The sequence below is a fragment of the Molothrus aeneus genome, chromosome 11 (assembly GCF_037042795.1).
Source record: "Molothrus aeneus isolate 106 chromosome 11, BPBGC_Maene_1.0, whole genome shotgun sequence".
Taxonomy (NCBI): Eukaryota; Metazoa; Chordata; class Aves; order Passeriformes; family Icteridae; genus Molothrus; species Molothrus aeneus.
The window spans coordinates 8,356,752-8,428,840 of NC_089656.1; the positions used below are offsets into that span (position 1 = coordinate 8,356,752).

General features: G+C 43.2%; 1 protein-coding gene and 1 long non-coding RNA gene across 4 annotated transcripts; both read right to left on the reverse strand.

Annotated features, from left to right (window-relative positions):
- Window positions 1–12,164: 12,164 nt before the first annotated feature.
- On the reverse strand, window positions 12,165–41,274 carry LOC136561194 (uncharacterized). 3 transcript variants are annotated; one of them, XR_010784304.1, is made up of 4 exons: window positions 41,085–41,274; window positions 36,354–36,468; window positions 20,948–21,088; window positions 12,165–13,778 (listed from the first exon to the last, which is right to left on the reverse strand). It is a non-coding gene; the product is annotated as an uncharacterized lncRNA (long non-coding RNA). The 3 variants fall into 3 exon arrangements; XR_010784303.1 differs by having other exon boundaries at window positions 36,354–36,473; window positions 41,085–41,273; XR_010784305.1 differs by lacking the exon at window positions 36,354–36,468 and having other exon boundaries at window positions 41,085–41,269.
- Window positions 41,275–44,500: 3,226 nt separating this feature from the next.
- Window positions 44,501–47,289, reverse strand: CBLN1 (cerebellin 1 precursor). The gene is made up of 3 exons (XM_066557466.1): window positions 46,959–47,289; window positions 46,623–46,742; window positions 44,501–45,443 (listed from the first exon to the last, which is right to left on the reverse strand). The coding sequence occupies exons 1-3, from the start codon at window positions 47,223–47,225 to the stop codon at window positions 45,246–45,248; spliced, it is 585 nt and encodes a 194-aa protein (XP_066413563.1). The 5' UTR covers window positions 47,226–47,289; the 3' UTR covers window positions 44,501–45,245.
- Between the last annotated feature and the right edge of the window lie 24,800 nt (window positions 47,290–72,089).

Here is a 72,089-nt window from a genome sequence, read left to right on the forward strand (position 1 = left end):
ACAGATGCTATTATTCAGTTTAAAATGATTGCCATTTAAGAAAAATAAAAGGACTGATGGAATTGATATACTGAGAGAGTTTTGTAAATCTCTGCAAAGGCACAGGAATACTTTGCATAGGGCATTGTGAGATATGTCTGCAGCTAGTTATTCTTTAAAAATCCTTACACAGGTTCAAAAATTCATCCCATTTTATGTCTTTATAATGTGTACTTTGTTCTTCATTTTCTATAGTGGTAGAAATGAAAGGCTAAAATCATCTCCATGGCTTGTCATTTCACAGGTTATTGCACTGTCTCATCCTTCAGCTTTTTGCCACAAAGACCCTTTGAAGCTTGCCCAGTTCTCTCTAACTGACTTTTGTATCTGACCTCCACCAGCACTTAAATGAGGGATATTTGCTAACTTAAGTAGTCAGTATTGTATTTTCTGTCAAATTTCTCTAAACCTCTTTTCCCATGTCTACACAGGGCCCAGATCCTCACCCATAGCACAGCAAGGTGCAGAATGCAGCTGCTCTTCCCTGACTCAACTTCCTCTGCTTCTCTCCTGTATCCACAGAGCTGATCAAGGTGAGACAGTTTATTGCCACTTCATTGACTTGTGCTACATTCCCACTGGGATTTCAGTGCCACCTGGGGCTTCTCAGTGCTAGAATGACATGAATGTTTCATAAAGTAAATTTAGAGAAGGAAGGGAGGCAGGTAGGAGTCAGGTTGCTCAGAAATGTTGAACAATGGGACTGGAAGGAATGCTGCAGGTCCCTGTGAGCCAAAATTCCACTTTGATGTCTCTATTCTGTCATTACTCAAGGCACTCCACGGTTGTTAGATCTGGTGGGTGTTGCACAGTAAAGATACATTAGAGTAATTATATGGTAATGACAGAAGATCATGAGTTAAAGATGCTGTGAATTCCTGTATACACATCTGAAATTGTTTGGAGCTGATGCAGGAGGTGTATCCACATGGAATTTGATAGCACTGATATTGTAATTAAAGCTGAGGAGAGAGATGAGGTTTGCACTTATTTCTTACTGCTACCTGTGAATATTAATTAGCTCATGAAGCCACCTGACCTTAGCAATAATCAGCTCTGTTACATAGAGCAGAAGAGAAAATGTGAACTGCCCTCTAAGTATTTATTGAGAAAGCCAAGATGAAAAGAGCCTGGTTGTTGTAGAGAAGAGAGGTTCCTGGAAGCCAAGTTGCCTTCTCTGTGGTGGAAGGAGATCAGAATTTTTCCAGTTTCCTCTGCTTTGTGGAGGACAAGGACAATTCTATCACCACAAAGGTGACAGAAACACGCCTGGTTTGGCACACAAATGAGTAAGAGAATGTCAGGTCTGCAGAGATTTCTCTGAGACTTTCTGTATTCCTGCTTGCCTTCCTACCTGCATGGGCTGTATGGAGAAGTGACTCCAGAAGGCAAAAAATGTAAGCCTGAGCCCAAGAGTGTCCCCAAGTCTGGACACCACATATGTCAGTCTTTTTGAGGGTTTCACATCACCCTCAGAGAGAAGGGAAATTATTTCATCATCTATGAGATGGGATGAAAAGGCACATTGGGAAACCCTGCATTTTTGTATTGGAGAAAGCCCTGAGAATTAAACTAAATAAAACTAAAATTCTAGTCCCACATCTTAGACTGCCTAGCAAAGTAATCCTTTTCTTCATTCCCACTAGGTAGTGTAGCCTGGGCTTTGGAGATACCCAGAAAATTGGGATCAGGGTGAAATTTGAGTGTCTGTTTTTTACAGATGCCAAGTACAAGCCGTGGAGAAAAGGAAGATTATACCTGCAGCATAACGAAGTAGCTCTGTTTCTTTCCTTGTTAGGACCTGGTCTTGTTTGCTGCAGTCAGGAGCAGCCTTCCTAATGGTTTCCTGGTAAGGCTCATTATTGAGTTCATATTTTTGTTCTTCTCACATCTCCCTCATCTCCTCTCAAAGTCCCCTCCCCAGTCATGAGGATTGGATCACCTGTGATACACAGACTTTGGAGTCTGTGTGGAGGGCCAGGCTGTGTTAAAAACGAGGTGTGTTCTTCATCTCCTCAGGCTGCCTGGAAAGTAATTCTCTGAAGAGGTGGAAGAGCACGATGCTGCTGTGCATTGCTGTCTGGCTGCTGCCCTGCTGGAGATCCATGAGCAACAACAGCACGGCAAGTCCTCTTTCTTCTTTCCTGACAGCACCACAGTACCTGGATCTTAATCAGTCAGTGTCAGACAGTGTCACAGCTCTGAGCGCCGCTCCAAGCAAAGCACAGCACAGATGCCTCCCTGCTGCTGTAGCTTAGGTTACCATTACCAGCCTGAGCTGCCTGATGTAACACTCCTGTGCTCCAGACAGGCTGAAACCCTCTCAAGTGTTGGCACCAACACGTGTTCAGATCAAGGCACCTCTAGCCCTGGGCGTGGTGGTTTCTGTGCTCCCGTGGCTCTGCCAGAGGCACCACGGCTGCACTGCTGGTGACAGCACAGGTGGGAAGCAGAGCTGCTGGACCAGGGGGTGATGAAAGGAGGAATGGTTGCTGTGGTCACTGGTATCATCTTAGTCATACATGTTATAGGGAAGGATGAATTTGTGCATATTTCATATGAAAACATTACATGCCTCTTTGGCTATCTGGTTTGTAACTTTTGACTGGCATGGTTTAAATCAGAAAGGATGGAGGGGATGCCTATCTAACATGAAATGGTGACATAATATTTTTAGCAGAAACAATCAAATAGCTGACTAGAGGGAATAATTGTAGCTCCATCAAAGTTAGAGTGGTTTACTGTTTCCAGCAGTGAGTCTGGCATCAAAGGGAATCCTAAACCTGAAATCCTTGGAAAGAAGTGGGTTATCAGCAAATACAAATTGATTCATGTAGAGAACAAAGACAACATTTTGTGAGTGGGACAGCCTGGCTTTTCACAGCTCTGTGACAGCTTTCCCTTCCTGGAGCATGGAGTGGTTAAGCTTGGCCTTTCACCATGTTAACACATTTTCCTCAAGGCCCTGTACCTTCAAGGTAGGAATAAATAAAGCTTCATTTAAAAAAGTATTATATAAATCACATCTGTTCAAAGGGTCCTGCTGGGGTTGTTTTTAAGTTCTGTAAGCGAGTTAAAGCTGTGGTGTTAATACACACATGGGTGAACTGGGCTCACCCATGAGCACTGAATGAATATTCACAGCAGCTTTAGTAAAAGTGTGGTGCTTAAACATTTTACAGAATAAGAGGCACCAATGATAAACTTCAGCAACTGGTATTTCTGTTTGTTGGTTCCCATTTCATGGGCCCTGCTGAAGCTGCATAGGCCTTTTGTTGTGTGTGGAAAAGAAACAATTATTTGGAGCTACCCTGCTAGTAACAGCACAGAAGGGAGGCAGAGCTGCTGCCACAGAGCTGATGAAAGGAAAAGATCGTTGTTGTGGCTGATATAATTCTAGTTGCACATGTTACAGAGAACAAAGAAAGTAAATTCAGTAAGTGTGGAAATACAGGGTGATGACAGCTTTACACTGGGTGTTCCAGCTTGGCTGGGTCAGTCTTCAAACAGAGGATCTTGTGTGAAGAGCAGGGTATTTGGGGAGTCAGATTTATTGTTGAGGGTGTTCCTTCTGTCCCGTTTTAAAACAAAAGCGTTTCCCCCCCACTCCCCTGGTTCGGATGTGCCTCAGTGTGGAGGCGTGTCCTGCACAGCACAGGCCAGCACCCAGGCACATGTACCTGTGCCTTCCTGCTGGATGACACAGTAACAATTCCAGGATGTCTCCTGCAAAACACAAACACAAATGCATGCAGAAATCAGTGGCACATTTTTTTACAAGGACAAGGCCATTCACCCATCTGAGCTCTGGCAGGATTAAGACCTTGTTTAGAAACAAGATGTCCAGTAAAAACAGTACTTTCGATTTTCATTTTTTAAGTCCTTTAGAGGTTGTAAATATTTTGGAAGTTAGAAAGAACACAGAAATGCTCAAGTACTGCATATTCAGAGGTCTCAGATTTAGTACAATGTTTTATGAGGCTACCTCATAATTCATTTCAGCTGCCCCAGTGGTAAGCACAGTGGTGTTTCAGGGCCCGACTGCAGAGGTCACAACCTTGTGCACACAATATATTGAACAATTCCATCATTCCTGCCTTCAAAGTGAATTTAGACTGACATAGCAGAATAGAAAAAAATGCTTAATAAACTAAGGGTTTTATTGCACACACACAGTCTCATAGGTATGCATTCAGCAAAGAGTGGGCATGACTCTATAATAGGTGCACTAAAAAAAGCCATCTGTTTGTATAATATCCCCTTTCACCACACTGAGTAAAAAAGACCTTTTCAGTTATTTTGCTCCCTATCCTCACCACCTTTACATTTGTTTGACTATCATATTACCTTAGTAGAGAAACCTTGTTATGGAAAGTGATAAATATGAAATTTAAGAGAATGAATCTTTTATGGGCAGGAGCAGAGGCAGTGCACTGAGCCAAGCTAGGGAGTCAGGAGACTGTGCCCTGGCAAGGGTGGCCTGTGCATGTCCTCTGGTGAGGAGAGGAACTTTCCACTTTGCTGCCCCTCCTGCCTCCTCCAGAGCAACCAAAGCAGGAGCTTCCAGGGGCCAGCTCATCAGCCCAGGTGCTGAATCAGCCCAAGAATATTTCAGTACAGCAGAAAAATGGACCACACCAGAGGATTTTCTCCTTGAAGAGAAGTCCACGCTGTTCTGATTAGAGATGGAAATTTCTGAGGCATTCTGGACTTCTTTAAGAGGTCTCAGCAGTTTAGTGGAATTAAAAATGGAAGTTGTGGTCACCTTAGGCATAAACATCAGTTAACCCTTGGATGTGGTAAGATTTGTAAAATCTTATCAGACCTTCACCACTTTGAAAAGATCCGTAGCAAAACTATTTGATAAAACACTCCCAGTCTTTAGCACCCTCCCATTCACAGTACCTATTATGAGAAAAAGCTTTAGCATCCCTAATTTCGAGATGAGCAGCTGAACTTCAGGACCCTTAGACCAATTCCTCCAGGATATCAGAGTGCCTCAAAACATTTGAGAGCCCAGCCCTGACTGACCCTCTAGAGGCCAGAATGAAAGATGGGAAGCAAAACCTTAAATCCAAGGCCGTCATGCCTTAAATGTTAATCATAAACACAGCACCATCCTTGTGCTATAAGGAAGTTACTCACCATAAATAATTCCACATTAGCAAGACTTGTAGCTAATTGCTTTTGCTTTGCAGTCTCACTGTTCTGTTGTTATGTTTGTACAGCCACTGTGACCCTGCTTTTCAGCCATATGTTGTCAGTCATATTTTTGCCTCTTGTTGCATTGCTGTCAGACTCTAAGCTGTTTAGAGTCCCCGAAATGTGAAATTTTGGTCTTATTTAGTTTTCAGCTAACCCTGTTGCTTAGATGCAAGAATATCACATTTACTATACAGAGAGATTTATTTAAAACCCAATTGTGAGTTACACTGAGGAATCTTCAGCAAACCATGACAATAAATAATGAGAGGATGTTTGCCTAGAGGACCTCCCTAATGAGGTTTGGTCTTAGGCAGGCATTCTGTTTAGAAGTCAAATACTTTGTTCCTTGAGATTTTCATGTTCTTCCCTATCTAGCAGGGATTTCTGTGAGGTTTTGTTAATAATTGACCATGGGGTCACTCATGATTACACATAATGCAAAAAGACACCAGGAACCTATCTAGGGAAAAAGTAATTCTATATAGAATTCCAATGTCTAATATTTATTTCTTTATAAACAAAAAAAATTATCAAGATAGCAGTTTCTTTTGGAAGTAGGCATAGACTAATACACTTTAAAAGAGACTATAGATAGCTTTGAATTAGAAAATGTTATTGTGGCCCACATTTGTTCAGAGGAGGGTTTCTGCTCTGAGGTGCACCTCATTGTACTGTTGGTCTTCTGTAGGTTCTCTTCTCAAATGGATGAAATGAACTAAATGAACTCTCTCACTTCTGTAACTGTGGCATTTGCCTTAGTTCACCTTCCAAAAGCCACTTTCCCTTTCCAGTGCCAGCCTCTGTCTGCTCCCTCAGTGACACAGAGCATCTATGGTGACATGGGCTTGTGGCAGCCACGTGGGAGAATACCTCACCAGCTCAAACCTTCATCTCTCTGTAAGGGACACAGATGCACAGTTTTCCACCATGGTGTTTTGGACACTGTTATAAGGAGTGACAGGCAGCAGCAGTGGAGGTATTTGCAAATACACAAGTGATGTGTATATGATGCATGTAAAGGAAGAAAATCTGTAGGAAATGTTGTAACAGCTTGTGATGTTTGAGGGAGGTGGGTGCAGTTCTACTGATGGTCAATGAGACCCCTGGTATTCTCCATCACAAGCCTGTAGATGAATTCACACCTGTTAAATGTGTTATAATATTCCCTTGTAGGTTTACTTAAGGCCTGTTGAAAAGAGAGGGAAACACTTTTTTACCTGAACACTAAGAGACACAAATGTACTTACCCAAAAACCCAGGTCCTGAGTAAGTTCATTGTGCATGGAAAGTCATTTACTGGATGTCTCTTGGATCCTTCAGAGTCAATGGACATCTAAGTAGTGGGATGGGTAAGTCACCAGACTTAAGGATTCCCCTGTGGACAAATCCCCACCAATCCTTAAAGGTTGTCAGAATGCATGTGTAGCACACCACAGTTATCAGGCAGTAATATGTATGGCAAATGGTTCTGGCTGGATCTTTCAAGATGAAATTCTAAATAAATATCCAGGATGAAGTCTTCCTCCCTGGATATATTACTGTCTTTGCTCATTAATAGTTCATTCTCATACTGGAAAGAACTCTCTTTAAAGTAGAGCAAAAGGGAAAAATACTATTGTCAGACTCCTAAATGAATAAAGCAGCCCAAGCATTTACTTAGAGCAATAAGCAGCACGTTCTCAGGTTGAGGAGATGCACAATGGGAAAATCTGTTTGCCTCAGCTGCACATCTGGTAGCCCTTAGGCAGAAGACAGGTTTGAAAGGCATCTAACCACGGGCTGCACACAGTGCCTGGTTCTTCAGGTAGTGCAAAGTTCAGCAGCCAAGAAAAAAAAAATGGAGGGCTCTGTTCCTCCTTGCCTCCAGCAACATCTGCTCGTGTGACAAAGAGAAAGCTCAGTAGTTCTGCACTTCAAATACCAGTTTGATGTCTGATTTATAATCAAAGTGCTCACAAACTCCATGCTTTGCTCTTACCCAACTGTTTTAATCTTTCACAGTGCAAGGAACTTGATAATGTAATAAACAAAAGACTGACAGAGTATGTAGCAACCTTAACATATCCCTCCAATTCCTCTGCTGAGGAGTGATGGATATTTCAAGTGAAGAATTCCCCTGGTGGCTTCATTGTTATCGAGGCATCTTTCTAGATGAACTTTTCCAATGGTAAAATCATTACAAAGTAGAAATTCAATCTCTCCAAGGGCTAACTTGGAAGCCCAGTCTAATATACAGTGCTATAATGCAGTAATGAATCCTATAGGCAAACTAGGACTTTTTGTGAATGGTTTTGTAAGGTGAAGAAATGGGAGGAAGTGTTGGATTGAGTTAGGTCAGAGTGCTATGTTTGGCCACCTTATAATTTGGGATGTTACAAACCGAGGTCTCTCCAAAAGGTAGAGCCTAAACTCTGAAACGAGAAACCCTTAAACTCTCAAAATGTGAGCTCTGTGTTACATTTTTCAAAATGAAAAGTCAGTGCTGAGAACACTAGTGTTCAGGTATCTCTGATATTCAAATCTTTAACTGAATTCAAATTTTACCTCTCAGTGGCAGCTGCAGCATTTTCTGCTTCCATTCCTTTTGAGATTGTTGCAGGGTGCATAATTCCCCAGTTACATGGTGAAAGAGGCTGGGGGTATTTTATGGCTACATCAGAAGAAAGGCTCTTCCAGTCACACTGCAGCTACATCAGACCCTCTGATGAACAACAAAATAATGCTTTGACATACCTTGACCAGAGGAAAGTAGTGGGAACTCAGGCTGATATCATCCTCTCCAAGATGGCTTATTGGGAATTTTTATATGCAAAACTAGAAAAAAATCTGGCCCATCAGAAAATAAAACTCAGTCCTTGCTGCCAGAACAGGGGATAAGTGAGAAAAATAAATCATGGTCAAAAGGTATATTTCATTTCCAGCATGACAGGGAGGAAATAGTTGTTAAGTTACAGATTTACAGTGAGAGTCCAGCCAACAGAAGTCTATATAAAGATTAGAGACAAAAAATTAGAGACACTTGCCAGAAATATAATTTGCTTTCATCTTAGGAAAGGAAACAATTGCAATCAATTATGTTGTAATTATCATATTGGCTTCAAACTTTTTGGAAGATTACGTTGTGTTAATAAAGCAGCTTATGCTAACAGAAGATAAAAACTCAGTTTGCCTAGTTTGGAAAATAAGAAGTGTTCAGGCCTTGTTCAGGTCAGAGTGAACCCATTAGTCACATGTGTAACTAACCATAGTGGCAGTTCAGAACAATGAAATTATCATATAATGATTTTTTTGTCTTTGTGATCAAATTAATAGGAAAAAAACCCAGTTTTCAATTTACTTTAATTGACTCCTTGTAAGTTCTAAAATTTTTGTCTGTCAGCAATCAGAGCATTTCTACTGTCCTCAAAAAGAGAGATTATAACAGGATTCAGTGCCCTGCAATAAACCCTAAAGCAAACCCACCACAATTGTATTTGGCAACTGTACAACAAACTACTGCCCAGCAAAGCTCCAAGAAAAGCTATTTACTAAAATCATATTGATTGAGCATCAGGGCTCAAGTCCTTGAATGAAACTTGTATAGTGTGAAAGCGATTTTCTTTTCAGAAGATTTGATAAAATTGACATTGTGTTTTCCTTAAAAATAGTTAAATCTGGGGTCATGGAAAGAGAAAGAAAAATCTCTGAATGATTGATAGAAGTGGAGAAGGTAGAAAGCAGAAATTACTCTAAGTTTGTAACTACAACATAACCACTCCCAAAAAGCCTTTTGGGTGAGTGTCTGGGATGCTTGACCAATGTCAAAGTGGGCAATGAGACAAGGAAGAATTAAAGGTTTAGTGAGCCATGGTGTCACCTACAGGGACACAGGGGTCTGCCCACCTTCCCTCAGCACCCTGTGATGCAGTAAAGAAAGGATGTTCTGTTCCCCTGGCCCCCAGCTGCCTGAATGGGCCTCAGAGCTGGTTCTAGTCTTGTTCCATTTCCTATGATTTCCTTCCTTTTTATGCAATAAATGTTACACTGCTAGGAACAGTATGTGTCCTCTTCTGGTACTGCAGCAGTGATTATTGGGAAACAGCATATTTTCAAGTTATACATATACATACAATATATAGAAAATTATATATTATTACTTATAAATTTATTATACTTTTATTGCTTATATTTATATATTTTATTTCTATAAACTATGTATTTATATGCATATTTTATAGATATACCTTTATATATAGTCTATATCTATTTTATAGATATACCTATATATAGTCTATATATACAGGTATATCTATTTTATAAATACACCTTTATATATATTTATATATACCTTTCTATATATTCTTACATTAATATGTTATCTACTGGATGTGTTCTATGTTTATAGTATAATAATTGCTTTATAGAGTAGGACAATATTATGTGTGTATCAAATTATATTATGCATTTTCTCATTTTATATGGTTAGTATATATCCAAAATGATAACATGAAGGCTTTATAGGCCCTTTCCACCTATTTAAGTGGGTGGGCAGAGTAGGTATTCGGAATACTTTTCTAAAATTTTTTTATTGAGTCAGTAATAGCAGCTGCTGCTGTGTCCCAGGCTCAGGCTGGCATCCCAGGAATGAGTGTTGGGGATCTAGGGGGAAGTGTTTGAGGCTACAAGTGTCGTCATCTTATCACAGGGCTTCCATACTGTTGTCTCCTTATCCCATAAGTTTCACAACTTCTTTGTGCTTCTTGTGGGCAGCTCCTCAGAGCACTGACTCTTTCTTCTTCACAAAGCAGCCAACTGACTCCAGTTCCTTCTCAACCAGCCACCCCACTCTTTTATAGCACTCTTCTCATTGGGTACAGCTGTGGCCTGTTAAAGTCAGGCCTGTTCCTAATCTTTGCTAATTGGCCCAGCTGCAACTCCTTAGGGGTAAGATTACTTGCTACACTATCTTTATTTTCTTATATTCTATCCCCTTACATGCAAGGGATGCAGCAGCAGCAGCCGCCGCCTCTGAGCATCAAACTTGTGGGTCCCCAGTGGGAGGGTGATGGGGGCTGCCCAGAGGCTTTTAGCACAGCTCAGCCTTGCCCCGGTGGGTGCAGGTAGCACCCGAGTCCTGGGGGATGCCGGTACCCAGCCCAGTCCCGGGGGGTGCAGGTACCACCCCAGCCCCGGTGGGTACAGGTATCCCCAGCCCCAGTGGGTGCAGTTATCCCCAGCCCAGGCCCGGGGGTGCAGGTATCCCCAGCCCTGGTGGATGCAGTTATCCCCAGCCCAGTCCCGGGGGTGCAGGTACCCAGCCCAGCCCCGGTGGGTGCAGGTACCACCCCAGCCCCGGTGGGTACAGGTATCCCCAGCCCTGGTGGATGCAGTTATCCCCACCCCAGCCCCGGTGGGTGCAGGTACCACCCCAGCCCTGGTGGGTGCAGGTACCCAGCCCAGTCCCGGGGGTGCAGGTACCCAGCCCAGCCCCGGTGGGTGCAGGTACCACCCCAGCCCCGGTGGGTACAGGTATCCCCAGCCCTGGTGGATGCAGTTATCCCCACCCCAGCCCCGGTGGGTGCAGGTACCACCCCAGCCCTGGTGGGTGCAGGTACCCAGCCCAGTCCCGGGGTGCAGGTACCCAGCCCAGGCCCAGGGGTGCAGGTACCACCCCAGCCCCGGTGGGTGCAGGTACCACCCCAGCCCTGGTGGGTGCAGGTACCCAGCCCAGCCCCAGGTGGGGTCCCGCGGGAGCAGCCCCTGCCCCAGGTGCCCGCTCTGTCCCAGGTCAGGGCTGTGCAGGACAGACCACGGCCTGCAGCTCTGCTTGCCCAGCGCAGGGCATGGCAATAAGGAGCAGGCTTTTGATATTGCAAAATTCTCCATCTGTTCCCGGGATTTCTAATTACAGGCATTAATCTGTGCCCCTCCAATGAGCCATAATTGGTAGGCGTTTGCCTCATTAATCATTCAGGTGCTGAGCCTGAGCCTCTCCATGCACAGCCGCAGCAGCTATGGCCGAACAAATGTTTCTGTACGGGCTTTGTATGCGGTACCATTGCAATTTTTGGAATTGTGGTGGATTCCAAGGACATTTGCAGTTACTGTAGCTCAGGGGCGTTTCAATATCCTGAAATGCCACAAGATGGCACTGACTGATTCCGAGGCCCCTGGTCCCGGCCGCCCGGGCAGGGCTCTGCCATGGCCGCAGGTGCGCTCTGGGCTGCTCAGGGCCTGTTTTACAAACCAGCTGCACTCGGCTCCTCCTTGTTTGTTTTGATGTGGTTCGTTTTAAGCTGTGGCTATGAAATGCTACAACTCCGTGACAGTGATATAAAGCTTTTGGATTTAGGCAGATTTGATTTTCCAATGTTATATGCAATGGCTGTTGGTCTGTTAAAGGCCTGAGCCAAACTTTACAAACAGAATATGAAGCCCAGGCTGCCTAAGTCCACCAAGAGCTGACATTTGTTATTCTTACTGAAAGGCAGAACGCCATGGCCGTGGGACACTCACAGAGCCTGGCTGGAGGGGTCACTGAGTAGCTCTGTAATTCACAGTGTGCCACCATGGCCACTTCTTTACGGGCCTCTTCCTGTCACCATGTGCCAATGTGGCTGCTTCTTTATGTGCCTCTTCCTGCCACCATCTCTTTTTCTTTACAGGCCTCTTCCTGTACTGGAGCACTGGACACTCTTGTCTGCACTCTCCAGGTATCCCCAGTTGGCTCGTAAAGTCTCTTCTTGTTTTCCTATCATAGTAAAGTATCATTGCCTGCTTTTGCCCAAATGGTGCCTTTTAGACTGGCTGTAGCCTCCTGAAGGGTGCTGCAGTGGCTCTCAGTTGATTGATGAGTTGCAATAACTACTTTTGAGTCCCCTTGTTGTGATACTGATTTTGAGTTTCACCCATGTATAATGAATAGCCCAACAAACATAGTGTATTATTTCATTCCTTTATTAAGTCATTTATTATACAGCAAGTTCTTTAACTGAATCAGAAGTTTCTGGATAGAACCAATTTACTGTCATCATGGTGTAACATATGGCTCTTACAAGGACTTATTTTCAGCAAATCCATACATTGCAGAACCTGCTCAACACTAAAACAATATTTTTTTCATTTAACAAACTTGTAGTCAAATCTAATCTTTGTTTTGCCTGGGAACTGATTTCTTTTCTGATTACCGAAAAGGGAAAAATTCTCTTTTAAATGTCCTTCTTGTCCTTGAGAAGATACCCATTGGCCACATGCTGAAATACTACCAAAACTCTACTTCTTTAAAAATAAGATGAATCCCACACTTTTTCTAGGTTTAAATCAAACTTTTAGTCAAAAGAAAATAAAAAATAAAGAATAAGTAATACAGACAGTACAGACATAGAACAGATGCTTACATTTAAACATATGCCATTCAGTAGTTAAAAAAATTATTCAGACACCATCATATCAAAGGCATATTAGTGACATATGGTGTCTGACATGCTTCCACAAATGAATACATACACTGGCTTTGATGACAACCATGAAAATTGTATCTTTCCACATGAACAGTTTATCAGGAACAGTCAGATTTGTGCCTGCACAGCAACATGTATTTTGGATTTCTTGTGGAGGACACACCATGTTGTAAGCACACAGTATGTCAAATCAGGGGTATGTGTGTCAAATCATTTTCCTCCTTGTTTCCACTGAGACCCAGGCTAAGACTTTAAAGCATGTGAGCCCCAGCAAGCAGCTCTGCTTGGCAATAAGGGCCAGCTGGCAGCTGTGCTGCTGCACGGGACTGCATTAGAGCTCCAGGAGGAACTCCTCCTTCTGGGACAGCAACCTTGTCCCCAAAAGAAGGGTCAGGGCAGGGAACCCTCTAAACTAGCCAGACAACACAGAGGCAAATTTCAGCCAGACACAACAGGTTGGTTATTTGCCCTCTGCACTGTAGATTTGCCCTGACTCTTCCAGTCCCTCAGCATCTCTGAGAATACAAAACCCAAGCACCGTCTCCCATCAGTTGTCACAACGCAGTCCTCATTTGGTGCATTTGCTAAAACCATTCCAAACCATTCACATTGCTCATGATAAAACAGGAGCCCAGGAAGAGCAGAGCCCAAGCACTGCTGCTGCTGAGCTGTCCTCCCAGAGACAGGCAAGCAGAGTGAGTTGGACACAGGGCACTTTCTCACCGAGGGCTGATCTCCTTGGCAGATGGTTGGCAGTTCTGGCACATGGGAGGTGTTTATTTCACCATAGGAGAAATTTGTGCTAAAGTTTATTAATATTAGGGGGAATGGTCAGGCTAACATGGGGCTACATGTCAAGGGACTTGAGTCCTGTCTAGACTTCAGCCTGTTTCAGTGGAAAAAGCATAATTTCAGGTGCTGGAAGAGTTATGCTGGCCAAAATTTGAGGTGCCAACTCAGAGACTCTCAAAGGCACCTGGGAGCAGATGTAGGGTTAAGGGAACTTTTAAGATTTTAGCTTTAGAACCCCATGGCTCAATTTTGCCTATGCTCCTTTCTAGAGAGTCGTCAAGGGGTAGTTGTTCAGTTCAGAGCCTGTAAAAGCAAGAACAGAATAAGCAAAGGTCATACTGAAGTTTACACAAATAGCAGGTGAGGAAGGTCGGGTTGTTGAGAGAGACTTTACTGTGCCCACATATCTAAATAAACAGGGACAAAAAAAAAAAAAAAAACAACAAAAGCCCCTCACTTAAAAAATCTAAATTAGCTCTATAGTTCTCCACAAAACAGCTCCCGCTCTAACACTGATTTCAGTGGGCAGTAGCTTAAATAAATATTTTTCTCCATTAAACAGCTATTGCATTTCTTCATCAGAATATCCTTGAGACTGTCAGTTAATTCATCATTTTAAACAATTGCCATACAATCATGGAGGGTCTCCTAAGAATGCAGTAAATAAGGAGAAATGCCAAAGTGTTTATTTCTTCTCTGGCTACATTTAGAGCCTAACACAGTACATGTGCTGGTCCCACTGATGCCTGGACAAGGCTTTCAGCTCATGGCTGGCTCACATCCTGTCACTTTAGAGAACAGAGAGCAAGCTGTCCTCCCTCCCTGGGGACAAGAGTACATCTGTTCCTCAGGCCAAGGTGCTGAAGACAGGCAGCAGCTCACCAGTGTTCAGCACAAAAATACCAAGCAACTTGGGCTAGCCTAAAGATGCAGGTTTGATTGCAAGAGCTCTGCCTTGATGTTTTCTGTTTTGGCTCCCAAGCTTACTGCCCTTAAATAAAAATAGTGTTTATAGAATTTCCAGTTTATTTTATCAGCCTCTCCTGTGTATTCTCTCTGGTATAATATATTGCACTTTTCCCAAAAGGGGGGGAAGTGCAATATATTGTCTTCTAGTCACCAGTTGGTCCTCCTTTAAGGACCTTGTAAGACATTTTTTGTGTATTGTTTCCCTGCATATGTGAGCAGCTTTACTACTTCATCCCCCTTAGGACCACTTAACAACATCAGCAAAGCAATTAAGTGTAGTTTTCAGGAAAATGCCAGAGGCATTACACTGTCTGGATGGGAGTCTCAACCCAATTATTTTCAGCTAGTTGTGAACTGTGGAAAGTGGACTTTACTTCATTATAACTTCAGTTCCCACTGATTAAAAGTCTAGTATGTCACAGACGGTAAGGAAAAATGAAACAATTAAACTTTCCATCAATAAAATTGCTGCATATTCTTCAACATAGGGGTTTACTTCTCTCCAGAGAAGTGATTAAAATGAACTGATTGAACTATAATTTGATTGACTGAAGAGCTGCAATCCATTGCACTAAAGCTGAAATTCCATCTTATTGCTCTATTTAACTCTGAATATAAAAAATTACTGGTGGTCTTGCAAAGCCCTTCTGCAGTCATGCAGCTGAAATTTCTTGTTGCTCACAGGGTGCAGCAGGTTCTGTTCTTTCACTGATGTGTCTGCATGATTCACAATGGATTGATGTTGAGAAATACACAATGACATGTAAGAAATTATATCAATACAGCTTTAGAAGAAATAGAAAGGGCCTGTTATATTATCAGGTATCTTCTACCTATTATATAATCATTTAGGAATTCTAAACACAACCACAGATAAAGTGAACCCAAGAGACTGGAGAGAATAATTGCCAGGTAATATACAGTTGTTGCAGCAAAAATTAGCATATTCTCCTGATGAAAAATGCAGCTGTGATGCTCCTTCCTGCTGCAGAGCTGTCTTCAGGAAGGTGTGAGGCTGCCAGATGCAGGGATTTGTAGGTGTGCACACATATGGATCACTCCTTCCTCCCAGGGGATACCAGAGTGCCCCACTGGGTCTGTTCTCAAATAAGCTGTGCTGGCTGTGAATTAGGGTGCCTGAGTTCCAGTGCAAACACTGTTTCTTGGGACTCAGCACAAGTTTTAATGGTTTGCTTATAATGTGAGGGCTTTGTTTCCACAGATGTAGAATTCTGCTGCCAGAGCCAGGAGCTCCTATGGCACAGTGAAGGCTAATGAACATCAGCTAAGGAACAATGAGGTGCTTGCTTCTGTCAGCAGGCTACCAGGGTGTTCTGGTCTGTGAAATACTCAGAATCTCATTCCCGCTCTGAAGCTTTAGTTGAAATGCCATTTCCTGTTATGAGGTTGCCCCTCTGTTGTATGACACCTGCTTCTCTATTCCCACCATGTATTTTGAAATAAAACACAGTATTTGACCCACAGTAACATAGGGCAAGAATATAATATGGTACTGTATCACAGCAAGAACACCTTATATTGGTAATTAAATGTATCAGGCTGGGTAAGATGTGTGGATAAAGAGGAGCAACAGCTGGCTTAAATACTTAATGCACTTCCTCTGCTAGGCAGCTCAAACTCTGAATTCAATACATGTTTTCCTACTAAGATCACCAAGAACTAGGGCATGTACCCCTTGCTAATATTTACTACTGAGCTCAGTTTGCTGTGGAGCTTTGAACTTCTGCATGTGCTGATCTACGAGGCTGGCTCATAGCTAATCAGGCCATGGATGTGATTTATGCCAGCTTCAGCCCTTGCATAGTGCCAATCCCAGTTTTACAGCACACCTGACCACAGTCAAGATCTATTGGCAAGATCTACAAAATACATGACCACAGTCAAGGTCTATTAATCCACTAAGTTCTTTGGTCTTAATGTTTACACCTAGGATATATCAATTCTTCTTATTTGTTAGCCAAAAGCTACCAGAACTGTGCTGGTACTGAGGCAGTATTGATCTGAAAAAATGCTGCTTTCATCCAATTTGGAAGGAACTCCTTTGACAAATTATATTTGTCACTTCATAATTGTCTTGCATTATTGGCCTTTTCCTTTGTTTCCTCTTTCCTTTTGATTACCAATTACTATAAATATTATACTCTACTCTGCCTCACCAGAGGTAACTTTGAATAAAGATGTGCAGCAACAGGAGCCGTTTAAAGGGAGACGAGGGCAAATACAGAACTAGAAATTTGTAGGTATCTCTGGAGGCTGCAGAATGTTTGTTACATTCCCTGAGCTGAGCTTTATGTACACACAGCAGGGGCACATAGGACTCCAAACAGCTTAAATGCCTGTTTAATGCCTATTTAATCTTTCAGTTCTTACACATATAAATTCTCTCAATTATAAGACCTTTGTATCAAAGTTGAAAGAAGAAGGTGCTGGGCTTGAAGTAACTTGTATCTTATTTTCTTGTAGGACAAAAAAATGGCAAAAAAGAGGTGCCCAAAGTGTGAAACTGGCCTTGAGACTTTTCTAATTCCTGCATGAGAAAGTGGCAGGGATCTTGCAAAGCATTTATTCATCTCTAACAGCACTCCTACATCCAAGGCAGCAAGCAGAGCCTGGGAAGGGCTTTTTGTCACACTGACACAAGTCACAAGAAATCCGGACAGTGTGCAAACAACATCAAGAGCAGGGCAGGACCTTCGCCCAAGCCCAGCCTTCGCTGCCACATGAAGGAGGAGGCACAGACATCTGGTGACCCAAGCAATTGCTTAATGTGGTTCCCCAGAGAAGTGTCAGCAAGTGTATGGACAGGAACTGGCAAACAGTTCCACCAGACCATGCTGGCCTGGCACGTCATGGAAAAAGTGAAGAATGATTCAAGCTGGATGTGTTTTCTGTACCCATGGGCCTCCTGGCAGATGCACAGGAATATCCACATCTACCAAAAAGAACAAAATTCTGCTATGGATGCTGCAAATCACACATGTGACTCCTCTCTCCTTACCCCATCATGGAGAGGCAACAATTTTCTGTGTTTCAACAACAAGTTGATTTCAAAATCTCCAATTACAAAAAATATACAAAAATGTATTTGCCAGCAGATTTTTTGTTGGAAAAACACAGCACTTTAATTACATAGTGCTGTAATAACTCCCTATTTTTACAAAAATGTGATTACTGCAATTTCTTCATTAGGGAATAGTTTCACTATTTAAGAAAATGTTATTTAAGAGGCGTGGTGTTATCTGTTTATCCCACACTGTTAACACCCCAGCAAAACATAAGCAAACACTTGAATGCTTTCCTCCTAGCAACCAAGGTCTCTCACATCAGAAAAGCAGCATACTTGTCTTTTTCTCTGCCTTGTATTGAGCCAAATTTCTAGTATACAGCCCTTTGGCCATTCAATAACTATTAGATTCTTGGAATAAATTTTAGGTGAAAGTCTAAACCAGTGACTATGGTCACAGGGCCAGATTTTCAGGCTTTTGTCTATCCCTTACTTTCGCTGATAGAAATATTGTAAAATTTATCTTAGGAACCAAGCTTCTTTACATTTACTAACCTGCTGCATGACTTAACTCTTCAAATTACCAGCAGCTTTTACAAAGTGCTGAGTTTCTGCAAATCCTACTATGCTGACACTGAGTCAGCACTTGGGATCTCACTCTGTCTTTCAAGGCTGGGATAATGGTGCTGTTTTTAGTGAAGAAATGGGGGCTTCAGATCTCTTGAAATCTTTGCAGAATATTGGGGACCCAAAAACCCCCCAAAAACCAGCAAATACCACGATCAGAATCCTCTCCTTTTCTACTTCCTTCTTTCCTTACATACGGGTAAGTTCTTTCTTTCTTTTCTTATCTAAGGGAGGCATGGTCTCCTTGCTAACTCTTCAAGAAAAACAGAGGAGCACCTGGGAAATCTGCCTTCCAAGGAAAAGATGAAAGATGTAGCTAAATGAGAGGATGTGTCCTTCTCAGCACTGACAGTGTGGTCAAAGAGACAGCTCCCCCTGACTTTTCCCTGAAGAGTTCACAGACAACTGTCCAGAAGAGGCCCGGGCTGCCGGCAGCTCTGTGAGCAGCAGGAATCACTGCAGCACTCTGGGCTGCTGCTGCCGTGTCATTCCAGTGCCTCTGGGGTCACCTGAGTGCCTTAAATTAACACTGTTCCCAGGCAAAGCAAAATGTCTGGCAACAGTATGGTGCAGCATAATAATGGGATAGGAGGGGTAGCTACACACCTAAATATGGAATGATTGGAAGGAGAGGGAGTGCTGATTCTGAGCAACGTGACTTAGCGCCAAATGCACGTTCTCACACAGATCTCCCAACAGATTATGTGTCTCTTCACCAGCACTTAACATTTTTATAGCTTATTTCAGTATTTTTGCATTTGTTTCACCCATCATAATTTATTTATGAGTTTAAGATTATTAAAAATTTGAAGCTTCATTACAAACTATCCTGGGGGAATCTCACCTGCCTCATCCCATTACATTATTTTTACCAAGTGTCTAATTTATATTTAATCAGACATCAATTGAACATCAATAAAATAATAATGAATTAATAAGCTATATCTTCCTAGAAATACTTGTAGATTAAGTATGTAAGCAAAGGCAGTGCACTGTCTGTGGGTCAGCTATCAAATCTCTTTGAGACTATTTGACAGAACAACTTAGTATTTAGAGTATGATAATAAGCCATAAAAATAGTTAATTGCTATGGTCTTCAGCTAATTCTTGTGATAATTATGACCCATACCAACCTGTGAACCTGAGCTGAGAAGTGACCCAGAGTTCCATGTAAGACAGTAATTTCCAAACACTGTAAATGCCTAAGGGACTCTGTGTTCCCAAAACATGAAAATTACAAAAGAATTTTTGCTTGGGTAAATGCTTAATTTTTCACTTTAGCATGACCTCTTAAACTGAAATTATTTATTTTTCTACACAGAAAAATCAAAAGAAATCTTTTTAAAAAATTAATACATCTACCTATGAACATTAAAATAGCATAGTTCAACACTGCTGGTCGGGTGTTCTGTTTTAACAAAATATCTACCCAATAAACAAGCTTTGGAAAATACTTCTTTACAGACAGAAGTAGCCTTATTTCAGCCTGGGGAATTTCAGTAAAGACCCTACTCCCGTTTCCCCCTATGACTCCACAGTGATTGTCATCCCTAAATAGTGATGAATATCACTAATTGGGGACTACTTCCATGTGCACTTCCTAGGCTTATATGTTTTCCCTTCCTCTGCTAAGCCTCAAGAGTCAGAATTTTCATTCTGGATCTTTCTATTTCTTCTTCAATTTCCTACTATGTACTCTCTTTTATGGTTCAAATTTTATCAGAGATTGAAAAAGAGCCCTACATGCAAAAGATAACCATGTTGTCAGTATTCTTCTCTGTCCCAGTCCACTAAGAATCACTTAACCCTGTTCTTCAAAACGATCCCACTGAAGTCAGGGGAACAGCCTCAGCCCCTCACTTCATCACATTTACATGAGGGCTTTAAATACCATCTGTGGAACTTGAGGCAAAAGACAATATTATCCTTCTATGACAGTCTGCTTTTTATATTTTTTTTTATTTTTTAATATTCACTGACTCTCCTTTCCTTTTCATCCATAACACATTTGTCTCTTTTAGCTGCTTGGGTCCACTCTGGCTGTCTGTATTACCCAAGCAAGGGTTATAAGGCCAAGTGTCCTCAGGCATGCAGCATGGGCTCGTGCGAAATTACAATCCCATGGAAGCCTCAATGCCCCTTGGGATATTGAGAAGTCCACCAAGAGGTGCCATTCAAATCTAACATAAAGAGATTCCAGTTTAACATTTAAAATTTTATTAAGATCTAAAGTGGCCATCAGGCATTCTGGTCTAATTTCATATGAGATTTTCACTCAGTTATTTCTGCATCGATCCCCACAACTCCTGTCTGAGTAAAACACATCCTATTGAAATGCTTCCAGTGTTAATCTGTAAATGGAAAATCCATTGTCTCGGTGGCTTACACCAGCATTTTTTACTCCACACATTTATTACCCCACTTCTCAACTGAACTTGTCAGGCTGTCACTCCCACTCTCTGACCTGTCCTTCCCTCCATGCAGGGTTTTGGCAGCCCCTGTTCTGGTCCCAGGGATGCTGGTACACCACAGCCTGAATGAGCTGGACTCATCAAAGCTATGGGCAGTCCATCACTCAGAAATGTGAAAGCATTTCATGCTTATGTTCCATCCTCTTTACCATGAAGGATTCCTCAAAGTTCAGAATCAAGGACATCTCTCTTCTTCCTGAACAGACCCAAATACACCCCTTTTTGGGACACACTTATGGGGAAATGATGACTAGTTTAACACAGAGAGCACCTTCCCACACCTCTGAGGGATGGTTCTAATTTCTGGGCAACTCACTTACTGGATTTCACATTTTCTGCCATGTAACCACAGTCAAATTTTGAAAAAAAATGCCACTCACCTCTCTTTTTAAAAATCTTCCACCATGGAAAGCAGTTTCACTGCTCTCATTCAATCAAACCACTCAGTGACTTGACAGATCTTTCTCATGAGTAAGAAAGAATAAAGGTGTTCCTTTTCTGGATGTGCTTTGCAATGGATCCTGTGAAAATCAAGATAAATAATGTACACTAATTCATCTTTAGTGAGCACAAAAATAGTCCCCCAGAATGAGAGCTATCAGGTTGTAGCCAGTGAGTGCTGTAAAACCCCTTCTGTAAACACAACAATGAGCAAAGATCAGTCTCTTACTCCTTTCTTACTCTCTAGTGGGACAGACCCTTAATTATGGCTATTACCTTAATAATGACTGCAGAGAAACCCACATGGCTGAGGCTGCATTCTCCTCTGGACATCAAAGACAATATTAAAACCCTGCCTGGGAAAACTCCTCAGTAACTTCTGCTGATGTTCATCCCAATCTAGACAGAAAGCACATACCTCCAGCTCACTTCTACTCCTGGGTGATAAGGCAGTCTGCAAATATTGATACACCATTGAAAAGGGAAAGATTTATGCCTGAAAACACTGAGAGAAAAGAAAACTCCACCTCTCATTAAGCTCTGAAAAACTGCTAGAGACTTTGGGTGTCTCACCCAGGCCTCTAGATCCTGCAGAGTTTGCCCATCTTTAGTAAGTCCCTGACTGACAGTGTTTGTGACACAACAATGCAAAAATAGTATCACAAATTGTGATTGTGGAACAGAAAATTTAACAAGAAATCCCCACTGGGGCCCTGTATCACACTCATCTCTCACTGCACCACAACAGGAACCTTTTAATTCTGTATGAGTAGCATTTATGGACACCCTTCAGGTACAAACATGCTTCTACAGTCAGCTGGGGAGGATGTCTACACAAGACCCCAATGAGTGGACAACAGGGAAGAATTGAGATTCAGGTTTGCACCAAACAATGAATAATTCATAAACCCTTTACATGTACGTAGCTTGTAATTCTTACATAACAATTACTAGAAAATTAATGTAACTGCCTCTCAAGAGAATTACTAGAAAACACCATTATCCTCTGCAGGAATGCACATGCAAGCTAGAGATAAGTTGATACAACAGGTGATGACACATCTTGTGATAAAATACTTGGTTTAAAATTGTTTTGGAATATGTAGCTTATTGATAGTCCACATCTTACAATATTAGCTATGTGGAAAGCAATGCCTGGCAAATTATCAATTCTTAATAGAGCTCTGTGCTTCTAAGAATTAGTGTTGATGCTGCTCTTGATTTAGATTCAGCTCATTTTTGTCTAGACTCAGCACTGTGGCTCATCCATGTTTCTCCATTTCCCTGAGGATTTGGAAATACAAATTTTGACTTGATGAGCCTATTAAAAAATTAAGAAATGCATATGCAGCACTACCCTTGTCTGTCCATGAAAGTAAAACTGATTCAGGATGATATAAAGGCACATATGTGTACTAAAAGCCCTGCCCCTAAGATGGGCACTGTGTTATCTACAAGCAAATTATACTGTCCTAAAACAACACTGTCAAGGTGCACTGCCACACTTAAGTAAGCCTGGATGTGCCATGCAGGAAAAGATTTTTTAGACAAACCACATCTGTAAAGGTAAGTTTCCTCAGAATTTCACAGCTATATGGTGATGCTGCAAAAATAAGCAGAATCAAACAGCTCTCTGCCAAAACTTAAGTCTGTTCCATACCTGTATAATCATCACATAGCACACTTCATTGTCAAGAGCTGCTGTAAGCAACACAAATCTCAGTTATAGCCTTAGCAGTAACATTTCTTTGTGAATGTTTGCCCTTCCAAATATCTTTTAACCAACATCATATCCAGTACTCTGTAAGCCGTGATCCTCAGCTGTGGGAGCTTAGCAGGTTGCCACTTATTTAGTCAGCTCTGGACATTGCTAAAGATCAGGTCTCATGTAATTCTGAGTTTACAAAAATCTTCTGAAAAAGGAAATTTAAACTGTTTATAATCCTTTTTGCAGTTTCAATCCTGTATAATATTTTTGATGGAGCTTTTTTACTTCAAAAACCCACAGTTTAAACCAAGGTCTAAAAAACCCCTCTGATTTGCCACAGAAATCAATCTTCTGCTGTCCAATTCCATTCTTAATGAAAGAGACAATTCAGAAACCTACAGGAACATGCTTTATTGATTCATTCACAAGTCACTAAAGCCTGTGCCTATGTTCCCTCCAATAAACCTAACCACATAGTGCTTCTCATGCACTGAATTGCAGGGAAAGACAATGACCCCAGATCTGTTCTGCTGCAAGTCCAGTGAGACTTAACACACCCAATAAATGTAGACACAGCACACCACTAAGTTAATGACAAATGTGTGTAGGAGAAAAGAGATTTATGTTTCCTTCCTTTCTATTTCCTTTATTATTCCTTCAGCTGAGCCTCAGCCTTTATTTATAATTTATTTACCCAGGGCAGTTGTGCCCAGATGCATACCTGTTTCTTCATGGAGGTCCTTGTTGTTATCAATTTTGTAGATGGATTAAACAAAGCAGGAGGAGGCCAACCTACATGTGTGAGGGCACAGGGTGACCTGTAATCTGCACTGCAGCAGATGCCCGAATCCATTCAGGTTCAACACCTGATTTGGCATAATCCTGGAGTGTAGCTGCACTGCACTGGAGAGTTCATAAATATGTCTTTCAATAATCTCCCTCACTTCTTATGAAAGCAATAAGAAGCCCTAAGAACAGCAGAGCCCATATTGGGTGAGCTTTCCTATTAAATTCCTCTAATGGATCTCAGCTGTGACCTGCAGTAATTTGGGTAATCTGATAAGGCTGGATGCCCTGTAAGACTCTGGGGTGACACACTGCCTACCAGCAAGACAGAAGTGCAAGAGAGCAGAGAAAAACCAGGTATCCCCCAGCAGTCAGAACAAGAGTGAACTTAAAAAATAGGTGTTAGAAAATACAGGAAAACACATTATCAAGCAAATATGCTTTGATCAGTCCTACTGGTACTTTCAAGTACCACCAATACAATTCAAAGCATTGCATCTACTTGTCCTGCTTAAGAATATGCTACACTCAGATTTAGCATCAGGTTTTATGGTAACTACAGTTAATCCAATTGTTCCAGTAGAAATACCTTGAAGTACAGCATTTTTTCAGGTTCAACCAGGTTTTGCCAAAAATCCAAACAGTCTTTTGCCTTCTACCTTATGACACAACAGATTCTAGAGAGCCCATTTCTCTTCTATCATTCCAATATTCTTCCCCCTTTACATATGCTTTTGATAAGTGTGCACAGACCCAGTCAAGAATACCACTCTTTACTGCAAAACTTACCTGTCACCTGCATTAAAATTTAGTGGGTTTAGTAATTCTAGTGAAGAATAGTTTCAGAATGCAACCTCTGCTGTTAACTGGATAAATAAGGTAACAAGTGTATAGTGGTGTATAGAGGAATTAAAGTTTTTTATGCTCTTTAATATTTCCCCTAATTCTAAAATCAGCCAAAACTGCAGCATAAAAATGACTTTTCCTTTAGAATTGCCTGTCAGCAGGGTAGTGGGCACAAGTTATCGCTTTGTACCATACTGTATGTTCAAAGCCATCAGCATCCAATGTGCTAAGAAGTGACACTGAATCCCACAATCAGAAATAAAAATTAAAGTTTCAAAAAGATTTCAGAATTTAGATGCATATAAATAGCTGCTTTGAAGATGGAAAGCATTTTACAGATTTACATTTTGGTCTGTTTTGTACGGATAAACAGATGAAAATATGCTTTTAAAAGGAGCAATATGATTTTCAGTTTAACACTTTCCATAATAAGATTGGAAGAAATACTTGAAGCCACAGAAAGAATTATTTATATTCACTGTACAGAAAGCTTATGTTTTGCTTCTGCTTATTACTTGAGCTTCAGAAAAGGATCTCATTTTATAACCTTAACAACTATTAATGTAAGCCACAAGCTTTTTGCAAATGTACATTCCAACTATCACCTTTCCCAACTATGAGGATTCAAAGAAATCAGGGCACTATCATTGTTTATTCAAGAGACTCAGAACGTTTATCAAAGGTTTTTTTTTCTTTTGAAAGACACAACTAATGTTGCCAAAGAATTCATACAAACTTAGAATTAAAAATGTTACAAAAAGTGCTCTGAAAAGAAAATTAATTGGAAGGATTCATACTCTAACACTGCTTGCTGTCACTTTGCTCTTAATGACTGAAGTGTTTTTACAGTTTTCTGTGTTCTTCCTTAGTGCTTTATAATTTGATTTCCAAATCCCCTGAGAGCTCTGTGACAAACCTGCAGGGTGTTTCCAGGATGTAAAGGTCAGAGCTGAGGACAATGGGCATGGAGTGTGCAGAAGACAAATCTCAGAATTTCTTACTTCAAATCTGTCACTGACACACAAGCTAGGGTCAGTAAAGCACAAAGAGAAGTCTCTTAAAGGAAAATCAACCATGGTGGCAACTTCCTAAGGAAAAATCAACTTTGGTGGGAACCTCTTAAAGATGTTATTGTAATTGCCAGCAGAGTCCAAGTGATATTCCTTTAAAAAAATAAAAAGACAGCTTTCCCAGAGGTCTGCTGCATGGAAATCAAACAGGCTTCCAAATTTCTTGAACAAAACTCATGCAGTGGGAAGCCCAAACTGCACACTTGCACACCTGTCTCATGTGTAACACTTGGAATGTAGGGAAATCCTCCTGTGCTATATTCCTGGCCTCCTTCCCACCCCAGCCTCCAAAGAAGTCTTTCCTCAGCCAGCTCCTTCCCTGCCCTCACACCAGCCTCTAGTTTTCTGACAAGATATTGCTCTTTTAGGGTAGACCCAAATATGACCTTCCCTGTGCTGGCTGGCCCCAGAACTGTTAAATTAGTGCCAGACAATCTCTATCTTAGGGTTCCTAGCAACTCTAGTATCTTTTTTATTGTTTAATTAACATAATCACTTCTTAAGAACAACTGTAATACTAGTTAGTGGAACAGGTGCTGTAAACTAGTAAAAAGTCTATAAAGAGAAAAATCAATATCCCATCAGATGTGTGCAGAGGATGTACTTTTCAACATCACAAATTTCCTTCTGGGGACCTGAAATAGTCTCTACTGCTTCAGCATGATGTGCCTCAGTTTTAATTCCCTTGTTATTCTTTGCTTAATCAAGTTCATCTGTAGTATAAATGTAAGCACCATTATGCTAATTTCTGCACTAGACATGCAAATATATAAACATTTGTGTGCCAAATTATTAAGGTTCTGTCTATAATGTTATGCCCCTATTTACTATCCATATTTTATGTCTTATGGATTTCTAAACATTTAAATTTATATCAGTGCTGTCACATATCTGCAAGCAGAGACAGTTTTATGAGCACTAAAAAAGCTGCAACACACAGCCACTAAATACTAATGACATAAATGGTATCCACTAATGGTCTCTATTTTTATTACAATGCAAAACTTCAATACATTGCAATTACCATTGCTCTAAGGCTGAGCCATACACACTGTATAATGCCAACTTCTATCTCTAGAGCAGAAAATGACATTATTTGTTGTTCAGCCCTGTACTGCAGATGTTGACTGAATGCTCAAGTCAGCAGTTAGAGCTAAAATTCACTCTATTTACAAAGTCTTACTGTTAACTAATACCCTAAATTGTCAGATATGCCAATGCATTAGACATTTTTCAAAGCCTGCTGCACTAATAGCATGTAAGGGTAGCACATGTCTTGTTGTACCTGTCAACAGCCCACGAACTTTGCAAAGGTAAAGCATGTCAAAAAAGAGAATTATCTTCATATGCTTCTGGGCTAAAAAAATCTTTAGTGAGTAGTTTTGCTAAAATATTGCAATACAAAAGTGCATTCAGCAGAGCTTACTTTCCTGTAACTGGGGATTTTTTTCACCTTTTTAATGTTAAATTTTAAATTCTTCATTCATAATTTCAAGTGTCTCCTTTTACTTCAGCTACCAAAGAGACTAAAGCTTCCTCTTAGAACTTTGAGACAGTGGAAATCTCAACGTTCATAAAACTGGATGAAAACAAGTGCATTGCAAAATCTCTCCTAGAATGAGTGGAGACATTAATTTCATTCCATCAATGCATTTTGCTTGCCAGAAACTTTCACCAAAATAAAGGAGAGCTAAGTTCATCTCTCAGACTTTCCAAGCTGGTTCATCTCACAAAAAACAAGTGCAATTAGATTCCCTCCCATTGATTTCAAGAATAACCTCCAGAATGCTGAAAGTTCTGTTTGAAACAGGAGACATTTTTCCTATTTCCATACAGCTGGGAAGTGATTTACACAAGGAAAACACAGGAGACAAAGTAGGTGTCAGACAGGGTAGCATTTTATATGCATTTTCTGACACAAGGCAGACAACAGAAACGTGCACACAAAATATTTCCTTTCAAGGGCTGGCTAGTGCAAACAGCAAAATCAAGGAGACCTTAGTGTGATTATTACAGAGTTACCAAATACTCCTTGTCCCTAGAAATAAAATCCAATTATCACTCAGCTTTTAAGCATGGAAAACCATTCCACCTGAAAGCAGGACTTTCTTTAAATTTTCTCACCCAGCTTGCAAAATCTAAAGTCACACAACTGACTAGAGAAGAGCACATGATGTAAAATGAATAGAATAATTATATATAAATCTTAAAACTAGGAACATTGACATAGAATAGCTTATTTTTTTCTTCCTTTCTCTGCCAAGAATCCTGAACATAGCAAGTGCTCTCTAATGCAATCTGAACCCACTTCAGTGTCCTAATATTTTGACTAAATAGGTTTTATAAAGGATCCCAGTTGCAATTGTGCCTCTGTTGTACAATTGCAACAATAAAATATTCCAATTGAAAATCAAATGGCAGTGTTAATTTCAGAATCCAGGATTTCGCAAAAGAACAAATTCATTACTTTAAAGAGCTGTAAGAAAACACAGCTTTTCTAAATAAGTAAAATATACTATGCATTTTCTCAACCAGGTTTTAAAATAAGAATTCTAACATAATAGCTCATTTTTGAAATTCAAAATGTTCAGGGGCAAGTAATTTTTAATCCTCTCTACACATCTTGAAACAAACCAGACTGAGTCCACTAAAACAAAAATGAAATATTTGAGTATGTGAAAAACATTTTTCTTTAATTATTCTCCATTTTTCTTGAGGAAACTGTTGGGTAACTGCAACCAATTTGAGGAATATTTTGGACCTTTTGAAATTCCATCGTTGACAATCTGCATTGTTCACAGCAATTCTTTCTCCTTGCTTAAAAACCACATTGTAACAAAGGAGGAAGTGAGCTCTTTATAATAAGACCTCTTACGAAAACCGAGGGTATCAACTTGAAAGAAAATGTTAACTGTGTTTCAGTTTGTAAGTGTAATGAAAAGTGGCAATAGGTCATGGGTTGGCTAAAACCAACAAGTGCCTGACCCATTTTTTGTGTGTAGCTTTTGCTTTTTAGTGTGGTTTGTTTGTTTGGTTTCCTTTCGTTTCATTCCCTCTTACTTTGTTTTCACAAGTTTGCCCTCATAACTCTCAATGTGACAAAGCCCAATGTCATTCCCCTAACAGACCACACTTGATGAGGTGCCTAATTAAGAAAGCAGCTGCCCCAAGAGCTCTGTAATATCAAGGAGAGAGAATGAGACACCTGCAGAGGCCGAGTCAGGTATCTCTGCTCCAGAGCTCCCAAGCTCCTAGCACAGGTGTCTCAGGACAGCAGAGTTACACCGTCTGAAACCAGCCTGTGACCCAAATAGGGAGCTCTGCTTCAGCCCAAAACATCTACATTCCATGAGGGCATGAAAGAGAGCACAGGTAAGGGCACAGCTGCTGCCCAGGATCAGATTACAAAGCTCTCCATGGGCATTACAGACATTCCCAGGTCCCGTGGGTTTCCAGACCTGGCAGCTGACTCTGAGCATGTCTCCCACCCTGTTGCTCCAGTCTCTTCTAGAGTAAAAAAGAGCATTAGCTCTTGTGGTACTTATCTCTACCTGGGTACACACAGTGAAAACATTCTCCTTCACTGAAACAATAAAAAACCATGGGAAACAATAATAGGCTTTTTGTCCCCTTCTGTGGCTGGTCAGTTGAGCCCTAAACTAAAAGACTCCTGGCCCTGTTCCCTGCTTGGAGTATTTGGCTATAGTTTTGTTTTAAACTGTAACGACACTATTTTTAAAAGCACTCTAGGAAGGATGGCTGGCTGTATCTACATTCCTTCCAAAAAGTATTTACACCCAAGGCAATGGCTTTTTAAGGTGTTGCTTCTGATTATAACAGTACAATGAAACAGCTATAATACCTGAAAGCTTTAGACTTCTGCCTTGTAACCATGCAGATGAATAGCTTCAACCTTTGCAAGAAATTGCAGTATGAATGTCTGTTTTATTCCACAGTTGTGTCTGAGCAGACTATTAATAGAATACTGATAAATGCTACAATAGCTATTCTTTTTCCTCCCCTTTTGCTTTTATGCTGTCGTCAATACCTATCCTTCCCCTGGTGCTGTCAGCTGATGCCTGTCTCATAACTCTTGGGGTAACAGCATTAGGTGAAAAAGAAATTAAGTTCAAATAAAACTGCCAGGTAGAATCAACATTATGAGATTATGGACTGAATTGTTTTCTGAAGAGGCACATATATGCAGCGTTATACCACTAATGACCTACAAAGAACTTACATATTAAAATTTAATTACTATAATATTATTTAAGAGAAGGGGAAAGATACTAAAGCTGAATTTGTTTCTTTTTATAGAAGCTCTGCAATTTTTAATGGCAAGTAGTAACTACCATCTTCTCTATACATTTCCTGGGGACTGTGTAGGTACACACACCACACCATGTTCACATAAAACCAAAATGTGCTATGAAGTCTTGGTAAAATGTGCACATGGCTGGTAGGACATTTACCCAGGCCTTTGCCAATCTGTGCCATTCTTGGGCACATGGCTGCATTTGTACAATTCTCTTGTTGGTGTTCACTCTTGAGTAATGAATCTAAAAAGATAGGGAGCTGCCACTGTTGGTCTGTGAGTAAAAAGATTACGGAGAAGAACACACAATATAAATACTACACAATAATTATGAAGAAACCAAAAAAACTGGATTTCTTGCAACTACTTGCAAGCCATGCAGCTAAAAATAAATGAGTATTTTATTATGATACCAAGAACCTCAAATTATCAGTATAGCATGCAAATGAGTGAAGTTGTTTACCATATAACAGTAGTGTTATCCATGCAGCAGTCATTGTGAAACAGGTATCAAAAGAAAAAAAGAGGTCTAAGTACATCAGGGAAAGCAGCTAAAATGGACAGAGGGTACCTAACACAAGGGCTGATGGGAACAAGGGATTGGCAAGGTGCAGAAGAAACAAAAAGAAGTCGAAACCTTTATCAAGAGACACATATTAGAGGATTTTTTAATATATCTTATTGTTTATAAAATGCAAGTGTTTCTCTTCAGCTAGGTTTTTTGTGTATTTATTTGCAGTTTTAGAGACTGTCAGTTTTGGAGATTACATCTTATGCATATTAGTCTCCCAATATATTGGAACTTTTTTTGGCCTTTCACAAATAATAAGTGGTATTTTTATGTAAATTAGTCTTCAAATCTTTGTTGCAATATCAAATATCTTAAATATTGGGCATGCTTCCCATAGCAGAACTATTTCAAAGAATGAAAAAAACCTAAGAATAAATAAACATGGCTTGTAACTTTAATTATTTCCCCAAAACTGTATTTTAAAAGCTTGAAAATTTGCAGTTTTCTCTCGCAGAAGCCAGAGGCACAGCACTTTTCACATCTCATAGCCAGTCCCATCAATATCTGCTCCAAGGAAAGTTGGAGTGCTCAGTTCTGCAAAGTCAGGCTGACAGATTTCACAGGACACAATGGAGCAGTGAAACTCTGAGGTGAGTTCCCACTGGCTGAGACCTGGGTACTGCCCATCCTCAACCCTTCCAGTCTGTGTTTATAACTCACAGGCATTTCCCTGCTACAGCAAACCCACCCTCACCCGGCATCTTCTTCACCTCTCCTTTCAGAAAACCCAAACATCTGAGATGTCTAACAAGGGAAATGGATCAGAATAGATTTAGAAGTGTCTGCACAAGGAAGGTTAAGAGCCACAAATCTCCCCACACAGCTCTGCACTAAGCAGTAAAGAGCTGAACTAAATGCAATAGTAAAGCAGAGCTGAACTTTGAGATGCATCCCCTCCACTTGCTCTGCCTTTCCTAGGAACAGAGGTTCTCAAAAACAAAGCCTCACTTGCTGGTGTAAACTAACTTTACATAAGCAGTTATGACCTAAACAAAGTTTGAACAGCACATAGCCTCTGGGTACTCTTTTGAGTACATTTTGAGTTTAAATTTAGATTTTTATTGCCCTTGCAATGCTGAAATAAACTTTCAGTCCCACTGGTGCGACTCCAGGAAGAGACTATATTAAATTTCTCTGTTCATGAAGGTGTGTGCCTTCCTTCTATTCATTACCAGGCATGCAAGTCACACAATAAAGCTGAGCTGGTTTTATTCTCATCCAATATGTACCTTATTATGCTTAACAGACTTCTGCAAAGGCAGTTCCTATTAGCAAGTGGCATCATGTAAGAGCTGAGCATCCCATCAGGGGTCTCTGGACTTGAACACAGATGTGACACACCGAGGGCCTACCAGGGAATGGTCACACAGCTTGGTCTTTACTCTAGCCTGGGACAGAGAGCTTCCATTTCCCTGTTTCTGCAGAACAACATTTAGAATTAAATCAAATGAAACCAATCAGCTTACTAAGATGACATTGTGGAAACACAACAGGAAAAATGAAACGTGAGGTTTTAAAAGGCAAACCTAGAATTTGTTTATTTGATAAGGAAAGAAGGCTTGAATACCCCAATATTAGTAACATGCACTAGCCTTACATGCCTAACATTCTACCAGCAAAAGACAAAAGTGGGCCCAAGCAGAAGGAACAACTCTGAAGTGGGACTGACCTGACACATCATAAATTAAAAATCCTTGTTTTGTCTGAGATATCATCATTACATCCCAAATCAAATCTGTCCTGGATTTAAAACAATTTAGCTAACTGGGAAACAGCAACCCTTCTCTTACAGGAAAAGGAAAGATTCACCCATTTCCTTACTTGCTGTGCAACTGGAAGCAGCATTGCTTGTTTCCAACACAGCAGTGCCTAATGCTGCACACCCGAGGCAGAACATTTAAGGTAACAGTTGCAATATGCAGGGAAGCAGAGATTGCTGCACACCAGACCAGATGCAAACCATCATTTGCCTCAAAAAATAAATAAATTAGTTAAGTTGCTATGTAAGCTGGAAGTTAGGCAGATTCCTATAGGCTGAAAATAGCCTTTAGGGTAAGATGATGATAACCATGCTTATGAAAAAGAAACTAAATGTGGTGTGTCTTTTGGTGCAACTTATCATTATTTATTGATGTACTCCCATCAAATCCCATTCAGTTCTGCTTTTCTTTCAAGCAAAGGTCATAAGTATTCAAGGCACTGGGATCATGCCACAAGTTGTAGGTCCACACTGGCTGCAGAAAAAATTTCATTTGTAGGAAATTTGACAGACGTTATACAAATCTTTTTCTGGTAATAGCAGCTGTAGCTGGTATGAAATGCAGTGTTAAATGAGAGTAGAGCACGGAACATTTTATAATTATAATTCTCCACTGAATTGTTTACTTTTCAAGGTGGCATAGAAGGAAATATTATGGTTTTAATCATGTTCATTACAACAGAAGAGAATTTGTGATCTAACCTCTAAGAGTAAGTTTAAAGAAGAATCTGTCATTTTGATGGCCCATTTTTGAGATTTATATTTTGTGGTGGTTTGTGGGTTTTTGGTTATTTAAAGACAGAGAGGAAATTTGAGGAGAAAGCTGAGAGATTCTTTGTGTATTTTTAAACATTGTCTGAGCAATATAATCAAACTGTATTGTCAGTGCTTCTCTGGTTCCCTTTACCCAGAGGAAAGTTTGTGGTTATTTTTTCTTTCTGTGTACAATGTAAACAAAAACTGCTAAACCTTCCCTTCCTGCTCAGCTCCTAACCTATTCACTTAGACTGGCCTAGATGGGCTTTCTTTTGCTGGTCTGGGGGAGCTTCTTCCACCTTTTGGCTTTCTTTCACACCTTTTCAAAGCTGTTGTTTTTCAAATAGCTTGCTACTTGGGGTTCTGGCCCTTCCTCCTCTTCTACAGTATTTTGAAATTTAATTTTACATCTTTTACAGAGCTTTTGATTTTTTTAACCTCTACTGCTGCCTTTTATTTATGCTTTTATAGATATTGATAACTTTATGAATTATATTATACAATACAGAAATAAAGCTTGTTCAAATTGAAACTTCTGCCATTTTCTTCCAGTTTCTGAGACTCCCTATGAGTTTATTTTAAAATCTCCTTTAATCCTCCTGCTGGACTGATGTTTCCTTTCAGAAAAGGAGGACACTGTTCCAGACACAAGAAATGACATAGCATGAAGGAAATGAGGAAAAAAAGTCCTGAGTCATGAAAGCAAAGAAGAAATACAAGTGAAACAGACTTGAGAGAGGATTAAAATCCACAAACTAGAAGGGACAGAAAAGTAGGATGGAGCTCTAATTGAAAGGAATAGAGAACTGACTCTACATAAGGACCAGGTAGACCAAGGAGGGAGAACTTGACCAAGGGAGAGCTGAACCAGCAGACACCTCTCACCTTTTAGGTCCCTTCATTATCCTCCCTCTGCCCCAGGGAGGGCTGGGAGCCCTCCTGGCAAACCTTTCCTGCCCACAGCCAGTGCTGAAGCTCCAAAGTAAAGCAGTCGGGACAGGAGCTGCTCTCAGAGGGTCACACAAGCACTGCCAGGGTGTAGGGATGCACCTGCCCCTCCTTCCAAGGGTGGGATGAAAATCTGGGCTCCAAGGAACACAAGTCAGTTCTTGTTCCCACAGCAGCAACAGAAGGGAAAAGCTGTATCTAAGGTCTGCAAGTCAATGCATTTTGTGAATAAGTAGTTGCCTTTCCCGCTGCTCTGGATGCCTGATAAGAGCTAAGAGCTCACTGCTAAGAGCTGCCCACCCAGCAGAGTCTGTCAGCCAGGAGAGCTGAAACAGCCCCCGACACCACAGCACTGCTCGGGGCACTGACAGCACCCTGCACCTGCCAGCTGCACCTGGGTGCCTCCCTTTGGCCCCTTACAGAGCCAGCCTGGGCTTTCCTCAGGCCCTAAAGCTTCTTGCTACTCCTAACCACTGTTTTGGAGAGTCCATGTTTACTAAAGCACTCTGCACTCATCAAAAGGAGGGTTACAGTTAAATCAGAGCCCCCAGCTACAGATGCACTGCTGGATCTGCCAGCAGTGACCACTCTGTAATGTGAGCCATCAGCACCTCAAACAAGAGCTGTGCCAACTCAAAAAACTGAAAAGGGCATAATTTTCTTCAATTATTCCCATGGAATGCACAACTGGAGTTTAAAAAACTATGATCTTTAAACATTCATCCTTCTGAATAGGAAGTTAAAAAAGTAAATCCCTCTGAGCATCACTGCTATACTTAAAAGATGAATCCCACAACAAAAAAAGATTTCATATGGATAACTGATACATTTTCTATTAGGTGGAGAGAAAAAAAAAATACCCCAAGCTATGACAAGTTTGCTGTGTAGGTGATATATGGTAGTAATTGACATCCTAACAATAGGAGACTATAAAGACACCTTGAAATTATTTTCTTTTCTATTTCTTTCCTATCTGCTTTTCCTCCTCCATTTCTTCAGCAAGGCAGATCTACCAGCAAGACAATTTAATCTTCCAGGGATAAAGAAAGGCTTCCTTGTCTAAGAAAAATAAAAACTTCTACTGGTCAAGGACAGAAAGCCCAAGAGAAGGAATTATCTCCTGACAGTGAGCTATGTTTTTTTATCTCTAGAAACGGAAGCAGCAGTGTTCTGGAAGAAATAACATTGATTTAGCTGGAATGTAAGGAAGACATCTTCTGCTTGATGTATGTAGCCTTCTGGACAAGGGTAGGACAATAGCTTGTATTCCCTGAACAAAATACCTCCTACTGTGTTTTCTCTATCATTTAGTGAGAAGAATTTTATTCCCTTGTAACTTTTAACTCTGAAACATGAGAAACTTCATGCTCAGTCATGAGCCTGGATGGATACTTATTTAATGAGCTACCAGTTGGATAATTCTCCTGGGCTCTTTTGCCATGCATAGCCGGGAGAGGGAAGTGCCCTTGTCCCATCCAGTATGGATAACAAAGCGAACCACAGCAGCCAAAGACACTGGTACAATTTACCTCCTTGGCAAAACAGACACAGAACCAAACCTCACCTATTGTATAACTTTACAATCTAGAGAAAATCTTTCCATGAGTTTTGCTATTGCACTTCACAACATAGCAGTATGCCAGCCAGGTTCAACAATATTTACTAAAGCAACTTATTAGCCAAAGAAACAAACTCACTCACTTGGGCTTATATGTAAACACAGAACAAGCCTCAAGCCTCCACATCTGCCTTCATGAATGTACTTTTGCCATCCACCCTAAAAACACCTGACTGTTGCTTGTGATTCCTGCTAAAGGAATGTTCCACTTTTCAAAAGGCCACTTTTATCTGCTGGCTTAAATATAAAACAACTCTTGTACTTCCATTATCTAGCTGAAGGCATACAGAGCTGGCAAGTTTAAGTGCTTTAACTTAAAAATCAGGAAGCACCTTGTTGCTTTCAACTCCATGGACAAACTTTCAACTCCAGTGTTTTGCAAAATGGTAGGGTCCTCAACAGAGTAACCAGAGATATCAGTATCTATCTCCATCCTTTCCTGAGGAGCCAGTCAGAGATGTGGGGAGCCAATACTTCAGCCAGAATGAACATATTACTGGTTTCCAGCAGAGACCCTAATACTGAATATCAACAGGGTTCTTCTAAACAAGAAAAAAAATTAAGTTAGAAAAGGAAAAGCACAGCACAAACAACCTACAAAGGTAGTGGGGAAAACTGGAAAGGGCTACTAAAGGCAAGAATTATTTTAAGTTAATCTCAGAGATGACAGGAAGTCAATACACAGAGGCAGGCACAAACTCAGTTAGCACAGCCAAGGGCTCTCCTCCTGATTGGCAAGGCTGAAGCATTGGGCCTTTTGAGAAGAAAGATTACCAAAGCAGTTAAAACTGAAAAGCTGCACAACTCATGGAGGAAACTCAGCAAATGAGCAACTGCAATAGAAGGAATATACAAAAAATATCTCAAGATATCAAGGACTGTTGCACATTACTGATGTTGTGGACATAACTGCTGTGGCAAAGGGTTTAAAACTCTGCTACACCTGGTCAGGTGTGGCCAGGGCTTACCTTGCCTGCCCAGAAGTGCTCAGTGCTTCCTACCAGGTAACATCCCTTTGCCTCAAGCTTGCAGAAATGTTTCTGTGCTGCTCAGCTGTGGAAAGGAGCCTCTCACCATCCTCCTCTGCCCTGAGAACAGACACAGGATTAGTACAGCCTGGCCACAGGGTAACAGGAGGGAAACTGCCATAAACTGCAGAGCTAAAGGGCTGAGCAAAAAGCCTCTGAGTCAGGCAGGAGCTCACTCAGCTGCTCAGAGAACAGCAGCCTTTGTGCAGAAGCATTCATTAGACACCAGTGTAGATACAGTGAGACAGAGACACGGTGTGATGTGATATGCTGTCACCATTAAGGTAGGATGTGACAGACACATTTGGAAAATATAAAATATATTCACACAGCTTCAAATTGAGAGAATACACATGAAGCCAACCTGAATGAACAGCCCTGCCTTCTTTGGAATGTGCTGACATTGATAGCACTGATCAGACCAGCTCCTAATTATATCAATTTATAAGCCATACCCCAGTGTTGTATTTGCAACATCTTCAGCTTTGCTGAAATCACAAGACAGCAAGCGAACATTAAAAGCATTAAACTAAAATTACCATTCTGCAGTTGATTTCTGATTATACAGGACTCAGCTTCCCAGCTGCTGAAGCATAACCAAAGGGATTTGACTGCATTTCCATGTTCTGGGCATAAAGCAGCCACGACCAAACCTGTGGGCAGAGCTGCAGCTTCAGTTTGCCTGGTGTCAGGAGCCAACACCACCTTACACTATGACCATCTCAGCCACAAAGACAAAATTAGTCAGAAACAAAAATTGTGTTTGTCCTTGATATTGTGTTCTCCAATACACTCATTTTGTCTTAAAACTCCAGAACAGTACAGCTATTTCCTTTCCCACACAGGACAAGTATTCAAATCTTCAGTACCATCTGAAAGACTGCTGGTAAACAGAGAAGCGATTTCTTCCTAAAACCATTGACAGTTTCAAGAGAACTACTACTATTTAAACAAATACTTTACTTGATATATTAAGTTCCAATGCTTTTTAATGGATTTTTTTTTGTCCTCAAAATGTATCAATATTTTAAAGAGGAAAATTTGTCATGGGACTAAAACAGGTTATGCACCTAAAACCCTACACTGATAGAAATTTACATGACAATCACCAGTTAACACTGGACCACTCTGACATTCCAGTTATTTAAAAAAAACCAAACAACCAAACCAACCAACCAACCTACCCTAGGCATCTCTGGACAACATTTTTTTTGGACAACAGCATCATTCCACTATGTGTTTACCACTGAAACCATTGACTATCTCAACAGTTATCCAGATTTCTTACATGATTTTGAAAACATGGCCAAAAGAATTCAGTTGTGTTATATAAGGCTCCATGAAAAAATTATAATGAAATGTGAGAAGAAGAAACATGAATGTATTTCTTCAGAAGTTCTGGTGATCCAAATAATCCCTGTCTCATGCAAGTTTATCTACTGCTCATAACAATTCAGGAAATGGGACAGGAATGTATTTCTGTGACAGCAGCTTCCCGAGTTCTGCCATAATATCCCACAGTCAAAATGAGTTGCAAGAATCTGCACTGCAACACAGCTATGCAAATTTATGTCAGCAGAAAAAACTCATTTAATGACCCACTGGAATTAAAACCATATCTTCAAAACTGAGCCCTGGCATCTCTAGTTTAAAAAAGAAAGATCCTCCTCTTCCAGCTAATAGAGGAAAGCTGATTTTTCTCTCAATGTGTTTCTTTCAAAGTCCTTTCTTGTCAATAAAGTCCTTCCATTATGTATATTAGGAAAATAAATATGACTTTCACAGGTCAAAATGCTATGTTAAACCCGTGCTTCAAGACAGTGATGTCTTAGTTCCATAGAGGGAAAAAAATTAATTCCAAGTTTGGTCAGAGCTGCGCAATTGTTCATGTACACGATAGGCTAAATGCAAGGCTGGTAGGTTTACATTTATTAATGGTGGTTAATTCCCAGCAGAGCTCTCAATTAGCTTAATCAAGCCACAACAGGGGCCTGGGAATATTGCAGGAAACTCAGTGAAGGTCTCTGCTCAATGCAGCACTGCAAGAGGCTGGCCACATGACAAAGTGCACAGCTACAGGAATTAGAGTCTCTGCTGTGGGTATAACAACTGCTGAGCCTCATCTCACTCTTCTGCATAGAGCTGGTCCTGCCATTTCAAAGGAGGTGTTTCAAAACTAGAGGCTGCAATCCTCTGGGTTGTGTGAACAATTGAGCCTTTGGAAAGGCTCTTCGAAGACTAAAATAGTGAAATTAATCACTCAGAAGACAGCAAAGGAACAATAAAGCCAGATTAAAAAGAGAGAGATCAGAAGCTTCTTTTTCCCTCCACCTCAACTAACAGAATTGTAGGGAAATTCAGCTCTATTGTCAGCCAGAAAACACAAAACCAAGTAAAGAAATGATTAAAACATTCACAGGGGAATTATGAATCCATGCCAATCAATAATTTTAAAATATGATTCAATGCATGCTGAAAAATTTGGGGAGAATCAAAGTAGGAAGGATAACTGACCCATGAAATCTCAAGTCCTATGGACCAGATTTTAACCATTACAAAATCAGGAACAGTACCACATGCATGGCAAAGAACAAAATACTTCTCCATTCTTTCAATGGAAATGTATTTATCAGGTCAATATACCAGGCAGTGTGACCAAGATCCTGAAGAGTTATATGAAAAATTTTGATGGAAAGAATTGTAAAGTGAGCAATATGACATGTTCATAACTATTTTTTTAAGCTTCAGCATTTTTATTTTGTAACAGAAAGAAATATTGACCTGCTTTGGTGACAGCAACACCAAAACCAGCTGCCATGCAATTAATGGCATAGGGATTTTATCAACAGAAAACGTTCAGGACTATGTTAATTTCCACTAAAATATTTGTTTTTAAAGTGGCTGTTACTACTGGAAAAATTGGAAAATTACTTGTTTTTCAGTTACTACTGGAAAAACTGTCAGTATAGAAGCAGCTCAAGGAGGATGGCCCTGACTTGGATGACCCTGAAGCCTAAAACATTGAAAGCACATTAAAATGTATTAGCATGAAGCCCAACAATGCAGTGAGAATTTCCACTACGAGCTGGATGACTATTAACTTCAAACAAAGCAGGAGTCCTCCCGTGAACCTTTAGTCCTTGAATGAGTGTTGTGTAGACAAAAAAAACCAACAAACCAAACCCTGGAAATATAACTGCAGCAGAAGCCCTGATACTTCTTTGAACATACTGTTTGCAACGTGAATTACTAATGTGAATGACAATTATTCACATCTTTTGTCTTCATTTTGCTCAAACTCTTCCAAAATCTCTTTCTTGAGTCTTCTTTTTCTGTGATAGCTTAACAGAATTTCAGTCAATTAGAAGGTCACCACCACCAAGAGTGCCACGAGCAGCATGCTGCCTGAGGACTCATGACTAAGTCTGAACCCGTCTTTGTTAATGATGTAGCACAAGAGGCAGGAGACCCTTGGGTACATTCTTCAAATCTACATGCTGATGCAATGTTAGACCCATTCTCCAGTAGCTCCACAATTCCCTCCCCAGGAAAAATTTTACAAACTGGGTTTTTTAAAATCCCAGGTTCATCCTGAGTTCAGAACAACTGTTTCACTTTAGGAACCCCATACTGTAAGAACCTAAGTGCTACTGGTGAAATGGGACAGGGTGAAATGGGACACCACATCTCCCCAGCTGTAAAAAGCTGCAGAAAGGCAATGGCACTATCTTCCTCTCTTGTCCAACAAAAGGCTCAAAGTTGTCATGAGGGAGAGAAAGAATGTCTGCACCCAGATGTGCACAGCTGCTCACAATGGAACCAACACTGCTTTTGACTCTGGACCACCTGAGCAGAGGAAGCCCAGTGCCCTGTACCCTAGGAATATAGCAGGAAGGAAGGAATACAGAAGGAAGGAAGGAATACAGAAGGAAGGAAGGAATACAGAAGGAAGGAAGGGAGGAAGGAAGGGAGGAAGGAAGGGAGGAAGGAAGGGAGGAAGGAAGGGAGGAAGGAAGGGAGGAAGGAAGGGAGGAAGGAAGGGAGGAAGGAAGGAAGGAAGGAAGGAAGGAAGGAAGGAAGGAAGGAAGGAAGGAAGGAAGGAAGGAGTGCACCCACTGCAGGCATCACTGCCTCCAACCCACACTGGATTTTCAGCCAGTGCCCCGAGGCTCAGGGACCGATTGCTGCCAGCCTTGCCTGAGCCCTCTCCACTCATGCAAGGCACACAGCTTGTTTCACTCTCCAAAAAAACACAAGGCCTCTTTTCTTTTGGGGCAACCAACAGAGGCCTTTTGGCAACTCTTAGCTGGCAGAATATACACCACACTTCACCCACTGATCCTGTCTGAGGGTGAAACTAAAACAGTTCCACAAGTGCGTGTGTCCCACCCAGGATTTCTGCAGTACGGGGTTTCCTTAGAATCTGAGCCTCCCTGCTGTCCCTCTGCACGCCCCACTGGAGATGCCTCCAGCAAAGCCCTGATCTCTCCCCTCCCGGGCCATCTTTCCTTTTTAGTGGAAAGGACACTCTCGGAGGTCGCCCTGAGAAGCACAGACACCAGATGGAGTACACAAGCTGCTTCCAACTCCCTCACGCCCAGCCCTCACAGTCCCCTCACAGTCCCTCCCTGGCTCTAGACCCCCGTGGCCAGCCCGCTCCGCTCCCCGTACCTGTTGCAGCCCTCGCACGGCTCCAGCCGGGGCTCTCCAGCACTCGCCGGTCTCCGTGTCCAGCTGGCAGGACGGATGCGGGCAGGGCTGTGGCTGCCGGGGGCGGCACTGCCGCTGCCGAGCCGGGCGAGCCGCCCCGCTGGCCCCGGGCAGGGCTCGGCGCTCCCGCTCCAGCGGCGCTGCCTCGGAGCCGCGCAGCCGCCGGCGGGGCTGCGGGAGCGCCTGCCCGGCCATGCACGAAGGAAGCCCTGCCTCTGCCGGCTCCTCGGGAACGGCCGCTGCCAAACGAACTTATTGGGCTTCCAGATGTACCTGGGGGGGCAGACGAGGGGAAATTATGTCGAGTGTGCATTAACTATTCCCTGAGTTAACTGCATTTGACTTGTTCTCCTGTTAGACCAAACTCCCCATCTCCTGCTGGAGTCATTAATCTGCACCTTCTCATCGTTTGCGCAGAAGACAGTTGGTTTGTTTCTCCCTGTGCACCCCCTTCGCCCCCACACGCCGTCCCTAAAAACCCAACAATTAAAAATGTGGATTCTCCCTTTAATTCCCCTACATTGTGTAATTACATTCACATTAGAAATCAATCAACATTGGTCATTACCATTAGCGATATGCTCATAAAGCAAACACTAGACATGCTAATGAACTGAATGAAACATAATTTCTTGTTGTGTAAACTCATGCTCAACGCTAATCAGCAATAAATTCAATCAGACATTACATACATCAACTGAAAACACATTAAACCACGGTACAGAGCAGCGGCTGCTCATTTCTGGGGGCAGCGCGGCCCCGAGCCCGGAGCAGCCCAGCAGTGCCGCGGCCGCGGGGGCCGGGGACGAGGCCGCCGGAGCCCTGAGGGGATCTGACCTCCCTGCGAGGGACCCCTCGGTGCTGGGGCCTTCGTGACTCCCGCCCGCTGCTTACCGCCGTGGCCGGGCTGCCGGACAAAGCCAGGCCCTTTTCTGTCTCCGCGCAGCCCGCACAGCGGTGCCCGTAGCCAGACCCCCCAGCCTGGCCGGCTCTGCCTCTTAAAATGGCACCTACGTCCAGTTCCTTCGGCCCGGTCGACCCCCTCGGAGCCCGTTGTCCTCCCAGCACTGGCTCGCAGGGCCCGGGGGACCCGGGCAGGAAAGCGGCCTTGCCTCGGCCGCCCGGGTGCGGGCGGTTTCCAGGATGAGAACGGGCTCCGAGCAGGTGCAACCAGGTGCTCATTTCACATTTTCCTGCCAAACACGGAGCCAAAGCACCGGCCACGCGGAGAGGTGACGGTGGCTGCGAGCATGGGTGCGACCGGCTGGCCTGGGGAAGCCCAGCGCCCCGTTTGCCCCGGGGGGCTCGGCAAGGCCGGCTTCCCTCGGCCGCCCCCCGCGCGCCCCAGCCTGATCGGGGGCACCTTGGCGGCCTTCCTCTCCCTGTCCGCCGGGGGCGCAGGGATGGCAGGAAGGGGATGATTTTAAACACAACGCGTCTGCTGAAGTAAATCACCGGGCAGCAGCCTGGCCACCACCCGGACGTGCTTCCGAGCACCGCGGCCGGGGCAGCTCCGGGCCGAGCCGGGGCGGGGAGGCAGCGGGGCCCGCCCGCCCCTCCAGGGAGCCGGGGCATGTCCCGGGCCAGGCCCCCCCGCCCAGGACACGGGCAAGGGCTCCCCGGGCTGGCGAGCGGCCGGGCGCCACAGGGGTTTCGGGGCGGCGGCAGCGGCTTTACCTCCTCAGCCAGGACGCCGCTACTCCCGCCCCAGCCCGGGGCCTCCGGGCGGCCCGAGGTGCGGGGCTCGCTGAGGGCAGCATCGCTGAGCGGGGCAGGGGGCTCGCTGCGCGGGCGCGGAGCAGACGAGGCTGTTTCAAGCAGCCACGGCGGCGTTTTATAACAGCCGCAGAGCAGCGATTTGCTGCGATCGGAGTAATGTAATATCCAGCTGCACAATATTAATGAGACGCTCAGAACCAGGGGAAAACTTTCAGCGGAAGGTGGCGGGTTTATTTGTTTCGAGTTAAGGGAGAGGAGGGAAAAGGAAAAAACAAAAGACAAGCATCAGCATCATCAGCCCCCGCACCTGCGGCGATCGCTGGGATCCCCCGCGGCGGGCCCAGCCGGGAGCTGCTGCCTGGCTCCGGCGCGATGAGGCGGGGAGGTCACAGGGCCGCTTCCTCTCTTGTAACCGAGTAATTTTTGTTACTTCCCCCCGCCTTGTTTGTTTTCCTCCACTGCCCACTCTCCGCGGTCACGGGAGGCAAGGGCGGCTCCTCTCGCCCTGACCTGTTCGGGAGAGGAGGGCGCGAAGGGGGCACGGGGCTGACAGCCGGGCCGGAGGGAGGCGGCGCGGTGTGAGAGGCTTCAGGAGGGAGTGATAAGGAGTCTCGCGTTGAGAGAGGAGCTTGCGGCCGGAGAAGGCGACGTGTTGGTTGTCTTGAGCCGGTTGTAACTCCAGGTGAACGCAGTCCGGCTGCTTTCCGTCATTATTCCTTCTCCTGGTCTCAGTTGTCCCCTCGCACGGCCCCTGGCCAGCTCCCGGCGAGGTTGGGGAGGGCCGGCCCGCGCCTCCCCTGCTCCTGCGGGGCGCGAAGCACGACCTGGGCCAGGCGGCAACCGCGGGCCCAGAGGGCGTTTTGGCCCCTGCGCCGCAGGGTGACAGAGGAGCAGGAGCTGGCAGCAGGCTGGTGAATTCCACTTCGAGTCCGAGGGCCGCGGCCATTCCCGGCGCCGGCCGACCCCATCCCCACCGCCGCCCCTCGCGGAGCGCGTCCCCGCCCGCCCCGCCGGTCTGTTTCCAGGGCAGAACCTGTGAATAAAGCGAGAAGCGTTCCTTATTGTGCTCGTATTAATCCCCCCTTCTTGGAGCTAATTAAATTCCTTCCCGGGAGCCGGGGATTCGCGCGGCTCCGCTGGTGCCACAGCCGGGGCAGCCTCGCTCCAGCCGCCGCCGCGCCACGCACACAGCCCGGGGGTCGTTCCACCGATTTATTTCACATTAAAGTTTAGATACAATCGAAATCCTCGGTACGCACCTTTTAATAAAAGTAGTAATCTCTTTGAGTACTGCAAAATTATAGCATTTATATCTTCAAAAGACGGTAAACAAATAATACCAGCGAATCAATAGTACCAGCCTCGAGTGCACATGGTCAGGTGGTTTTAGGCAGCCGTATAAAATGCGATCTGGTTTAGAGAATATAATACAGATAAATGCTATAAATAAGTGGATATCAGAGACGGCGTGAAACTCCCTCCTATGGACGGGTCTGCTCGGGCTGCGGCACCGCCCGCAGGCCTTGGGGCAGCTGCGGGCAGCGGGGCCAGGGGGCCGCGCCCCCCGAGCCGCTCCCGCTGCAGCAGCCCCGGGACCCCGCCGAGCCTCCTCCCCCGGCCTACCTGCATTGAGAAACCTTATTTCTGGTTAAGAAAAATAAAAGTCCCATTTAAACTTTATTGAATTAAAGCAAAAATTAATTTTCAATATTCACACATATATTACAGAGTAATAGTAAAAGTTCAATATACTTCCTGGCGTTTAGTTGGGCCACGTTGTACAAGAGCAAAACAAGCATCAAAACATTTAGCAGCCTTAAATTTCACAATCACTCAGAATTACATAGAAATATTGAAATACTCTAGTCAGCCTTGGCTGTGGATAGTTCTTCATGTAGAAATTTTTCCTTTTGCCAGCCAGTACACAGCAAGAATTGCATTTTCCCTTCTATCATGGCATCCATGTATTCAAAAAATACTTTGCTTTTTTCTTTTTTTAAAAGTTAAACTCAGAGAAAGAGTCAAGATTAACATGTTTTAAAAACAAAACTACAAAATATGCTGTAAAGAACAATGAAAATATCTAAAGTCTACTTGTGTGAGGCAGAAGCCATGGGGGAACAATGGCAGATTACACCAATGACACAGAGATGGGAACTAATTTTGTGGGAGGAGAGAGAAGAATATAAATGGGGGTTTGATCAATTATAGTGTCTCCCGCCTGTTGGCTGCAACACAACAAAAATAAGTAGTAATTCTTCAAAGCAGATGTACACAAACCTAAGCAGGATTAAGCTTCTTTAATACTTGAATGTAAAAAGTCTGCTGTCCATGACTCTTCAAACCCAGCTTTGACTTGGGAACTTGTAAGAGATTTCTCCCTTTTCTTGGATGAGAAGTGATTTAAAGTGGGAACACTAGAAATCCAGAGAATGTTGAATACTTCCAGCCTCCCATCAAGTTTCCTCTCTCCAGTTTTAGATAAGCTCTGTCTCCTTTCTCCATCTGAATCAGTACTCCATTGCTAGCAGCTTCTCGGGTCACATCTTGGTCCCCTGCAAAGGCAGAAATCACTGGCCACCCGTTTAGCATCAAACTCACCTAAAGAGCAAGATAAAACAAAGCCCTCTGTCAATTAAAGTCAGACAATGACACCGCTGGGGCTCGCCTAACAGGCAAAATGCTTAGTTAAAGAAAGGCCTCTTCTGACAGCTGAAACTCCAGCCCCATAAAAAAGAAATAGCAGTCTAAACCCAGCTAAGGTATGTACTCCAAAGGAAGAAGTCTTTCACCACTGTTTTAGACCGACAACCACATCAAAACACCTGGTGCATATAAAGCAGGACATTGATCCTATTTTGGAGAATTTCAATAGGGTGCCTGTGTTTTCAGGCTATGAAAAGAGGTCTGCTTGTACTTATTGAAAGATGGCTTTATGCGAAACCTCAGAGGCAGCGAGGAGCAGAGCCACAGCCGCGGAGTCAGGGCCTTTGAAGTGTATTCAAGGGGTAGTTTTCCTTTGTTAGGCAGCAAAGACAATATGCCACAACACAGTCAATAAGGTCTGCTAAGCTCGCGGTAATGATCCCGGGACTGCACACCCCACATTAATAATGCACTGCCTGCCCAAGCTAAAGGTGTTAAGCCACTTGCACCAGAACGGTGCTATACAGCTGTCCATACACCTTTGCAAAGTACATCATTATACAGTCAGATTTCCTGTCTTGGTTATACCACCTGGCTTCAGGCCGATAATTTATTAACCCTACCTAGAGCAGCATATGCATCAAACCCCATAGAAAAGGCAGGTACATACAGGGTAGCTGCACAGACATGCACAGATTCATTATCGTTTCCATGTCATAGGCACCTCCCTGAACCCCAAATCCCTATGAAACCTTCTGCCATAGGAGAGTGGGTGAGAAGCCTGCCAGGGACCGCCGTTCCTAGGGGCTCTGTGCAGGGATGCTCCCGCCAGCGTTCCGCGGCACTGGGCAGTCCGAGGGCCCGGACAAGCTGGGACGGGGCGGCAGGCGGCCGACCACCTCCCATCCCGGGACGGCTCATGCGGAGAGGGGCCGAGCGGAGGCCTGGTGGGGCTCCGTGGCCCCTTGGGCACCGTCCCCCGGAGCGGAGAATCGCCGCAGGTCTGCGCTCCCGCGGCGGCTCGGGGGCACGTCCCGCCCCGCCGCCCGCACGGCCCCGTCCCCGCCGGGCCGCCGACCCGTCCGCTCCCTCCCGCGGTGCCCGCGGAGCCCGGGGACGGCGCTCGGGGCTGACCTGGATGGTTTGCCTGTTGTACACTTTCACCACGTGAAAATTGAAACTGTAAATCCCTTTCCTGGGCGCGATGAAAGTGCTCCGCTCCGAGTCGAAGTTGCTGCCGATATTCACTAGTACCTGTAAGGGAAGGGCACCGTCAGCACCAACGCGGGGCCACCGCCGCCCAGCCCCGCTGCCCCCCGGCTCCAGCGCCCCCCCTTCCCGCGGGCAGGGCCCCGCGGGGCGGCGCGTCCCCGGCCCGGCCCCGCCACCGGCCCCGGCAACTTCTCCCGCGGCGGCGCGCCCCGAGCCCCGCCGCCCCGGAGCGCCCGAGCCCCGCCGCGCCCGCCCGACCTGGTCGAAGTAGATGATCATGGTGCGGTTGCTCATCTCGGAGGGCTCGTGGTTGGTGCTACGGATGGCGGAGAAGGCGACCTTGGCGCTGCCGGAGCGCACGGAGATGCCGAGCGCCGTGCCGGTGGGGTCGGAGGTGGGGTTGGAGTCGCACACCACGAGGCACTTGCCCTCCAGCACGATGGGCTCCGTCTCGTTCTGCCCGCACGCCACCCACGCCGCGCCCAGCAGCAGCCCCAGCCCCAGCCCCAGCCTCGAGCCCCGCATGGCGCCGCGCTCCCTTCGCTCCGCGCCGGGCGGCACCGTCCGGGCTCCGCTCCGCTCGCTGCCCTGCCCCGCCGCGCTCAGAGCGGGGCCGAGCGCGCCCCGCCGGGTGGGAAGCGGCCGCGAGGAGGCACCGGAGCGCCGGCACACATAGCGCGGAGCGCTGCGGCGCGGAGCGGGGGCCGAGCGCTTCGGAGCGGAGCGGAGCCGCCCGCCGCGCCGAGCGGGGCTGAGGGAGGCGGCGGGAGGCGGCGGCGCTGCCGGGGCTGCCGGCGAGCACAAAGACGGCGCGGGGCGCGGCCCCGCCTCCCCACCGGCCCCGCGCTGGCGTCAGCGCCCCGCGCCCGCCTCCGCCGCGCCCGGCCCAACCGGCGCCCGCCGCGCGCCGCCGCCGCCAATGGCCGCGCAGTCCGCCTGCCGCCGCCCGCCGCCGCCGCTTTTGTGGGGCGGCGCGGGCCCGGGCGCGGGAGCAGGTGCCCGGCAGCCGCCCGCACCGCACCGCACCGCACCGCGTAGGTAGGAGCGCCGGGGCGCGGAGGCGCCGCGCGGGGCTGAGGCAGGGCGGGGCTCGAGAGCTCCCGTGGAGCAGCTCCGACCGGGGCGTCGGGCAAAGCCGGGCTGAGGGCCCGTGGGGCGGAGCGGGGCCGCAGCTTTCCGCGGTGCAGCTGGGCGAGGCAGGCTGGAAGGGAGCGGGCTGCTGGCCGGGCAAAGGGCCGCCGCCGCCGCCGCCGCCGCCTCCGAGCAGGCGGAGCAGCACCGGCTGTGACCCCGCGCCCCTCCCGCCGGAGATCGCACCGAGGGACGGGATGCCGCGGGTACCCCTCTCAGAAGTGTCAGGCTCCGCTGTCTTCTTCAGCCGCCTCGTTCGCATCCCGGGGAGGAACAAACCGCACGGCTTCCCGAGCAAGAAACTCCGACATCGTCTGAGCCTTTCGTGGCCGGCAGAGCGCCCTGCTCACAGGGACAGTTCCAGTCCCGCCGGCCGGGACTCCGCGCCCTGCCCCGCCACGGGACCCGCCCGGAGCGCGGCTTTAGGGTCGGCGTTGTTTCCTAAAGTGCAAAGATTGCTTTGTCTCGGTGGACGTCTGACCTGTGTTCGTTCTGGATGTGCTGTCAAAAAATCATCATCCGGGATTGTAAATGAAGAGATTAGAAACAAACGACTGGATCAGAGTTATTTTCTAACTGGCAGATCTGTGTTTACAAAGTTAAACGTCAGAGATAAAAACTTTTATGGAGTTTTAGCATCTTCTCTGGGAAACTGAATGTCATCCAAAACTGGGCTCCAGTGCAAATCATTATAAATTTTGGTAAATGCTTTACTTTATTTTATTGTGCTATTCCAATTGTGTGATTCGTAAGATTTTTTACGTGGGATCTCTCTCTGAAAACTGCCATAAATAAAACTTTATTCATATAGTTGCCCTGCAAAGTTAAATGAGTGTCTGTAAAGTTGGTCAGACAGTCTGTGAAGTATCAGTCTGCCCGTGGGTTGGTACTGGCTGGCTCTGAGGGGACGGGATGTAGCGGGAACCAATGGCATCGGGAGCCTCCCAGGGAGGGTCAGAATAACCCGCGCTTTAGATGTTCAGCAGCGAAGCAGTCTGGAAACCAATGTAGTGGCAAGATGATTCTAGGGGAAGAACAGTAGTCAGAAAGGAGTTGGGGAGATAATAAAATAGAAATAAAAATTCTCCTGAGGAGCAGAAAGTGAGTGGGTGGAGCCACAGCCTGTTAGAAGGTGTGTTATGTTTTACTTCAAGACGTGAGGTTAAGATTTACAATGTATTATTGCTGCTGACAGTCTTAACTGAATCTGAAATCAGAATCAGAAACTGTAAAATGAAATTTATATTTCTAAGGCGTACTAATAAGGCTAAACCAAATAAAAATTAGTAAAAATGAGCATTTTTCATTCTTGTCATTTTGGTGAAATGACTTGGAGAAATGGAAACGGAAGGAGGATGATGCTGCCTTTTTAATTTTTTTGAGCACTTGACTCAAAGAAACATACATGTTCTTTCAACACACATGACTCATAAAAAATATTCATGTATTTTTCTTGTAAGACACTTCTTGTGCATGACAGAAATCAATTATCTTGTGCTATAGAGCTCTTTAGGTGCAGCTTGTGCATTTGAGTCCAGGAGGGTCTGCCAGAGCTGGAAGTTGTTTGGTGTGGGGACCCCGTGGCAGGAGGCTGGGTGGGCCTCCTACCCCCAAACTCTTTGAGTACTCCAATGACTCTGTGGATGGAGTTAGCAGAAAGAGCCAGAACAGGGGCACCTGGAAAAATGAACAAATGTGTCACTTTACCTCACACAGGAGGTGGGCAGGCAGACAAGGGGGTGCCAGCATTCCTGTGCCAGACACCCTTGTTGTCAGTGACTTTCATTCCTGCACACCTGACTAGCACTGTAGCACCCAGCTTCTGCAGCTCTGCTGTAATAAAGTAACACCTGTCATGCAAATAAGCCCTGACTTCATTTTCATTAAATGTCACATGCAGCTGACTAGGCAGTTGTGTTGATGTCTCTGTGTTGACAACAGTCTCTGACTCGTACTGAGCACAAAGAAGAGGGGCTCGGCAGGAGGGTGTAGGGACTGATACATAAGCACATGGCGTAATTGGTGATGTGTGGCAAAGAGCTCCCCATCTAGGAGTGGAAATTTGAAATCCAGATCCTTACAGAGGGCCAGGAATTAAGTTACCCCATCTAATTACAAACTGCTTTGTTAGTTAATGTCATTGAGATCCAAGAGGGCAATGGGCATTGAGATACACTGGAAATGGTGTCAAGGTATTAACAAACTGTAATAGATGTTGTAGATGTTAGTCTGAAATGGATATATTGGTCAAGCGGAGCTCTTTGGTGTTTGCTTTTAAGAAAAAACTGTTGTGGATGTGGTAAAAATGTGTGAACTGTCCATTGTGTGGTAACTCACCCTGACCTCAATATTGACAAATTGACTGCAGACTATGAGTTTATAAAACTCCCCTAATGTTTCACCCAAGGTTAAAGAAACAAAAACAAACAAACAAAACAAAAACACCAAAACCCCCAAACAAACAACTTGGAAATAATCTGGATGGAAAAAAAATAATTGAATGATCCTAGTTAAGTCCCTGAAGCACCACTTCAGGACTGGTTACTATCCTGCTCAGATCATGAGAGGGTTGCTTATTTTGTACCAGAAAAAAACTATGGAGATACCAAAATAACCATTTTTTTTACCTCTTAAGAAGCAAGCTTAAAGCTCCTAGGAACTGAACTTTTATACGTAGAAACCAAAATATAGTTTAGCCAATAAGCAGCAGCAGCATTTCCTGCCCTCCATTACAGTGTCAGTGAGCCTTAATCCTATTTTAGGAAAATCATCGTTAAAACTCAGTCTCAATACACATCTAATTTCAGCTTCACTCATGAAGAAAGTCTCTAAGGGGAACAAGCATAAGCTTCTCTGAAAACATGTACAGAGAAATCTACTGGAAACCTTTCTATTTCCTTCAAGAGAATAATTTAGCAAGAGTTTAGCTTGCTCTGTATAAATTCACCTTTTCACAGACTACTTCCCTTTTGATTTAATCCTTCTTGAATAAGAAATGCAAGGTCTGGTCCATAACTGGATAACTTATATGAAATGCAATTTGTTCACAATTCTGAAAATGCAGTTTGTTCACTGCTATATTAGTTTATGAACTATAAGCAGCAAAAAGCAATTCAAGAGTTTATATATGCCCACATAAACTTAAGATACTTGTCTTCCCAAGCATCTGCTGGGATTCTGTACAAAGTCTGAAGATGTGTGAAAATGAGATTTAGAGTGAACCAGCTCTTGCTGATCCATACTGTGCTCTATCTAGAACAGTCTGATTTGCTGTTGTAAGAGAGGTTTGCATGTATTTATGGTGATTTGCTTACGGTGTCACCTTCAGCTTCCACAGCAAGCAAGTGAGGTGTCTCAGGAGCAGGCTGAGTTCACTGAGAGTGCACAGCAGGAGCAGATGCACTGCTAGGGTGCCGTCCAGCAGAATTATCTGCAATGCTCCACTGTAGAATAAAAAAGGCCCAGGATTTGCTGTGCCTCTTGCCTGCCTGTGCAGGCTGTACTCAGCAGAGGAAATCCATAAAATGGCACAGACAGGTTTGGGGCCAGGCAGCACCAGGCCAGGGATGGACACCAGAGAGTGCCTGTGCTTTCTGAGGTGTGTGCCTGACAACAGCCAGGTGATCATTTGTGTATATTCCTGTCTCAACCTTCTGTAATTTTATTTGATCAAATGAAACCAGGTTGTTTCCCAACATAAATCATTCACTTTTTTTCTATAGAAAAATAGTTCTGATTTTCACTTTTAGATATTGCTTCTGGATAGAGAATATCAAACAATATAAGCTTAGTGTTTTCTCTGTGCCTTCACGTGTTTTGTAATGTTAAGAAAATTGATAAAATGTTGAAATAAGAATTCAACTCTTGCAGTTCACATTTTTGGCAAACCTGAGTCTCAGGTAGTTACAAACAGAAGTAGTTACAAACAGAAGGTCAAAGGGGAAAGAGTTACACAGTCTTAACCAAGTGAGGATTGCAGCAGCAAATTAATGTCAAATTATCTACCTTGAAGGATCCTTGGGCTACACAGGCCCTATACTGGGCTTGTATATTTTGAAGAACAACACAGCTCATTAAAATAATTTAATAATAAATTTCATCTGCTGAATTTTACTGCCTGCCTGCAATACAGTGTTTGACTTCTGATTTCACATATGTATTACATAGGTTACATAGGACAACTTTAGAAATGGGAAAGAGTATTAACTCACTGCTAAGGGCATTTGAAAACCCCATCCCTGAGACAAATATTAAATATTCTGGTTTATACAGTTGTAAATGTCCATGTGTAGAATAGCACTATCAAGCTTTTTTTTTTTTTAAGTAACATTGGATTTCAGTCTTACCTTGAGATGTCTGTTTTACAGCTGCATTTCCTTATGGCATTCACAGCAACAGATCTCTGTTGCTGTATTGACTGATGATGTGAGATAATTTATTACTCACGTGGAATATCAGCAGATTTTCTTTCAGGTACAAAAATTTCCAAAGTGAGCAATGATGCCAAGGTCAGGAGCTCAATTTGTTTTTCTTGTCATGGACTTCTGTCAAAACAAGTGCATTGTTACAAATGAATATCTCAAACTGGAAATTAGCTGCCATTCAGATAGGTAATTGTATTTTAACAGGGCAAAATCCCAGCCCAAGCTGCCAGAGAAGGCTCAGCTGAAGCCAGCACGGGCTGGAGCAGCGTGTGTGCTCACTGTAATTGTAAATGGGACCACCTCGGTCATGCTGCCTCTTCACACTTAGAAGAATTAAGACCAAAGCTGTCCAAATGTTAACTGAAACTCCTAATAATTAAGGGTTATTAGGGGCTGTTGGCTGGCTTTATTTTCTACTGCAATGCACTTGTATTTGTGGATTCTATCTATACACAGAATTAAGAGCTCTGTTTGAACAGGTAATTCAATCTCCTCTGTGTAATTTAGCCAATGATTTTTTTTTTCCTGGCCCTTAATTTTGGCTGTGTTTCATGATGTACATTGCAACTGCAATACTAAAAATAATCTCATTCAATATACTTTATCTGAAAGGATAAATCAGACCACCTTACAAATGCTGGGTAATATTCTGATTTTTTTTTTGTTTTTACTTACGAAGGAAGCCCCAGAGGTGCTGAGGGGAATTTTTCGCGTGCATCTTTCCCTCTAGTGGCTGCTCTTCTCAGGGAAAAGTAGCAAGAGCAACACTTCTGCACTTCTGTATTGGGGACAAAGGGATGGCAGGATGGAGGAAAGGAGACAGACAAACTTTTAGATACCAGGATATTAAAGTCGAATGATGAGCCATAGAAGACAAAGATAAAACAACCATGGATTTGACTACCTTTTCATGGAAAATGTAAAGTGTTCTTGAAGTGTTATAATAATTTTGATCAGTTGCATGCAAGGTCGGCTTCTCAGCCACTTCATAGTCTCTCACATTGATCCTTTTTGTCAGTCAGTCATATTCCCAGTGCTTGCAGGACTCATGGAGTTGGAAAATACCTCAGTGACAGCCCATAGACCAGCTGTCCCCCATGTATCCATTCCACACCCTTTTCTCCTGTTTGCTAAATATTTTCCTCCTTTTGTCCGTCCTTTTCTTTTTGGCAGCATTAAACCTACAGCCAAGTGTCCATGTTCACCGGGTCCTTTGGGCTGTTCCTGCTCTGGGGTTAGTGCCTATCACACACCCCAGCTCCCCTTCCCAAACTGTGGTTAAAGGAATGAGTTGAAGCCATAAATCCACAACTGTTCAGAGGCTGAGGTGGCTGAGACATCACTGCAGAAACACAGCTGGCCCAGGTAGAAAACAAGGCTGCAGGGAGACAACCACCACGTGCAATATTTCATTAGGACTTATTTCTGGTCTGCATGCAGCAGTGAGTGCTCGCAGGCAGTGAAGCCCATGCACTGTATACATCTCTGCTCACCTTTTCCAAGTGTTGAACCAGTGACTGTGTGGAGGCTAAACACCTCAAATGGAGTAGGCAGGGAGAAAAAAAATAAAACTAAAGACAGAGAGGGAGAAAAAAACCTGCTGTAACTTCATTCATCACTCACATGGATGCCAACCTTGGTTAGTTTTCCAGTCCTTTAGCTGGACACATCTTTATTCCTCTTTGCTTGCTTTCACCCCTTTGTTTTCTTCCATTTTTGCAAGTTTTATAGCAGAATTGCTCTCTCCAGCCAGACTCAATTATTCTGGCTCAGAACTGAGTGGTTTAGGTCTTTGCAACCTACAGGAGCTGAGAGATTTCCTTAGCCCTTGTCATTTACTACTCTGACAGCCTACAATAACAAAGCCTGTTAGATACCTCCCCTTATTCACTGCATATATTGGGCATACGTGGAATCCTGGCTCAGAAACTATCACAGGGCTACCCCAGGGTGCATCCCTTCCATCAGAAATCAAACCTGACAGAAATATCAGATCTAGGAGGTTAACTTGTAACCATAAGTCACAAACAATTAAAATCTTGAAATATTAGTATTTCATTAAGGAGTTCTTCTGAGTAACTTATTTGCTATTCAACCAGTTAAAAATGTCTATAGCCTTTCCCAGAAGAATTTAGACCAACCTATGGTTGAAAAAAATTAATAATAATGGATTACTTACAAGATCTTTGAATTTCTACTGGGGCAGTTCTTCCTGCGCTTATTTCTCTTTAGGTTTGAATGGGAAAATGATTAGTAGTTATGTCTATCTTCAGCAAAAAAAGTAAAATAGTAAATTCTATCAAACTCTGACTACAGCTACTTTTTTATCATAAAATTTTACAAAGTCCCCACCAGTGAGCTCATTAGTGTAAATGATAGGGCCTTATTTCAGGTTTAAAGTCAGCAGTTTTCCTTAGCTACCAAGCAGCCTGTTTTCTTTTGTGACATGGTGATGGAGGACCTTACTCCAGAGAGCAGGGAAAATTTCCTCTCTGTTCTTGCAGGGCAGGCGAGTAGGGCTGCTAAAAGCAAGCAGACTGAGTGGGATTCAGTACTGTCAGTATCCTTCTGGAAGCCTTTCTGAAAAGGAGCAGAGCCTTTGTGTGTAAGGGAGAGAAGTGCATGCTGCACCCCAAGCTTGTTGTGAGGAGCAGATCTCAAGGGACGATGGAAGAGAAAAGTTGTTTCTAAAGAAAATAATAAATTCTCCCGATTCTACCCTCCAAAATATTTGTGGCATACAAGCACTACACGACATACACATTAGCATCCCAGGATACAATCTCTGTGCCTCACCACACACTGGTACCTCAGCAGAGCTGGGGACACTGCAGCGTCCTGCTGGCAACAGACACGGCTGGTGCGGGTCTCCTCAATTTCCATGAGCACCTGCAGGGGCAGAGGCAAGAGGAATGGGTTGAACTCTTAAAGACAAGATAAAAATAAAAATATTCAACTGAAAATTATTACTTCAGTGGCAAAGAGGGGAAAGGGGGGGGGGGGGGCAAAACCTTGAATACCAAGTAATTTCTCCTGATTTTCATCTGAAAACCCCTAGCCTGGTAATTGTGGGTTAAACGTGTTAGCCAGCACATGGACACTGTGCCATGCTGCTTACTGAACTCTGCTTTTCACGGACAGTGATTTCTGCACTCATCACGGGGCATCACAATAACTCTAATGAGCATGGTCAGGGGCTAAGGTTGGATTGTTCAGGATGGGTTTGTTCAGAAAGGGGGGGCTCATCCGCTGCTTGCTCAAACCATAACACAGCACATTTCCATCATCTGAGCACTTGGCGTATTTTAGAGTTGTCAGTGGCTTTGAAAGACAGCCCAGCCCGGCAGCCACCGCAGCACAGTGCAGAGGGGCTGCAGAGAGAGCAGCCCATGCAGGAGCTCAGCCCGTGTGTGAGCCCAGCCCGTGTGTGAGCTCAGCCCGTGTGTGAGCCCAGCCCGTGCGGGGATCGCAGCCCGTGTGTGAGCCCAGCCCGTGTGTGAGCTCAGCCCGTGTGTGAGCTCAGCCCAGCCCGTGTGTGAGCCCAGCCCGTGTGTGAGCTCAGCCCAGCCCGTGTGTGAGCCCAGCCCGTGTGTGAGCTCAGCCCAGCCCGTGTGTGAGCCCAGCCCGTGTGTGAGCTCAGCCCGTGTGTGAGCTCAGCCCAGCCCGTGTGTGAGCTCAGCCCGTGTGTGAGCTCAGCCCGTGTGTGAGCCCAGCCCGTGTGTGAGCCCAGCCCGTGTGTGAGCTCAGCCCAGCCCGTGTGTGAGCTCAGCCCGTGTGTGAGCTCAGCCCGTGTGTGAGCTCAGCCCGTGTGTGAGCCCAGCCCGTGTGTGAGCCCAGCCCAGCCCGTGTGTGAGCTCAGCCCAGCCCGTGTGTGAGCTCAGCCCAGCCCGTGTGTGAGCCCAGCCCGTGTGTGAGCCCAGCCCGTGTGTGAGCTCAGCCCGTGTGTGAGCACAGCTCAGCCCGTGTGTGAGCACAGCTCAGCCCGTGTGTGAGCACAGCTCAGCCCGTGTGTGAGCACAGCTCAGCCCGTGTGTGAGCTCAGCCCAGCCCGTGTGTGAGCCCAGCCCGTGTGTGAGCCCAGCCCGTGCGTGCCCCGCAGCTGCGGGCTCCGGGCGCTGCGGCCGGGCCACTGCGCCTCTGCTGCCACCTCGGCACGGCCGCTCCAGGGGAAATCCGAGAGCTGCAGCCTGGAGAGCCTTTTAGTGCAACCAACAAAATAACAAACTGGGGATGTGGGCACGCGGATTTTAAAAGATGGAGTTAGTAAAGGCTGGAGGAGCGTAACTGTTCGTGCCATTTCTGAAGGAAACCCCCTATCCCTAGAGGCAAGAGCAATCTAGTTTAAAAAAGAAAAAAAAATCCTGGAAGCAAACCACTTTGACTTGATGAGGAAAGAAGGTATCTCACAGAAAACAAAATGTCTTCCATTGACTAATTGGAGCAACATTATTTAAATATTAAGCAGTGAAAAAAAAAGTCGCTATTAATTTCCCTGGGGTTAAGCAGTGAATTCTTACCTCTCAATTCTAGATTTCTAATTTTGCAGACAGCTGGGCTAGTGGTACCCCCCACAACAGCATCCTTTGGTGTGCTGATTCCCTGTAAAGTTCCATCCAAAGCCTATCAGGCTGACAGTCCATTTTTTTCTTTCATCTTCTCTCAACCTTGAACTTACCTTACCATCCACGGACTTGAGTGTTTTGTGTCATTTCTGGAACTGCAATTGTGCTACAAGATTAGGGCAGAAAAAGAATAAAGGGAATTGTTTCGGATGAGGAGGACTTTTATATTGCAGGTTTTTTTCAGGTTCACAGAGCACAGGAAAGTGTCTGTAGGTTGCAGTAAGCTCCAGACCTGGTACAAGGCTCAGGGGAATGGGGAAGAGATTTTTTTATTTGCTGAGCATTGCAACTGCCCCCTCCATGACCAGTGTGATGGGTGACTGGGATATGTAGGGAGAACTCCTCTACCTCAAGGGCTAAATCTACTTGTTTTGGAAACTGCTCATATAGATGAACTTTTGAGGAGATAAAAGTTGCACTTCATCTAATTGTCACTGCTACTTGGGCCAAATTCTTATTTACAGTGGAGTAATTTTTGCATCTATATTAAATACAGCAGTGGTGGAAAGAATAGTTAATGAATATGGGTACCTAGTTCTTCATCAACACTGCCTCCACAGGTACATTTCATCCCCTGAAACAAAAAATCCAAGTTAAGCCTGTCACAAATATCATATCTTATATATTCCTTCCTCTAACTATAGCCACCAGCAGATTGTCCATCAGTGCTGCAGGCAGCTTGTGACAAACTGCTGCTTCAGTAATTACTGAAGGTCTGTACCACATTTGTGATGCTGCTCACCAGAGGGGTTCAAACCTAGAAAGACAGACATCATCATTTTTCTTTTGAAGCTGAGACCAAGTCCGAGTCAGTGGGCTGGCCACTGACTGGCTCAGCAGATCAGCAGTGGCACCAAACATATTGTATTTATTGAATCTATGAGGGAAACAATGAGAGGTAGGATGGGAACAGCAGTGATACAAAGGGACAAGGAATCCAGTCAGGTATTGGCCAGCCACCAGCATGAGCATATTTGTAACAAAGATCATTTGAGGGTCATAATCAGGACATAAAGGGAATCTGCTTTGTTTGCACATCACCATCACCATTGTTCAGCACATTTTTAAAGTACAAAATGCACATGTATTTTCTAAGGTTTTAATTAAAAGTACATTTTTCTTTCTGTGCATAACTTCTTTATTATTTTTGCATCTCAAGTAAACTGGGAGTTCTTCATTTAGGTTATGTAAAATATCTACTTACAGAGAAACCTAGCTGCACTGAATGACTCTGCACCATACCATTTTCTTCCAGGGTCAGCAAAATTCTTAAAGGCTGAAGTGTAAAAATTGTGTTGCACTGCATTTGCGCATTGCCTCCCCTCCATCCACAGGAACTCACCTCACTTGCCTCAGTCCTTTTGCATCCTAGGGCTTATTTACAAATTGGCAGTAAAGTGCTGTAGCCTCTTTGACAGTTTGCAATTAATTGCACACAATCTGTTTAGGTTTCAAGATGCACTGTTCATAAATGATGATATATTCCAAAAGGCAGTCCAATTGGCTGCTTTGCATATTGCATATATTTTTCATATTTCTGAGACAGGACATATGCAAAATCATTTTACTGTGGCACAAACACAGGCAAGATTATTTGGAAGAAAGGCCAGAGGTTCTGTAGCTAATTCTTTCACTCACCTGCTGCAGACTGTGGGTAAGTCATCTAATATTTCTCTGCCTTTCTTCTGCATCTGCAGAAGGTTGTTTATTCTTCTAAGAACTGGAATTCAGTGAATGAAACTGTAATTTATTATTATTACTATATTCCAATAAAGTGGTGTTGCAGTGCTCTAGCATTGCTTTGAAGTCAGTATTAAAGAGTATTAAAGAAAGAAAGAATTGGAAGAAAAGGTAGTTAAGTCCATCTGATACGCTTGCATGGAAATGCTTTTTGTGGGATAACCTCCTCAGAACATGAAACTGATAAAGGCATATGTGCTACATGGATCCCAGAGCCCTGACAAGCTTCTTCTCTTTTTACTTGTCTTGAGTAAAGAGTGCCATGAGTCATGTGTCCCAAACCAAAAAACAACTTTTACAACATAAAGCATTTAAATGTGCCAGTAAATACCTCATATTGGCATCATATCTCTCACCATGCTTACAATGAGCTCCTATTCACTTTAATTTTTCTCTCTTTTCTCCAACTCTGCCTTCCTGTTGTGAATTATGGGTACCTCTCAGAAAAGCGACACCCTTTAATGATACATGTAATACTATAATTGAATCAAAGTACTTTGTTTCCCCAAAAAGCTATTCTTTATTTGCTGGCAGGCTGCTTGTTTATCCTACATAATGCTTCCTAACATTGTCAGTCACATCAGGAAAGCCATCTTAGTCATAAAATAGCTATTGTAGAGGAAGCATTACTGGTTCTGTACAGGGCTTTTTAGCAGTAATTATGTACAGCTTTTAGTAATTTTGAGAGTCACCCAAGCATCATTGATACAAACCATTTGCAATGACATGCAATGATGCCTGTATAGTATTTTTACAAGCAAAATCAAATAAGACATTTTGGTGGTAGCATGTAAATTAGCCTTGAGGCTTGCAATGCAATGCTCATCAAGTGTGTAACATTTAATTACAAGACCACTGAGCATGAGTGAGGTCCCCTGAGCTTTTCATCCCCACAACAGAAAGATTCTCCCACTGAACAGATCATTTGAATCCTCTCATCAGATGTGGAGTGAATTCACTGCTCTCTCAGCAGGCCAAACTGGCATTTAAGGGTCTGTTGTGTTTCAGGACCCTGTTGGGTAAAGTACTTCATGGAGCCACTGCTGCTTGAGATCCCTTGTTGAATCCCATCTGCCAGGAACTGAGAACTGCAGCTGACAAAAGTAGTATGTCAGGAGGAAGGAGAGTTTACAAGAATTTGATTTTAAAAATTGATTGAAATTAATTGAATTAAGTTCAATTGATGACAAGAATCAAATAGAAAAGCAATTAGCCATTTCAAATTCCCAAAGTGATGCTGTTTTCCTGTCAGTGGGCAGTAGAGAAAGAAAACATTACTCAGTAGGTTTGCTGGAGATAGGAATTTCATTTTCAGTCTATCTATTATGGCAAATAAATTTGCTAACTTACTTGTTATAGACAAGAATATAGACAATATTATGTGTGTGTTGTCCCAGTTCCTAGATGAAGGAAAATGAGAAGCCTGAGGGACTTGCTGCCCTGCTGGATGTGGTGAGGAACAGCTACTCTTAATGTTCTGCAATGTCCTGGCTTCCCAACTCTAAAGTGTTACTTTTTATGCAAGTGGTAGTGGCAACAGCATGCTCAATCTTTGCTATTTCATGATTAGTGTTTTCATGTGCAATCAATAAATGCCCAGAGCCTCTCTCTGAAATGGCCACCTTGCTCAGCCTCTCCAGTAGGAAGGTCTATTTAGCAGCAGGTCCAAAATGTGGAATCAATACCCTGAGAATAATCTGCCCACTTGTCCTTATGAAATATTTGTATTTTTCCATGCAAGTTCTGACTTGAATGACTTTTCCAATGTGTAAGGGTTTAGTGCCTTGTATGGAAATGCATCAACTTCACAGCTGCCAGCACATCTGAGAGGATCTCTCAAGGTCACTACTGGATGGACTGAAGAGCTTCAATAAAGCTTTAAAGTCATGCAGATACAGAACACCCACCTAAGTGGTTACAAACTGCCTGTGAGTTACTCCAATGTGTAGGTGAGGGGAGTCTGGGTAGGACATGGAGCTTTTCTCTCCTGAGCTCACTCCACACCCCTTCTGTTACTTGAGGCAAAAATGGGACTCTCTCTGCATTCCTTGCCTAGGGAAGGGACAGTGACTCCAGCCAGTTTTCTCAGTTGTTTTTACCTGCTGCATGGTTTCAGCCCAGTGTGGGACAGCAGCCCTCACCTCAGTCTGTCCCTGGGACAGGGGAATCCTCTGCATTCTGTCCCCAGAGCATCCCTCTCTGGTTCTAACTGTACCATGACACCATTTTTTTTCCTTTGAAAAGTAAATACAATAATATTATTATTAATAATTTTAATAATAATGGTGATTTAGAGGGACTTAAAATTTATTCAGAATTAGTTTTTTTCTTGACTCCTTTAATATAGTCACAAGACTCCAGTAATCTCCACATGTCTTTCTGATCCAGGATATATCTTTCTCATCCTGGCTTTCAAAGGGGCAGCCCTCAGCAAAGGGTATGAGGTCACATTTTCATTTTTAGCCTGGTTTCCTAAGGAAATGAGGGTCATGCCATTATTGTCTGTCTGTCTGTTCTTATTTTTCTGTCATATTGCCTTACAGGAACTCTTGAGCCTGTCAGTCAACCCTAGTCAGAGTAAAAAAAGCTTTGTAAGTCTCAAGAATAAATCCATGCCTGTAAGACTTCATGCCCAGTTTTGGCTGGGGAGCAGAAGGACACACAAATTAGAGCTCTTGCTGAGCAAAGGTGAGGAGAACTCAGCCAGTGCCATCTGCTTGGCAGCAGCAATGGACAAACCAGGGCTGGCCACTCACCAGCACGAGGCTAAATTTGGGCAAGGCAGGGCAGGAACAGCTTCTTGGCTGGAGAGGCTGTGATGGTGGGTCCAGCTGCTCCCAGGAGTGGAAGGCTCCAGGAGCACAGGGCACCTCTCCCTCACAGGCACATCTCTAATTCTGTGCTTCACAGAGGTAATTACAAATCTGTCATCAAATTCTGCCTTCCCTGCCAAAATAGTCAGAGTGTTTTGCAGATTACACACAGTGATACCATTCATGTTCTAGAGAGATTATAATTTAGGGATATAAATTATGGTCATTCCTAAAACCTACTGCCTGCCTAAATTTTGAGTTAAGAGACTAGAATATAATCACATGGTATCAAAATCATCCAGAAATTCTCAGATAGTGTTCAATCCAGCTTTTTATGTACCTGAAGTAAAGCAATCACTGAGTTTAGTGATGCAGGACCAAACTTGGGCTGTATTTGTATTTGGTAGCACTAGACAGGATGAAATAAGCACATTCTTTGTATATACTTCATATGAAGCAGCACTGTGTGGTATGAAAAAGCACTGAGAGAAATCCCCACAAAAATAATTAAAAAACCAAACCACCAATGATAACAAAGAAAAAAATTCACCCTGAAAAAAGCCACAAAATCAATAGATTATGAAAGCTATGCTGAGGCTTCCACTGCTATTATCTCAAGGCTTTATTATCAAATATCAAAAAATCATTACTGCAATATCAAAACAGCCATAATAACAATATAAAAACTCCACTCAATCTGTTCCTGCAGGGAACTGATCTAAAAATCCACAAGAAAAAAACCACTTGCTGTGAAAATGGCAGCTAGCCAGTTCAATCATGCTGCCAACCTGGTTCTATAATTGTATAGCAGTCACTGCACCTCAGTGCCACCACCATAGATAACTTCAAAAGAGGTCTTCAAGCAAACAAATTATAACTAAATCAGACAAAGAATGAAATCTTTTGGAAAGGCTCATAACTGCTATTAGGTGGTGTACTTGTGGTTTTGGCTTTTTCTATGCAGTGCAACTGATTCCTTATCACTTTGAAATGTAACTTAGACAATCTGCCTTGTGTCCTCCTGCAGGTCAGTTCTTACCAATTTAAATGTTCTTCAGGTTTCCTTAACTCAAAACTGAGAGTCACTTCAGCTTGGATGGGAAACCATCACCCTTGCTGGGAATGCAGTTTTAAGGAAAACAAGGTTCTACATGAAAGACTTCTGTTGTTTGATACTTGTATCTTTAATGAGTACTTATCCTAGTGTTTTCAAAAATCCTCTTGGAACCTACATGCAAATAGAGCTTGTAGTTCATAATGGTATTTGGTGGGTGGGAGAGAGGAGTGAATGCCATTCTCCATTTTTTAGTATAAGAAGAAAAGAAAGTTTTCTGGTCCAGTTTGTCCAGAGTGACTTGCTTCATTCTTGTTTGACACCAAAACACCAAGTCTGGCCTGAGATTTATAAGCCCACTCAGCTCTTTGCAGTGTATTGTTACATTTAACAGTTATTTATAAATAAGTCTCCTCTATTTAGGGACAAATCATAAATACACACTAGTAACAGATGTTAGTCCTTTCTTAAGCTTGAAATAAGTAAGACTCATAATTCCATTATAATTTGTAAAAGTCATACCTTTTTTGTGTGGCTTTCTTCTTGAATGTGAGGGTAGCAGATGGCCCTTCTGAATTCCAGAAAATGCACAGAGTTGGCTGACTAGATCAAAACAAGACGTTACAAAAACTGAAGGGTGGGCAGAGAAATGACAGGGTTAAAGTTTTCAGCTGCACAAGCTCATACCAGCTTACTCTGTGATTTTACACTGTTAGAAAAGACCTGTGGGAAAAGTACCCAGACCCCCCCAAATGAGAACTTTGTAGGTGAGGAACGTGAATTCAAACCAGCCTGTGAGCAGAGTGCAGCTCTGCTTTATATTCTAGCCTGCCTACACGTCCTTGGCTTCTCTTCTGCTGCAGGCAGGCTGCCTGAAGTCACCCTGCAGCCTTGCAGCCCATAATCTACTTCCTGACAATAACCAGCAAAAGACTAACGCTGCACTGGGCTCTGCAGTAGACTCGAAGCAGCCCAGAGGCAGCAGGGCCAGCCTGCTGCTAGGCTGTTTGTTTATTTTGCTTGACATTTTCCTTTGTGGAGAATCTGTTCCTTGTTATTCAGGACATACAGCCCTGCACATATCCTATGTGTTTAACTGTCTTTGGATAAAAGTGGGTATTTTCCCATGTCAATAAATGTTATGGTGTGAAGCTGTGAGCTGGACTCTGAAAGAACCACCCCCTGCTGAGCATCTCACTTTTGCATTGAGTTTTCTTTGTTAATCATGTGCAAAATAAAAAGGCTTTCTGTCTAGCAAAAACCCATCATTAATTTTTCATATGAGCACTTAAATTTTGAACACAATCCTCAAAGAAGAGAGAATAATAAAACCAAAGAGCTACATTTTCTTTTTTTTTTGCATCTTAGTTATTTGATATTTTAAGAAAACTTTTTAATGCAGAATTACAGTTCTCTCAGCTTCACAGTGACACATTAATTCTGAAGGCTACATCTGACCTTCAACTTTGTCCTTCATTAGCAGGATTACACCTAAACACTCCTTCATTTTACTGCAAATGAGACAGATGCAATGTGTATTCTGTTCGGCCCCAGCATTAGGATTATCCCAAGAGTGGCATTTATGTTCTTGTAGTTCCTTGGTATAAATAAATATCAAAGTAGGAAGACCAATCTGTACTCCACTAGGAATAATAAACTAAAATAATATGGCACTGATTCTGTTTGGGTTGTCTAAATGTGTTTTTATGATTGTATATGTTTATGGCTTTCTCACACAGCCACCATGAATTCCAGGCAATTAAAAAGGACATGAGTTCTGAAGCATTTTAAAAGGGGCTTTGCTTTCCAAATGGCGTGTATTAAAAGTAGAATATATTTTTTTGACAGAACTACTGCAAAATCAACAGTTGCACATTTGCCCCACTTCAAATTCCTTTCCCTTCTCCCACCTGAGATAACTAATTAGAATATTTCTGTGAGTTGAAAAGAAAGGCAGGGAAAGATTCCTATGTTTGCACATATATCAGGTGCTAGCTGAAGCTCAGCCTGGAGGCCCCACATTTGAAAGTAGCTCAGAGGGAGAATTTAGCAGGTCTTGTGTCAGGTCTATCAACCTACCCATACTCAGTACAATCTGCTTTTTTCAGGCTGAACCAGTCCAGCATCACCACAGGTGGGATGGAGAGCACTGTGCTGCTCACACTGCCTGGCCTTCACCCCCACTTGACTGAGGGACACAGATTTTTCAGTCATGGGTGCAGAGAAGAGCTGTATTTAATTGGACAAATAACCACTGTGTTCTAACTTACCTCAAACTGGTCAGTTGTCATGAGTTATTGAACAAAGTAAAAGTACAAGTAGTGAAGAAGCAGTAAGTTTGATCAGACTGTTAAATATTGTTGGCTGGCTTTTGTTATTTACATCATTTCAAACACAGGGGAAAGGGCCAGGAGAAGAAAAATATTTTAAAATAATTTTCCAGTTATGAACCAAGTCCAATTTCAAATGGTAATGTTCAAGAAATACTTTGGAAGGCTAGAGAAAACTAATTAGATAGGTTCATCAAAATGCACATTTTTAGAGGCAAAAATACCTTGTTCCTCTCTCAAGTAAAACTATCCCACATGGCTTTATACACGAGAAAAAGTGAATAAATGGAAGAGAAAGGGTGATAAAGCTTGCTAATTTGCTGCTCCACACAGTGCCCCAAGCTGCCAGAAGAACAATTCATGGACTTCAGTAGTAACAGCACAATATTTCAAAATTTAGAATTCAGAATTAATAAAACAATTTATTGAAGAGGATGGCTACAGCTGTCACTAAATTGTTAATAACACATCTGGAACAAGCACCTGGAATCACTGCAAGGTCTGGAGACGTGATGTAGTAGTTCCAGCAAGTGGATGGCACACCCTTGGATCAACAGTGGATATGGGCAAACATACCTAAAAATTCTGAGCCAAGAGCACTGAAATTCAAGTCATATTTTGTGACAAAATCACTGGGGATTTCTGCCCCTTCAGTTCTAAGATGTTGCCTCTGCATTGTTCACTGGGCTTTGGTCCATCAACCTGTTGCAGAAGTACTTTACTGGGAGCACAGTCATAAAGAGAACTATTAGCCCATTGTGCTGAAGCACAGAATGTCAGCTGTTTAGTGGAAATGTATCATCATGTCATTATTAAATATTTATTTTGTTGTAGCACCAAGAGACCAATCCTGTCAGGTTTCCTCTGTTAAATTTTTTATGAATGATAGTCCCTGACAAGCTGACAGGAATATGAAAGAGCAGAAATTGACACAAGCTTCTGGTGTTTCCAGAAGAAGGGTGTAAATCCTGCCCAGGACTCTTGTTTAGCAATGAGATCCCTTCTGGAGATGAAACAGGCACTGCTAGGATAACCTCTGCCAGGAGCAGGGCAAGGAGCAAAAACCCTGAAGAGCCAAAAGTGTTTCCAAAGGCAAGAAAAAGCAATCTAGTCCCTCTGGGGGGTTAGGAGGCAGGGAAAAAAATGTAAGCAGAATGAGGGAAGTCCATCTTAATTTTTTAAAATTATACCCCAGTTTTGACTGGTTTAATCAAGCTCTGAGCCTTGCCCAGCTGGGCACAGCCAGGGTGGAGGCAGCAGAGCCCAGCCTGGGGGAGCTGCCCTGCAGGAGCCCAGCCCTCCTCCCTGCCTGGCTGGACAGTCCCTGCCTTGTCTATTACAGCAGGAAATGTTTTTAAATCTGAACAATGCAGCAGATCTGAGGCAGACAGCTCAGATAATGAAAAGAAAAAAGAACTATTACTTGGAAATGATTGTTGCTTTGTCACTTTCCCTTAATTTCCTCAGTAACTGGGAGAAACCATTCCTTAGCAAATATTTAGGAAATAACATCCATAATACCATTTCCCTGCCTCAGTCTTAGCTATTGTTTCCATCCTTTTACTTTTGATGACAGGTGAGTTTCAATTGTAGTCCTTTTTATGAGTACCCAGTGTATAAATTATGCAGATTAAAATTTCTAATTTCAGAGTAAATTTCAGAGATTCTTTTCTTCTTGTGGTGCATAACAACTGGATAGCATCAAAATTTAGTTCTTCAAAGGCTGTATGATCAAAATTTTTGTTTTAAATAATGCTAATAAAGTCCCTACGTTCGCTTATGAAAGCAGAAGCTGAAATAATTAAGTAAAAAGGTTTAATCTTCAGTTAATTTGTTAGATTCAGGTAAAAAAATGCTGATGTTCACACTGTAAAATATAATTTGGAAGCAAAACCACTTTTTGTTGTTCTTAACTGAGTACGGTCCATGGCTGGGACAAACTGACCATCAGTCACATCTTCACCTGGTGCAAATATTTTTGAAGTTAATGCAGAAAAGCAATGAACATCAACAAAGAACTAGAGTACTATCAAGGCTCTGACTCTAAAAAACACCAAATCTTTGTTAATGCAGAGTGAAATTAGGTAGTTTCATGGAGGGGACAAGGATTCAGCTGTTTGGCTTTTAAGGCTTAAGGCTCAAGGTTTGGAAGTAATTTCCTGCATGGCCATTTTCTTTCTTAAGCCTTTCTATCTGTTTCACTGCAATACAATGAAGAAAACCTTCCTCATTCCACAAAAGAAAATTTTAGCTATCAAATAAACTTCTTGTCAGACATTGATATGGAAGAGACCTCTCAAAGCCACCAACTCTAACAGCAGAACTTCCCTGTCATTCACAGAAGAGCAGTTCTCAATGGTTATTTATCTCTGTAAATGAAGCAGGTAGAGCAGGAGCAGCAGAACACAGCTCTGGAGCAGGGCAGTGCTGCTGGCTGGTGCCTTGGTAAGGATGCAAACTCAGGTATTTGTGTGCCTGGTTAATCTGGCACAGAGATCTGAACAGAAGGCTCCTGAATTTCTTGCATGAGCTGCCTGACTACTGTTCTGCTGGACCCCAGTGCAGGCCAAGGCCTCATTTAATTTCAGCATTTCAGTAAAAATCAGTATTTTAACTCCTACAAAAGCACTCAGGCTTTGAAATTTGGTGCCTTACAGTGACACACCATTCACTGGAATATTCCCAGTTAACCTGACCTGCATGTTTTGCTATTAAAGCCCAAAAAGTTAATATGGCACCAAACCAGAGGAATATAAATCCATCTTGAAAAGCATGCACAGCTTCCTTTTGTGTTGGGTCACAATAACACTGCAGAAAGTCGGTCACAGCCTTGCACTGTTAGGTTTGGACTGCTGTGCATCACAAGCCTATTCACAAGCACCTGACAAATCTTTCTCATTAATAACAAATGACAATCTCACTGGTGCTACAATGCATATTACATTTAATCAATTTGCTATTTATATTCATTATGTACACCTCCTATTTTGAGTAATGAAAAATTGAAGAGTAATTACAACATGGAAGAGCATCATGGATAACAAATGAGACAGGATGAGAAAAAGTACTAATAATTGGTCAGTTGTGCTTGTCAGTGCATTTAAAGCAATTAAGGCAGGAAATGAGATAAGACAATTGTAAGCCTTTGAAGTGAAACAGAGCATTAAGAAAACCAATGGTATGCTGCCCTGGTTATGACAAAAATGCAACCAACTAAATACAGGCTTTAAAGAATTGTTTAACTACAGCTGCTGCTTAAAGAAGTCAAAGTAACTTCCCTGAGTGAACTGTAGCTGTAATGTCTGGCAGCATGGGCCTGCTGTAAGTCTGCCTGTCACCATGTCCATTATAGCCCCCACTGTAGCCAGGGGCAGCTAACTCATCTTTTCCACATCTCAATGGCCTCAAAGAAGAAAAACAAATTAATGACTCAGATGTCTATTTCTGCACTAAAAATAGGAAGACACATTAAACGGTTTATAATCAAGGGAATACTAATCAAGAGAGTACCAAGATGCTGAAAAACTGTTAGGATTTCAATTGCATTTTCTTGTGAACCTTATAAAATGGAAGTGGGAGAAACCATGTCTCTCTGAGAGAGAACAAGCTGATGCAGTTTTGCACCTTGGAAAGATGTTGAGAAGGGGAACAGCCGCAGTATCTGATTTAATGAACAGCTGCTGAGTTCCTAAGGCTTTACCCAAGCCTATTAGTTTGCATTCCCTCTGTTGCTGGAATACATAAACACATAAGATCAAAGGTCCACTTTAAGAGAAAAATGTGCCTCATTTATTTTTGATCAGAATTTTGAGGAACTTACGTGTCCACAGCTGACACAGCAGTCCTGGGAAGGCCTCTGCACAGACAGGGAGGGACCTGGGTAGTGCCACACCTGGGGCCAGCCAGGGCATGCAGCAAGCACCCCAGTGTGCTAATAAACACACTGGATTTGGCTCCTTAATAGTGCTACTATGGACTCTACCTCAAATTAAAATCTCTAACACCTGAGATAGTACTCAGAAGAGTGGACTGGTCACAGGCAGTACTCAGTGTCTGGATAGCAGATCTTTGGAAACAAGAAACGGGGATTAAAACTGATACACTAAGTTCTTAATAACTGCATTTTTTCTTCTGAATTAAAATTCATCCTTATATCATGTTTCAGGTGAGGCAGGGGTCAGAGGTTCCTGCTGTGCAGAGTCACAGGTATCATCACCATTTCTGCTTAAAAGGGTAGCTTTAAGGCTTAATTCAAGCAGAAAACAGAGTAAAGACATAACAACAGAAAAAGACATGGCTGACAATCACTTTCTTGAGAGAGCTATAGTGACAAGGGAGGGCAAAAGTGCTGAGGAAGGTGATGACTGTATTGCTGTGACATCTGGAAAGTAGAGTTTGGTCATAAAAAACTGCTCAGCATTAGCAATTATAGTAGCTTTTCTTTGACATTGCCCCTGAAGTTTAGAGGGAATATCATTGATTTCATAATGAAAGCTATTCATTTTGCAAAGGTTTATTGTAAAATGTCATGAGGAAAGGCATCCTCAAGACACTAAGAAATATAATGAAAAACCTGCAAAAAGGTGTAAAGAATTCCAAATCACTGCATTGTCTAGATATTAATGTGAGTTGGTACTAAATGTACTGGCTGATTATTGCTTCATTCCTCTTAAGGAAAGAGAATTAGTAAAACAGTACTTAAAGAAATGCAGATGTGAATAAAACCTGTACTAGCAGCAGAGTGATTACATGGGAAAGAAGACTCAGTAAAGCTAATGGGCTTTTTAGGTAAGATTTGATCTAAAAATTGAGGGATAAAGCTATTCAATGAGGCCACATGAAGTCTTCATTACCTTCAAGTAAAACATCTTTTATCTCCTAAGTCTCTTTCCTGCTCTGTGTGTGTATAGAGTCTATTCCCCACCAGCAGTGGGGTGCAAAAATTCTCAGCTTTAAATCATTCTAGAACAGAGTCTCAGCATTTTGGGGAGCTTTTTTAAACTGCCTGTTCAAAAGGATTGGAACTGTTTATTTGTCACCACCTGTAGTCAACAAAAATGATAGGTTTTTGTGGAAATGTAGGAGTATGAGCTTTTTGAAGAAGAGACTGTGCATTTATGTCTACTCTGAAGGAGGACAAGGATGTCTGTGTGCTGGATACAAGGATTTGTAAATAAGGCTCCAGACAGTTTATTGGTATAAGCAAAGGAGCAAAGGCAAAGCTAAAAAGAGAAAGTGATATACAGGACAGGATTTTCTAGACTGGTGTCAACTTCAAATGGAAAGAGAAGAGGTTTTTTTTGTGTTTTATAGGACATGTTCCCACCAGCCTCAGCACAATAAAATGTGCTGGCTCCCAGCATTTCCCAGCATTTGCTGGGCCAGCAAGACCTCGAGCTGTGCTCTGTGTGTCCAGCTGCTGCATCCATGCAGACCCTGCCAGGCTCTGCAGGCACAGAGGCTCAGAGCTTGGAGGGCTGGGACTGGAGTTGGTATATTTTATATGCAAACACATAACAGATATTCCAGGTGCTACAAATATTAGGTGATGTAATTATGTAACTTAGGACCACACATCCAGACTGCTAGATTTATTAATATATTGTAGGTCTTGGTTTTATTTGGAAGAAAACTTATATATCAAGCACTCTGAATAGTGGTATGTACTCAACTGCTATTGACTCTCAGCTAGTTGGAAGTAATTATATGATTTCTCAATAAGCATCAGAAGTCAGCCATAAAGTTCAATTATTTTGACATAAGAGATCAATAACAGGAATCTGAAGCAATTATAGGCCCATGATTCAGAAACTGCTTGACTAAAAACAATCACATGGTGACTCAGTCCCTGACAGCTGCTCCAAGTTCAGTCAGTGGTGTGGCTCTTCACATCAAAGCACATATAATCAATGCTTTATGCTACTAACATAAGCTGTTATTACTTTGCATTTCCAGAGCACACCTTGCACCATGGACTGCATCCTGGGCTGAGCACATCCTTTCCCAGAGTAATTCTGAATGTGATATTGAAATCTGTCATCGTTGATATCTGTGAAAAGCACAGGAGATAACTGTGTACATTCACTTTTAAATCAGCATCAATGTGCTGTCTTACTTTAAATATTAATCAAACTTCTGAGTCAACAGATTTCATCACTGGAGCAAACAGAGCACCCTTCAAGTTTCCTGGACAGATGACTATGAAGAAAGCAGAGCTTTATTTAGAAACAAGCAGAAAGACTGTGCGTAGAAAAACACTTGAGCAGCATAGCCTATAAGAAAAAATACCTTATGCCTTTTGAACATTACATGTAATTGTGTTTTATATCCTTAAGAACTATAAATGAAATTATTGGTTTTACACTAGTGTCATCACAATAGCAGTATGGTCTTAATCAGGCATCATGACAGCACATCTCATTTTCAAGTGTGGGCCCATTAACTGGACAGAAAGATCGAACTTCTTCAGACCATGCCTTAAACAGTGGGGCTGTGTGCTGATGGTGCTGTGGGGATTTCTCAAATTAGAGCTTTGCTCTGCTATTTTCCCAAAGGCTGCTCCGGTAAGCACACATGTTCCTGCACATGTGGACGTGCAAGGTCACTGCAGCAGCTCCTTGTTTCTCTGGAGCCCTCCTTGAGAACCGTGCTGGGAAACTCCCAGGCTCGTTAAAGTGTGCCAGCAACCCAAGCAGCCAGCCAGCTCCTCAAAGGAATCTCACAGGCTTGGCACTACTCGAGTTCTTTGTCCAGGGACAGAACATTTGTTTCTTGAAACTGGAGCAACCAGCACAACTCCAGAGCCAAACCAGGTCTCACTGCCTGGGCTCCTTCCTGGCACCTCTGCCACCTCTTCCCAAGCCAAGGCTCATCTGCTCCCTGCAGGAGGCATTCCAAAACAAAACCCCTTTCTGGCCTTGCCCCAAGGAGCCACTCACTCATAAACTTCTCCTGACCACTGGGGCATAAATAAGGCAGCAGAAATGAGACTTGGACTGCCTCTGTTAAAAGGAGGCAATGCCACCTGACACCAGTATGCAGTTCAGTGCTATTCTGTGTTTTCTGCTGTGGTGTTTGCTGTTTCATAAATATTCATATGTATATTTTATTTGGGAGTTGGTTGTATTTTTTCTTTGCGGGGGGGGGGGGGGGGGCTGTTGCTAATTTATAAAATTTGAAGTGAAGTCCCTTTGTTTTTTCCTTCTTGGGATCTGTGGAAGGCAACAGTGCTATTCTGTTTGTGTGAGCACCAAAATCTATCCTTTGAGCGACAAC

Coding starts and splice junctions, on each gene's coding strand:
- CBLN1 (XM_066557466.1), bottom strand. CDS start 47,225: ATGCGGGGCTCGAGGCTGGGGCTGGGGCTGGGGCTGCTGCTGGGCGCG. Junction 46,743..46,958: donor TGATCATCTACTTCGACCAG/GTCGGGCGGGCG, acceptor CTTCCCTTACAG/GTACTAGTGAATATCGGCAG. Junction 45,444..46,622: donor ACAACAGGCAAACCATCCAG/GTCAGCCCCGAG, acceptor CTTGCTCTTTAG/GTGAGTTTGATGCTAAACGG.